We start from the raw sequence: 72089 nt of genomic DNA on the forward strand, positions 1-72089 counted from the left end.
AGCAACTGAATAAAAGTAGAAAATGCATCTAGGAATATAATGTGCAGTTTTTTCAGAGTAAGAGGACCCCCACATGAGGATGCAAGCCGCTGTCTGGGCACATGACGGGGTGCGGAATGGAATAAGCCATTGAGCTTTTATAGCGCAGATTTTGATTTTGAGCCCAAGGCCACTTTCACAAGAGGCATTTTGGTTGCATTTTGAAATGCAATTCAAAGGTTTCACCAGTAATCGCATGTTGCTGTATAATTGCACATCCATAGGCTGACAGCACAATGTTTGGTACAGCTGGACCCAGCAGGCTCTGCCTCGGACAGCCCTGGGGACCTTCATTAGGTCCCCGGCTACCCGGCAGTGAAGACAACACCCTGTGATTGCATTGCAGGGTAACAGGAGGAGAGGGAGGGAAGCCCCTCTCTCTGCAGGTATGTAGATCCCACGTTCACAGTATTGACCACAAGATCTAATGGGTTAACAGCCAGATCGGAATTCATTCAAATCCGGACTGTTAAAGCATAGAAAAAGGAGATGAGCATAAATTGTAATAAAAATGCAAAAATTTATTGAAGTCATTTTTTAAAAAAATAGAACATAACAAAAGGGTAGTGTAGTTTTAGGTGCTGGGCAGCGAGCACACAATGGCTGACAAGGAAGTAGACACATTTAAAGTGCTTAGTGCATAGCCAAAAGGTGCTAATTACATCACAGAAGCAGGTAATGTAGAAAAATATCACAATGCATAAACAAGGAGCGCACAGAGGGAAATAATGACCCGTACCTGACCTGGTGGGTTTGGAGTATGAGGGCGCTGAGGAGAGGATGCTGCCCAGCACCTCCCCGACACGTATTTCGTCCGGCAGGACTTTGTCAAGGGGTGGTGCTGGGAGGAGGCTGGAAGGTTTAAATGCTGTTGGCCGGGCAATCAAAAGAGACGAACTAATTACACACCTGAATGAGAGCAAAATAGTGTGCCAGTGCAAGATGAGTTAAACAAGCATTAACATGAATAAGTGTGCGCTTAGAAACGATGTTGTAAGTCGCCAGCAAGACATGAATGTTGCTAGACAACAACAATAAAAATAAAAATAATAAATAAATAAATAAATAAATGGGTGAAGTGGTGAATGGGGTATGTGAATAAATGAAATGTGTATGAGTGGAATTAGAATGAATGAGGATGCCGTATATAGGCAATTTTATGCGAGTGAGAAAAAGTTATATTAGAACCAAGAAAGTGTATGTATTGTTGTTACAACTGTGAATGAACGGCAAAAATGTCGATTGGAGTGAACACTGCACAAAAAAAAAAAAAATAATTATATTTAAAAAAAAAAAAAAAATGTGTGTCAAAAGTGAGAAAATGAAAAAATGAAAGAATGGGGGTGAAGATCCGATGGTGCGAAGAGTAATCAGGTGAAGAATCGATCTGCAGAAGAAGAGCAAGGTACATCGGGTCTACAGGAGAAAGGACGGTCAGAATATCCAGCAGTTTCCAACTTAAGGATGTTCTATAAAGACAAGAAACAAAGAGACAAAATATTAAGATAACTGAATTAAAAACAACAGCAATAGGCACCACAAGGGGCGGGCACAGAGAACGGCAGAAAGAACCACTAATGACACAATTTACAAAAAGGCTGAAAAACCCACATTTTTGTTAAGGCCCTGGGGGGACACTGTCTGTAGTGTCCAGATCCACCTAGATTCAAGTTGGAGCAACCTGCTTTTTAAAGCTCCCCCCCGTAGGTCCAGGTTAACATGGTCAATGCCCATTACCTGAAATCCAGTCGGGTCGGATTCATGGAACTGTCTGAAGTGTCGAGGTATAGGCTTCAGCTTGAGAATGTCCACCGCAGGGGACACAGATGCAGCAGCGAGAATTCCTGTGACATGTTCACGAATTCTTAATTTCAACTCTCTAGTTGTCATGCCCACATAAATCATCTTGCAGGGACATGTGGCGTAATAAATTACACCTTTTGTGGCGCAATTGATAGGCCAGGTAATCTTGAATTGTTGTGAACCATCAGAGGAGAGGAAGTATTCAGATTTTTCCATATTCGGGCAGGCAATACATTTCCCGCAAGGGGCGCTCCCCCATCTTGGTGGTGGTGCCCCAAAGATTCGTTTTGGCGGATCGGGAACCAGGTAACTATGTACAAGAGTATCTCTTAGGTTGCGAGTTCTCGGGAAACCAATGAGGGGTAAGGCGTTACTATCTTTTCCAGGACTGGATCAGAAGTGAGTAACGGCCAGTATTTGTGGAAGATGCTCTGCATATCCTTCCAGTTGTTATGATAGGTGGTTATGAACCGTGGTGGTTGAACTGTGTGTTTGACCTTCTTGGGGTACAGCAAGGAGGTGCGATCAGTGCTGCAGGCACGTTTATATGCCTTAGAGATAGATCTCTTACTGTAGCCTCTTTCACGGAATCTCTCAGATAGATCAGCCGCTTGTTTTTCAAACTCCTCAGGGGAAGAGCAAATACGTTTCATTCGTAGGAATTGTCCTACTGGGACTGCGTTAATAGTTTGAGTCGGATGTGCAGAAGTAGCATGTAATAAGGTGTTTGTTGATGTCGGTTTTCGAAAGACATCCGTTTGAAGATATCCCAAATAGAGATGAGCGAGTATACTCGTCCGAGCTTGATGCTCGTTCGAGTATTAAGGTACTCGAAACGGCCCGTTGCTCGGACGAGTATTTCCCCTGCTCGAGATCGAGCATTTAATTAAAAAAACACAGTGAAGAACAATGAAGAATAGAATAAAAACAGTGAACACAGTGAACACAGGATCATATAAGTGAAAAACACAGTAAAGAACACAGTGAAGAATAGATTACAGATGTTCGGCACATCTGCTTACTTGTCGGAAGATACACGCGGAACGGTGCGAACAAAATAGTATGTGAAGAACAATATATATGTGTGAAGAACACATTGAAGAACACGGTGAGCAGGACAGAGACACCGGGGAGCAGCACAGAGACACCGGGGAGCAGCACAGAGACACCGGGGAGCGGCACGGAGACATCGGGCAGTGGCACGGAGACATCGGGCAGCGGCACGGAGCGGCACGGAGACATAGGGGCACGGAGACATAGGGGCACGGAGACATAGGGGCACGGAGACATCGGGGCACGGAGACATCGGGGCACGGAGACATCGGGGCACGGAGACATCGGGCAGCGGCACGGAGACATAGGGGCACGGAGACATAGGGGCACAGAGACATAGGGGCACGGTGACATCGGGGCACGGAGACATCGGGGCACGGAGACATCGGGGCACGGAGACATCGGGGCACGGTGACATCGGGGCACGGAGACATCAGGGCACGGAGACATCGGGGCACGGAGACATCGGGGCACGGTGACATCGGGGCACGGAGACATCGGGGCACGGAGACATCGGGGCACGGAGACATAGGGGCACGGAGACATAGGGGCACGGAGACATCGGGGCACGGAGACATCGGGGCACGGAGACATCGTGGCACGGAGACATCGGGGCACGGTGACATCGGGCAGCGGCACGGAGACATCGGGCAGAGCAGCCCGATGGAAGAAGAGCAGCGGATCCCGGGACAGCGTATCTCCCGACAAGTAAGCAGATGTGCCGAACATCTGCAATCTATTCTTCACTGTGTTTTTCACTTAAATGATCCTGTGGCCACTGTTTTTATTCTATTCTTCACTGTTCTTCACATCTGCTAACTTGTCGGGAGATAATATACGCGCGGAACAGTGAAGAATAGATTGCAGATGTTTGCATACATCTGCTAACTTATCAAAAGACATTCTTTTTCAATTAATTAACACATTTTATTCCCGAACCATGGTCCCTTTGAAAAATGCTCGAGTCTCCCATTGACTTCAATGGGGCTCGTTATTCGAGACGAGCATCAGGAAAAGTTCGTCTCGAATAACGAGCACTCCAGCATTTTAGTGCTCGCTCATCTCTAATCCCAAAGAATCTTTGGAGACACGGATATCAAGAAAATCTAGAAAATTAGAGTTAGAGGACCAAGTCAGCTTTATATTGTATTGGTTATCATTCAGCTGTTCAATAAAGGGTTTCAGATGACTGTCATCTCCCTGCCAGACGATGAAGATGTCATCGATGTACCGCGCCCAGAAGAGGACGCGGCACATCGTATCTGCATCGTCTGCCAGGAACAGGTCCCTCTCCCACAGCCCCAGGAACAAGTTGGCATATGAGGGGGCGCAAGCCGCCCCCATAGCCGTGCCCTGGAGCTGTAGGAAAAAGGACCCGTTGAAAGTAAAAAAGTTGTGGGTGAGTGCAAACTCAAGAAGAGAGAGAATGAAGGAAATTTCTGTCTCTTCATATTGGGAAAGATGTAAAAAATAAGATACTGCCCTTAATCCATCGGCATGTTTGATGGAGGTATATAAGGACTCCACGTCACATGTCACAAGAAGCTGGCCAGGATCAAGATGGATCCCCTCCAGCTTCCGTAGAAGATCAGTGGAGTCCTGGAGGTACGATGGAAGTCCTTTAACAAGGGGTTGTAAAATGGTGTCAATAAATTTACAAATACTGCTGGGCAAGAAGAAAAAGTGGGAAATGTTTTTGATTTTATTCTGATAGATGGAGGTAATTTATGCAGGTCATGTTTGTTGTTAATATCGCTTACCTCTTGAGAGACTGCCTGTTCATTGTATAGTTCTTCCAATATATTGATAGCTGCTTGATCCTGATATGAATTAAGGCCCATGCCGTCATCTTTATAAAACCATCTCTTTAGCATGAGATTGCGAGCAAAGAGATGAAGATCCTTGATCACTGTGAAGAGTTAAAAGATTACTCCATTGAAATGGATCACCAACTCGAAATCTGGGAGAAAGAAATATATGACCTTAAACTCAAGAAACTACATCGTGACCAGAACGATGCAAGCACCAATCGCATGTATCGCTGGCAACGTGCATCGATGGATACGAGAATGAACAGATCCTCATCAATGTCATCACTTACATCAGGGGGTGAGTGGAGTGACACTTCACTAAGGATGCAAACTAGAAACAATAAGAAAAAAGGATTCCGGTCCATCTAAACAACCTAAGAGGAGATTTAATATGGCTCCATCCCAGACCAATAGACAACCTAAGGTAATTAATCTTTCCAACATTCCTCTTACTGTCACTGATATCGAGGTTTTGTCTAAAGGCTTAACATTTGTGCCCTCTTCTTCTATCGACCCCTTCACAGTGATCAAGGATCTCCATCTCTTTGCTCGCAATCTCATGCTAAAGAGGTGGTTTTATAAAGATGACGGCATGGGCCTTAATTCATATCAGGATCAAGCAGCTATCAATATATTGGAAGAACTATACAATGAACAGGCAGTCTCTCAAGAGGTAAGCGATATTAACAACAAACATGACCTGCATAAATTACCTCCATCTATCAGAATAAAATCAAAAACATTTCCCACTTTTTCTTCTTGCCCAGCAGTGGACACCTTCGTAAAAACAGTATCTAAAGAGATTATGGCCATACCTAAACATGGGCATCCAGATAACCTGAGCAAGGATGAACGACATAGCATTACAAAATTAAAATCCCTTAAAGGGGTATTAATTAAGCCCGCTGACAAAGGGGGAAATGTAGTGTTGTGGCCTGAAATGGTATACAAGAAGGAGGTGTATAGACAGCTAAATAATCGGGACTGTTACAAAAAATTGACCTTCAACCCCTTACTGTCCTTCAACTCACAGATTAGAGATCTTCTATCAAAAGCAGTGGACGACAATATTATCTCAAAAACAGTGGCAGATGCTCTTTTCATTAAGGATCCCATGATCTCAACTCTGTACTTGTTACCCAAAATTCATAAGAGCTTGACGAATCCCACCGGAAGGCCCATCATCTCCGGCCGAGGTAACTATACCGACAATATTTGTAAATTTATTGACACCATTTTACAACCCCTTGTTAAAGGACTTCCATCGTACCTCCAGGACTCCACTGATCTTCTACGGAAGCTGGAGGGGATCCATCTTGATCCTGGCCAGCTTCTTGTGACATGTGACGTGGAGTCCTTATATACCTCCATCAAACATGCCGATGGATTAAGGGCAGTATCTTATTTTTTACATCTTTCCCAATATGAAGAGACAGAAATTTCCTTCATTCTCTCTCTTCTTGAGTTTGCACTCACCCACAACTTTTTTACTTTCAACGGGTCCTTTTTCCTACAGCTCCAGGGCACGGCTATGGGGGCGGCTTGCGCCCCCTCATATGCCAACTTGTTCCTGGGGCTGTGGGAGAGGGACCTGTTCCTGGCAGACGATGCAGATACGATGTGCCGCGTCCTCTTCTGGGCGCGGTACATCGATGACATCTTCATCTTCTGGCAGGGGGATGACAGTCATCTGAAACCCTTTATTGAACAGCTGAATGTTAACCAATACAATATCAAGCTGACTTGGTCCTCTAACTCTAATTTTATAGATTTTCTTGATATCCGTGTCTCCAAAGATTCTTTGGGATATCTTCAAACGGATGTCTTTCGAAAACCGACATCAACAAACACCTTATTACATGCTACTTCTGCACATCCGACTCAAACTATTAACGCAGTCCCAGTAGGACAATTCCTACGAATGAAACGTATTTGCTCTTCCCCTGAGGAGTTTGAAAAACAAGTGGCTGATCTATCTGAGAGATTCTGTGAAAGAGGCTACAGTAAGAGATCTATCTCTAAGGCATATAAACGTGCCTGCAGCACTGATCGCACCTCCTTGCTGTACCCCAAGAAGGTCAAACACACAGTTCAACCACCACGGTTCATAACCACCTATCATAACAACTGGAAGGATATGCAGAGCATCTTCCACAAATACTGGCCGTTACTGACTTCTGATCCAGTCCTGGAAAAGATAGTAACGCCTTACCCCTCATTGGTTTCCCGGAGAGCTCGCAACCTAAGAGATACTCTTGTACATAGTTACCTGGTTCCCGATCCGCCAAAACGAATCTTTGGGGCACCACCACCAAGATGGGGGAGCGCCCCTTGCGGGAAATGTATTGCCTGCCCGAATATGGAAAAATCTGAATACTTCCTCTCCTCTGATGGTTCACAACAATTCAAGATTACCTGGCCTATCAATTGCGCCACAAAGGGTGTAATTTATTACGCCACATGTCCCTGCAAGATGATTTATGTGGGCATGACAACTAGAGAGTTGAAATTAAGAATTCGTGAACACGTCACAGGAATTCTCGCTGCTGCATCTGTGTCCCCTGCGGTGGACATTCTCAAGCTGAAGCCTATACCTCGACACTTCAGACAGTTCCATGAATCCGACCCGACTGGGTTTCAGGTAATGGGCATTGACCATGTTAACCTGGACCTACGGGGGGAGCTTTAAAAAGCAGGTTGCTCCAACTTGAATCTAGGTGGATCTGGACACTACAGACAGTGTCCCCCCAGGGCCTTAACGAAAATTTTGGGTTTTCAGCCTTTTTGTAAATTGTGTCATTAGTGGTTCTTTCTGCCGTTCTTTGTGCCCGCCCCTTGTGGTGCCTATTGCTGTTGTTTTTAATTCAGTTATTTTAATATTTTGTCTCTATGTTTCTTGTCTTTATAGAACATCCTTAAGTTGGAAACTGCTGGATATTCTGACCGTCCTTTCTCCTGTAGACCCGATGTACCTTGCTCTTCTTCTGCAGATCGATTCTTCACCTGATGTCTCTTCGCACCATCGGATCTTCACCCCCATTCTTTCATTTTTTCACTTTTTTAGTGTCTTTTTGACACCTGATATATTCTTATTGTCCAATTCATCACTTTTTTGCACTCCACAGCTTTTTGTATATTTTCTCACTTTTGACACACATTTTTTTTTTTTTTTTGTGCAGTGTTCACTCCAATCGACAGTTTTGCCGTTCATTCACAGTTGTAACAACAATACATACACTTTCTTGGTTCTAATATAACTTTTTCTCACTTGCATAAAATTGCCTATATACGGCATCCTCATTCATTCTAATTCCACTCATACACATTTCATTTATTCACATACCCCATTCACCACTTCACCCATTTATTTATTATTTTTATTTTTATTTTTATTGTTGTTGTCTAGCAACATTCATGTCTTGCTGGCGACTTACAACATCGTTCCTAAGCGCACACTTATTCATGTTAATGCTTGTTTAACTCATCTTGCACTGGCACACTATTTTACTTTGCCCTACCGTTGCCCTTAATAAATATGGTGCCTTGATGTGTTGGAGGAGTGTGTGCATGCCCGATGACCTCTGGGTGTTTGCACTTCCGGGTGGGTCGGTCACCGCATCATCCAGATCACGTGATGTGCTCTGGGTGTTGCTGCTGTTCCACCCCCTGGTTCGTGTCTCCGCCCATGCCGCCGAGCATGCTCTGCTGAGACCCAGCTCCACACGTCGCTCTCATTCAGGTGTGTAATTAGTTCGTCTCTTTTGATTGCCCGGCCAACAGCATTTAAACCTTCCAGCCTCCTCCCAGCACCACCCCTTGACAAAGTCCTGCCGGACGAAACACGTGTCGGGGAGGTGCTGGGCAGCATCCTCTCCTCAGCGCCCTCATACTCCAAACCCACCAGGTCAGGTACAGGTCATTATTTCCCTCTTTGGGCTCCTTGTTTATGCATTTTGATATTTTTCTACATTACCTGCTTCTGTGATGTAATTAGCATCTTTTGGCTATGCACTAAGCACTTTAAATTTGTCTACTTCCTTGTCAGCCATTGTGTGCTCGCTGCCCAGCACCTAAAACTACACTACCCTTTTGTTATGTTCTATTTTTAAAAAAATGACTTCAATAAATTTTTGCATTTTTATTACAATTTATGCTCATCTCCTTTTTCTATTGGTGTTGTCTGACTTTTGAGCATCTTTTCAATATTTGTGTCCTCCTTGCATTGCATTGCGCATGTTTATGTATATGTAAATGGTCCGTTAGTATTTATAGGTTTTGCGACAAAGAAACCTGTCAGCCAAGCCTAAGACCCCTTAGTGACCAACGTAGAAATCTGTACGGGCGGTCACTATAGAGTTAAGGAAATAACCACATAGTAAAAACTGTAAATACAAAGTCTGTTTTTACTATCAATTTTCCACATTGGAAATTGTTCTAAAACTTTGCACAAAATTTTACTGCAGAGAAAAAGCCATGGCAAAATTGATAAACTTATGAACAATAAGTTATTTGTTTTGCTTCCTTATGTCCCTCCAAAAGAACTTTTTGTACATAGTGACTAAGGCCTAAAATCTAGATTTGTCCTGCTTTCTATTTATAGACTTGTGTCTTTCCCCTGTCTTGTTCTGCAGAAGACGTCTGTACAGTACACAACAGCTGAATGTAAATGCTCTGGTGCAGGAAGACAGTCCCACCTGCCCCATCCAGTAGACAATTATCAGGTTATTTTTCAGTAAGAAGGTTGTCCATGCTGTGACCATGCTCCTTGCTCCTTGGGTGTGAAAGGACATTAGTTTTAACTGTCTAACGGCTCGTGCACCAATAGTACAGTGGCAATGCTAAAGAGAGGTATCAGCCAGAGATCCGGTGCCCTGATTGTCCTGGAAATACCTCATACCGATAGATATGATAAAACTATTTTTGTGCAGGAAACAACATTAGATAAAAATCTAATTTTAAGACAAAGTTGTACCAATCATGGCAAATGGGAGAAAAAACAGAACAGAGTATAAATCAATGTTTATGAAATATATCTTTTGCAGCTTTCTTAATGTCTTTATTCCTCAGACTGTATATAATGGGATTTATCAGAGGAGTAAACACAGTATATAGCAGAGAGATCATTTTACTCATTATAACAGTTTGTCCTTTTGTTGGAAAAACATAAACACAAAACAATGTCCAGTAGAATATGGAGACCACAATGAGGTGGGAGCTGCAGGTGGAGAAGGCTTTCTGTCTCCCGATACTGGATGGGATCCTTAATACTGTTATTACAATGTAAGTATAAGACACCACAATGATTGTGGTTGGGATTATTATAGTTGGAGAACCAATGATATACATCTCTAAGTGGACAAAGGAGGTGTCTGAGGAAGCAAGTTCTAGTAAGGGGACCAGGTCACAGAAGAAATGGTCAATTGTAGCGACCTCAAAATATAACAGTGATGGTGTGAAGGTCAAAACAAAGGAAGTGAGAAAACCCAATATCCAACACATAGCGGCCATTTTCACACACAATTGATTTGTTACAATGGATGAGTAGCGAAGAGGATTACAGATGGCAACATATCTGTCATAGGACATCACAGCCAGGAGAAAACATTCAAATACTTCTAAAGCACAAAAGAAATAAAACTGAGCGAAACAATCTGAAAAGGTAATGGTCCCCCCATTATTCACCAGGATTTGGAGCATCTTGGGGACGATATCTGAGGTTAATAAGATGTCACTGATGGACAGTTGTGAGATGAAGAAGTACATGGGAGTGTGGAGGATCCTGGTGGTGGCCACTATAGTGACAATCAGGAGGTTTCCACATATTGTTCCACTAAAAACAAAAAGAAAAAAGAGGAAAAGAGCATTTCTGAAAAGTCGACTTCCTTGAAATCCTGAGAGGAAAAACTCTGTGATAACGGTCAGATTTTTCTGCAAGTAAAATAGGAAAGTAAAACAAACTCAAGCAGATGTATAACTAAAGATCTAGTATCTGTCTAAGAGAGTGTCATGGCCCTCTATGGTGTTCAAAAATTTTAGCATACCAATAGGCATCTACAATCTGATTGAAAAGGTCAGAAATCAATGGTAGAGCATATTGATTTTCCCAGGAATTTTTAATGAATTTGCAGTTTGATGGATATGTTTCCTCGGCAAACTGTCCCGGATGTACTCTCACATAGCCTCACATTCTGGGGGAGACAGATTGAAATTGTTGTCCTATAATAATCCTGTAGTTGTAAGGACTTTGTGGAGTTAGAAATCCCTTGATTTGATCCTGGCTAATTCAAAAGAATACATATAGGATAATGACCTGCCCTTGAGGCAGGGTCAGGAACCTTGTGCATTAGACCACTGAATAAAATCAAGGAACAGTCCAGGCCAAAGTACTGCAGGCCAATCGTTTTGACATCACATATAATGAAATCATTTGAGAGGGTCCTGATTAAACATCTAAAAGTTGAAGTCAAAGGGCGGCTGGACCCACTCCAGTTTGCTTACAATGACGGAATAGGCGTGGATGATGCAGTGTTGTTTCCTTATACTCACCTTGAGTACAGGGGAACCTCAGGCAGAATTATGTAGTTCAATTTTTCCAGTGCCTTCAATACAATTGAACCAGGTGACCTGAGAGAAAATATGAGAGCCCTGCAAATGGACACCACCCTAACCAACTAGACCAACTATCACTACCTAAGAGATCGACCACATTACATCCAAATAGGAAACTTCCACTCCAACACAGTCATCAGTAACAAGGGAGCACCACAAGGGGCAGTACTGTCTCTCTTTCTCCTTACCCTCTACACTTCATACTTCAGATATAACTCTGTCCCCTGCCACCCACGAAAATGGGTGATGTTTAATTAATTGTTGGCTGCATCAGCAAGGGTTATCAATATCGATAAGACCAAGGAGATGGTCATTGAAGAGGAAAAAAATGGCGCCATTGCCAATAGGCCAGAAATAAATCAGGTCAACAGATACAAGTATTTGGGGGTGCACATCCAGGACAGACTGGAATGAAAGACCAATATTGATTGAGTATGTGGCAAAGTGATGACCAGGCTGCACTTGTTGAGAAACCTGCAGTCATTCCAAATGTTCGCTTAATATTGAATTTTTTTGGATGAAACTATGATGGCAAGAATACCTTTCTATCTGTTGGGGGGGGGGGGGGCGGCCTAAGCAGTAAAGGAAAGAACTGGCTCAACAAAGTCATCAAGGTAGCTCAGAACACTATTGGGGAAGTACTGCACCCATGGGAAGAAGTCTGGCAAAACAGATGCCTAAGGAAATTAGGCACCATTGCGCGGAACAGCGCTCATCCACATCATGACTTATATCAGACGCAGAGCTCATGCCAGCTCAGATGGAGAGCGGAGCTGAGCCGGTTTCGGCATACACGGGGTGTAGGCTGTAAATAATAGCTGACACCACCGTGGAACAACCGCGGTCGGAGTGGGTTCTGATCCGGTTGTGTAACCCGATAAATTCCGCAGTCAGTTCCTCCAGAAATCCCCCCCCCCTTATCTCTGACATGGCAGCCCTAAGCAAAAAAAAGCACAAACCCCACATATATATAGCATCACTGGATCTGTAACGACCAGTAGAATTTAAGAAAACCATTTCTGAACCCTCTTGATGCACACCATAAAAAAACTTAAAAATCCACCAAAAAGTATGATTTTTACCTATTTCATCCCACAAAAAAATGTTATAAAAGCGATTACAAAAATCTACTGCATAATAAAACTGTTGCAAATCCCTGCCATCAACCAGCTATGTAGGCCAAAAAAATAAAAATGTTATGCCACTTGAAGACGGCGATGCAAAAACTAGATATTTTATCCCAAATTAGGTTTTATTGTGCAAATTTTATTAAAATGTAAGAAAAAAAATTAAGTATGGTATCCGCGTAATTGTACTGACCCATAGAATAAAGATAACATGATTATTAGGCTATATGGTGAACAAGAAAAAATAAATAAAATCCAGTACAAAATCCAGATCTCAAAAAAAAGTTTATACATGTATTTTCAAAATGGTATCACTGGAAAAATCATCTCATCCCTGCAAAAACAATGCCATCACATGGCCCCAATAACGCAAAAGCTAACATTTTATAGCCTACAAAAGGGGCCAATGAGGAAATGAAAAAACTGGCAGCTGCAGGTCCCTCCTTCCCTCCTGTGCCCCAAGTAAAACAAGTAACGGCCACATGTGGGGGGTTTCTGTACTTGGGAGAAATTGCATAGCAAATTTTAAGATGGGTTTTTTCTTTTTATATTTTGGAAATGTGTAAATTTTTGGGCTAAATGAACATAAAACCGAAAAAATTTTACTATTCTAAATTTCACCGCCATTTTGATTTAATTACTATGGAATTCTTAAGGGGTTAACAATCTTCCTAAAAGCTGTTTCTCATAGTTTGAGGGGTGCAGATTTGAAAATGAGTTGATATATAGGTGGGTTTCTGATATTATATATTTAAAATTTCATTAAAAACAGTAATTATCTCCAAAATAGTAAATTCTCAAAATACGGAAAACCAAAGTTCGATTTGTAAGCCGCGTGACATCAAAATAAATGCTCTAGACATTTCAAAAATGATGAAAATGTAAAGTAGACATATGGAAAATGTAATTCAGCAACTTATTTAGGTGGTAAATCTATCTGCCTGCAAACGAGATGATGTAGAATTTTGTAAATGGCAAAATTTTTTTAAAAATCCATCATTTTTATGGGTTTTTTTATAAATAAGCGCAAAACTTATCAGCCAAAATTTACCATTAACATTAAGTACAACATGTGACAAAATGACAAAAAATCTATCTCATAATCTCTTTGATAAGTTAAAGTGTTAAAAAGTTATTCCCATATAAAGCAACGCAAGTCAGAGTCCAGAAAATGGGGCTGAGCCTTAAGCTACAAACTGACTGCGTCCTGAAGGGGTTAATTATGGGACCCTTATCCCATTCTCAGAAAAAGTCATGTTTTACTATAAACAGTTGCAAGATGCGTTTGCTAAAACACAGGATCTAATTTTTAGAAGGTGTCTGTATCATATCCACATAATAACACAGCAAATATGTTAAAAAAAAAGAAAAAAAAGAATCTATACAACGTATAAAGAATAACACAATTGATCAGAATAATGACACACAATGGGACATTGGGGTTTTTTTTTAAGCAAAAAATGTGGCAATTTTTAGTGCTAAACAATTGTAAGGGGCTTTCTCCGCCACTCAGAAATAGTGGCTAAAACATAGAAACATTGCTAAAGCAACCGCCTAAAAAAAATCACCAAAAAATCTCACAGTCTCTCCCCTCCCGGTGTATATGCTGCTGTAATTTTATTTAAATTTATTTAAAAAAAATGCAACAAACTGGGAGAGATTATTGATGGGCCAAAGTCACTTATAAACCTGGTGGACAGAGAATCTCCGAAGGCAGACATAGACGTGTCAGCGAATGATAACCACCAATGCACTTACCATCTCTGTACTTACATCAAATGTTTCCATTTTTCTGCCAAGAAATTTCTCTTCTGATGCTTCAGAAATAATTCTCACTCTCCCCTTCATTCACATATAAATAAAATGTAAGAGTCCTGTTTGAGGCGGAGAGGAGTATAATATAAGAACACAACAGAGGCAAAGAAGGATTGTGGGAGATAAGGTTCAGCCGTTACATCATGTGTCTCCCGAGTTCTGGAGGAAACTTCTAACCATCGTCGTCAGGAGATCACAGGAAGTTTCTTCACTGAAAAGTGAAACTTTTTGAAATACATTTAACACTGAGAAATAGAAGAAAGTCTATAGAAAATTCTTGGCAGGAGCTCAAGCGTCTCCTGTGTCCTAAATAACTTCTAATAATCTCTGCTAAGAAAGTTTCTGCTGTAAAAAGTTAAAATGCCTCATTGCCACATGGGGAAAAATCATTGAAAATCCCTTCTGAAGGTAAGTGACTGTTAAGAAGTTATTAAAGTTTCTCCGATACATTAGAAAACTTTATCACATACATTTTATTTAAGTTAAATGGGTTTTCCGGGCTTTATAAAACCTGTATACAAGGTGTGTTGGGGTGGGGGGCCTCACCTCCTCCTGTCACTGTCGGCTTTTGTCATCTTGACCACTGTTGTGCACCTGCTAAAGTTTCAATGTGCAGCAAATGTGCAGCAGGAGTCGGGACGGGAACCTTGGCCTCTGTAAATGAACCAAGGCCGGCACTGACAGCTGCAACAGTAGGTGAACGAAAGCGGCAGACACAGCAGGAATCAATTACTAAAATCAGGGCAAAATGTACTAAATGCAATGTATAGTGCAGCACGCGCCAGATTCAGGATTTTTGGCTCATGTTCTTCAGAATCTGGCACCCCCTGCACTGCTCCAACACAGTTCACCAACTTTTTTTTGGTGCACCTTTTTTGTTAGAGAGGAGCTGTGTCCTTGGATCTAGACAATCTAAAATCTTCAGTCCCATATGCAAAGGTTTAAACATAGTTGTCATTGTTTTTTTTTTGGATACAATCCCACAACAATATTCAATGGTTTCAAACCTAAAATTGTTTCCCTCAGATCCCCATAAAAACAATTGTGTAAACTTACCTGCATAAATCCAAATCTAGCAGTCGGAGAGTGTGTGACCAGCTCGTCCCCATGTCTTCTCAGCATTAGAAATAAATGTAAAGTGACGAGATTGACAAAATCAAAGGTCCTTTCACCTATCTGATCCAGTGGCATAGCTAGGGTTTCAGCACTATATATGCGTTGACCCCTAACCAAATGTTTTTAACTAAAATGACACATACTACTGTCGGAGTACTGCTAGCAGTCGCCAGGTCCTTGGCCCTTTTCACAACATCATTTTGTTACACCCATCACCTGTGTCTCCTGTTAATCCGGAGCTCCCAGCACACACAGCGTTCTTCTGCTTCAGCCCATGATCTCCTGCCTGCAAGCAGCACTCAGAGTGCATGTCCTGGAATGCTTTTATAAAAGGTCAATAGCTTCAGGATCAGAGGTAGTGAGTGGATCCTCTGTACCACCGCGGATGATGATGTAAGCCAACACCTGGGACCGAAGTCTAAGTGGCAAAGCGGGTTGGACTTGCTGCGGTGTGGTACCACCAGGTCATTCCACATTTGAAGTACAGAATAGTTAGTCAGAAGTGTGGTTGGGGACAGGTAGGAGGTCGAGACAGGCAGCATAGGATCAGAGTCGGGGACGTAGCAGAAGGTCAGGACAGGCAGCACAGAAGCAAGGTCAGGAACGGAATGGAGGTTACAATGGGAATTCAGAATAATCTCACAGGGCATCAAACAAGCTTTCTCTAAGGCTATGAGGCACAAAGATCCGGTAGGGAACTTCTACAGAGCTGGTGTGCACGCGCCCTAGGTGATGGGGACACGTGCACTGAAGTGTGGGCATAGCAGAGACCGCTACTGGAGCCGGGAAAGATAAGTTCCTGACCAAGGCACACGGAGGTACACGTGTGCACCTGTGACCCACAATATGGGTCACAGGGGCACCCGTGAAAGCACCACCCCCTTTGGCCTCCCCCTCTTCTTGGGCTGAAAGAACCTTGGAAGAAGAGCACAATCCAGGATGTTGTCCTCAGGCTCCCAAGACCTCTCCTCTGACCGAACCCCTTCCAGTCAATAAGAAAGAACCGCTTCCCTTTGACTGACTTCATACACAGGACCTCTTTCACCTCATAGACATCATTGGAATGTACCTCAGGAGCTGGAGGTGTTACTTGCCGCGAGAAGCGGTTCAGGATGACTGGCTTCAGGAGGGAGACGTGGAAGGAATTTGAGATGCGCATGGTGCGAGGAAGCCGGAGCTCATAGGCCACGGGATTGATGCATTTCAGCACCTCAAATGGACCCAGATAGCGATGACCAAGCTTGCAGCTGGGATCCTTCAGTTGGACGTATCTGGAAGATAACCACACCTTATCACCAGAGAAGACTGGAGGAGGCCTGCGTCTCTTATCGGTCTTGGTGTGGGGGCGGAGGCTCAAAGTGACTGCCGTGCTTGCTCCACGGTTGACTTGAGATCTTCAACAAATTCCTCCACAGCAGGAAAATCAAAAGGCTCAGACAGAGGAAGAGGTGGGCGTGGCAGCAGGGAGGACCAGTCGTCCTGTCAGGAAGAGACAATATGGCGGAGATAGCAGCCCAGAGTCTAATTAATCCTCTCAACTCGTCCATTCAACTATGGATGAAACGCACATGAGAAGTCCAGTTTAACCTGCAATTGACCACACAGAGACCGCCAAAAACAGGAAACAAACTGGACCCCACGGTCGGAGACATTGTGTCAGGGAAGAACATGTATCCGGAAGATGTTCAGGAAGAACAGGCTGGCAAGGCGTAGAGCCGATGGCAGACCAGGCAGAGAAACAAGGTGGGACATCTTAGAGAAGTGATCTGTTACCACCCAGATGACTGTATTACCGCAAGAAGATGGGAGATCCGTAACATAGTCCATGGCAATGTGAGTCCACGGGCAACTAGGTATAGGCAATGGAAGCAGCAGGCCTGCTGGCTTGAGAAGTGACAACTTGTTATGGGCAAAGGATGCACAGGAACCCCAATAATCTCAAACATTGACCAGATCTGGCCACCAGTAATAATGAGATACGAGAGCAATAGATCTCTGCACCCCAGGGTGCCCAGCCACAGGAAAGCAATGTCCCCAAATTAATATCCTCTTTTGAAGAGCCCTGAGACAGCGGGAATGGCATCACAGTCCTCAGCTAAGGATTTCCTCAGTGTTCCAGTCGAGCACTGGAGCGTGTTGCTGCAACCACGGGAGGCCCAAAAGCAGTGAGGACGTAGACCGGGGAGCACATGAAATGACAATCTCTCCTTGACAAAGTTTTCAGAGACAGGGACTCAGTACAATACTGGACCGGGTCATGGAGAATCTGTCCAATGACGGAAGAGATAACCAGCTGCTTCTCTCGGCGAACCACAGGAAAGTGATGCTGGGAGACCAAGGCAGCATCCACGAAATTCCCTGCAGAGCCAGAGTCCAGGAAGGCTGAGCCTTGAAGAAGGTTGCCTGTTCCAAAACCGAGAAGAGCAGGGACATTCAGATGAGGAAAAGCTTTGCTCTCACCTAAGGACGCTTCTCCCAAGAACCCTAGGTGCAAGTGTTTCCTGGGAGCTATGGATGGAGACAGTTCTCCTGTCTCGCTGGTACACTCTTGAGAGGTCTATCCACCTGCATTGGCTACCTTGCAGCAGATACGTAAGACGGCTGAAATGGTCTTTGGAAGACTGGAGCAAGTCGGGGCAGGCGACAGTTCCTGGCCGCCTCATTCCAATCCAGCTCAGAGGCTAAAGTACAGAACTGGACCGTTACGTCTCCAACAAAAGAGTCTCCTTGACGCAGGTTTGACAGTGAAGACTCAGCAGAAGACGCCCGGGCAGGTTCCTTAAAGATGGACCAAAATATCCTTACAGTCTATAAGGATAACGCGGGTACACAAGAGGTAAAGAGCCTCTATAATGGTTCAACTATTCTTTATAAGGGAACAGTATAAAATAATTTAATAAATACAAATTCTGCTGCTAGAACCAGCCACATTACTGGGTTGTAGGTTGCAGATTACTGGGGCCAGAGAGCACATTACTGGGGGCAAAGATGTGCATTACTGGGGAGCATGGTGCACATTATTGGGGGCCAGGTTGCACATTACAGGGGGCAGGGTGCACATTAGTGGGGGTAAGGGTACCCATTACTGGGGGCCAGGGTGCAAAATACCTGGGGGGGGCAGAGAGTGCATTACTGGGGGCCAGGGTGCACATTACTGGGGGGCATGGTGCACATTATTGGGGGGCAGGGTGCACATTACAAGGGGCAGGGTGCACATTAATGGGGCCAGGGTGAACATTACTGGAGGGAAGAGTGTATATATTATTGAGCAAAATAACTTTTTTTTAACTTTCCAATTGGCTCAAAAATGTATAGGGGTCTGAATACTTTTTGTTTCCACTGTACCATCAAAACAAAGCATAGATGAAACAGGGGCATTACTCATAGATCCAGGAACCATGGCTGTGGTAATCGTTTTTAACCATGGTCTACTTCCTTCTAAAATCCACTTTTAAGATTATGCTAATATTCCTGAGGAGCTCTGTTAAGTGTTTCCAATAAAGGTCCTTGACCTTCTCCAATCTAATCAAACATTTACATTTCTCTATCTATACCACTAGCACTTTTACCTTTAGAAGCTTGCAATGCGATTGGTTATTGTACACTCTATGGTACTTCACTATCTTAATCATAGGGGTGAGCTACTGAGCATGTGTGACCACCAGGTGTGATGCATTGTCAGGATCAGTGGTAGTGGATCTTCTGGACCACTGTGGATGATGACGTAAGCCGACACCTGGGACCAGAGGTTGCCGCAAATCAGACTTTCTGCGGCGTTGTACCAGCAGGTCGTTTCACAGGTGCGACTTCTTCTGCAGTGGCGGTCAAGGCGGAGTACAGAATCGTGAGGCAAGATTGCAGTTGGGTACAGACAGGAGGTCGAAATGGGCATACAGGATCAGAGTCGGGGACGTAGAGTGGAAGGTCAGGATGGGCAGCATAGGACGGAGGACAGGAACGGAATCGAGGCCACAACGGGAAATCAGGATAATTGCACAGGGCATTAGGTACAAGCTTTCTCTAAGGCTATGAGGCATCGCGGAGGCCGCTGCTGGAGTCGGGAAAGGTAAGTTTCTCGCTGGAGCACATGGAGGTACATGGGTGCGCCTGCGACTTGCAATAGGGGTCGCAGGGGCACCCTTGACATGCATGTGATGGAAATCATTAAAAAGGCTAAAAAAATAGGAACCCAAACAATAACAGGGCAGAGGTTTCATTTTTGTTATATAATTGCAGTTGAAAAAAGCTATTTAGGTTCTGGATTGAGTTGTCAATAACCGTGATGGTCAGATGAAGATTGATATTATTTGTTCAGTCATCGTTTAATTTCTGTTTTTTGAAGATAATATTGTATCTTCTGGGATTTTACACATATTCTACAATTATTTAATTGGATGTAGAGGAAACAACTGGAGACAATGGGGAGCATTTCCCCCGAGCTGTTATACCTGGTCCCTTACCTTCATTTTCTGTATAAAACCAGACGGACTCTGACATAGGATATTCATGTGTCTAAGTGCCCGACATTTCACACGTTAATTGAGAATTATTTTTTAGTAATGTCCATGATCCTGTGAGTTAAAAATTTCCCCTGTATTTTCTTATTCCTCCGTACAAAATCACTGTTCTGGGATCATGGACACATTTCATGTAAGTATCACTAGATCTACAGTCAGGACCCGCTCATGGACATTAGGAACTGGGACCAAAATAGAAATTTGAACGCAACTTTGTTGCAACTTTGTTGGCGCTAGCTCTGTTTATTTGGTGTTCAACTTCAATGTTTTTTTGTACTGATATTTTATTTTGTGTGCACGGCCTTAATGCATTTTATGTATCACAAGAAAAAAAGATGGGTGTCAAAAATGACAAACCCCATTCATGAAGGGGTTTACAAGTTTAGCATTGCTTTTTGTTGATCTGATTGGGAGCCAAAACTTGCAGTGACATGTCACTAATTCGGTGCCTGATTTCTTCCCTTGGCAGTCGGTCACCCGTAGGGTGGACGTTAATTGCACACTCTTTACACCAGCCCTGACCTTGCTGTGCTGGGTGTATCCTGCTACCCCTAATCTTGGCTTTTTCTGTCTGCCATCTAGTGTTTTGCTTTGTTATTTCTTGATTCATCTGAACCAATTATCATCTCAATTTAGAGTACAGGCAGTCCCTCGGTTACCTACAAGATAGGTTCCATAGGTTTGTTCTTAAGTTAACTGTATAAACTGTATACTTTATAATTGTAGATCCAGACAAAAAAAAAAAATTGCCCCAGGGACAATTGGAGTTTCAAAATTTTTTGCTGTAATGGGACCAAGGATTCTCAATAAATCTTCATTACAGACACCTTACAGCTGATCATTGCATTCTGGGACTATAGTAATATCCTGAGACCTTCACCAGAGGTCACAGTGGGCAGAGGTGTGTCTGTAACTAGGGGTCATCTGTTAGTCCGGTGTCCTTAAGTAGGGGACCGCCTGTATTTCAAAAGAAATGGTGATCCTGTTAAATGAAAGCACAGATCTCTTAACAGAATAAAAGGTGGGGGTGACCAAGGCAACATCCTAAAGTATAAAGAGGGGAATGTATTTAGCCATTTGTTCTGACTTCTGCTGTAATTTGCACCAAAATCTGCTTTCTGACACATCTTCAAGGCTTTTAGATCCATTTTCAACATTTTACCTATTTGTCCGACAAAGACGGTGTGGGTTGTGAAAAGGGCCAAGTCTCCGAAAAAGGGAACCAGGTCAGGCTTAAGACTGTTCACCACTGTGGACACAGTTTATACCAACCCAAAGATAGTATGAAGTAGAATATGACAGTTTTACACTGCACCAGTATTTAAAGGGAACCTGTCACCAAAAATGTGATTTTTTTGCTGGTGACCAGTTTCAATAGCCAAAGATTTGCTGATTTCAAAAATGCCATTGTCAAAATTCTAAATAATTTAATCAATTTTTTATTTGTTTTTTTATACATTTCCTGGCTCCCTGTGAGCAGCATGTGCTGAGTCTCCGGGGAGTGGGCAGCTGGAACCCCCTTATTCCTGTGTCTCCTCTTGCATTCCCCATCCCCCCCTGCCGTCTCAATGCAGATGATTGGAAGTGGGAGAGGGAGCTGGATGAGAGGGTGCTGACAGAGGCACAGAGGCTGAAGCTGACCCTCCCTGGAGACTCTCCGCACACTGCTGGCAGGGAAGCAGGTCATGGAGAAGTAACTATTAAACACTACTGAAATGATTGAGAATGCCGACACAGCATAGCACAGGTTATTGAAACTTGTCACCAGCTGAAAACTATATTCCTGGTGACAGGTTCGCTTCAACATTACAGTGTTGTCTGATTTTTCAATGGCAGCCACATTGACACATTTCACCCAATGAATCCACAACCTGATGTCTATTACATCTACATTTTAGCATTGTGTTACTACCACTTTGTTCACCACTAACTAGTACTGCACTGATTCATCTACTACTATAATTTTCAAGCAAAATCTGTGCTAAACTTCACAGCGATGATATATTATTTATAGTGCTATTCTTCTTTCCGGTAAAGAGACATGGGCCCTCTAAGGCTAATGGGGGGCTCTAAACATGGACAGGGGTGCATCGGCAGTTATGGCCTCCTCAGGTTACATCCTGCTTACATTACTATATATAATAATTTTTAACTACTACTAATATTATTGTTATCATTACCAATAATAATGTGACTGTGCGTAAGTCTTTTTTCTTTTTCAAACCCAGGAGAACAACCTGACTCTGGTCACTGAGTTTTTTCTATTAGGATTTCAAGGCACCCAACATTTTCGGATTTTCTTGGCTTGTCTTCTGTTAGTGATCTACACTGCAGCAATATGTGGAAACCTCCTAATCATCACCCTGGTGTCCACCAGCAAGACCCTCCACACTCCCATGTACTTCTTTCTCACACAACTGTCCATCAGTGACATATTTCTGACAACAGATGTTGTTCCAAACATGATCCACGTTATTCTCAACAATGGGGGGGCCATTGCCTTCAGTAACTGCATTGCACAATTGTATTTCTTTGGGGCCACTGAAGCATCTGAGTGTCTCATCCTCACAGTGATGTCTTATGACAGATATGTGGCCGTCTGCAATCCTCTTCGTTACACTTCTATCATGACGAGTGGACATTGTGTGAAGTTGGCCGCCATGTGCTGGATTTTAGGTTTTTCCACTGTATTGGTCTATGTCATAACAACATCCAAGCTTAAGTTTTGTGGAGGGAACATCATTGACCATTTCTTTTGTGACTATGTTCCTCTACTAGAAAGAGCTTGCTCGGATACTCTCATTGTTGAAGTTGAGGTTACATTATTAAGCGTTCCCTTGGTTATTATTCCAAGCATCATAATCATAGTACTCTATGCTCGTATCATTGTCACCATCCTACGGATCCCTTCCAATATTGACCGTAAGAAAGCCTTCTCCACCTGTAGCTCCCACCTCATTGTTGTCTGCATATTTTATTGGACAATATTCACAGTTTATGTTTTCCCAACTAGGGGTCAAACATTGACCATCAGTAAGATCCTCTCCCTTCTCTATACTGTTGTAACCCCTTTCATAAACCCCATCATATACAGTCTGAGGAATAAAGACATAAAGAAAGCCATTCATGAAACTAGGAACAAACTTTTGATGCATTTACAGCTTTCCATAAACTGAATGATTAGTTTAGACCCCTCCCCTGGATGTTTATGGGTATCAACGTGTTCAAAGCCTCACTCAAAGCCTCAATGAAAGTATTCAGCACAAATGTAGAAGAGTAGATACAAGTGGGTTATCTATCAAGGCTTTGATGCTAGAAAACTAGCAATCCACTAGCACTTGTGATAATTCCAAGGTAGAAGAAAGGCAGACGACACTCACCGGTATCGGAGGCCGCTGCGTGGCACGTATCTTCCCTGCTATGTGTTCCTACACTCAATGAAGTGATTTGTGTCCCCGATACCGTTTTGTCTACCTTGGATTGCTGACCACTGTGACACTCCGGATTGAGACCTTGTATATGCCAGTTCACACGTGCATTTACTGGAGTTTGTTCCTTATCGCTGTGATAATTCTCCCCATTACAATAGCTCCATGACAATGTATGAATCGGGAGGTGGGTGAAGATGGGGGTGGTGAGGTCGCTGATGGAGTGTCCCAGCGGGGCTGTTACAAGTGAAATTTCTCATGCCACAGAATATTTCTACACCAGGTAGGACCCGGCATATCAATGCACACTACACAGCGGACCACTGGATACATCAAGAAGCCAGAACCTCTTTATGTATCAGGTTGTGCCAAAAGGGGTCACAACATTAACACCAGCGCCAGCGTATGATAAATAACCCCCATGGTGTTCATGATTTCTGTTAAGAGCACAGATGCCTCATTTGAAGTCAACGCTGCCATCATGGAAATCTATGGATAAGGCTGGGGGGTCGCACTGCTGATAATTTCCTTCCCCCAATGCTGTGGACTTCTATCTTAAAGCCAAGCATTGTGATGAGTATCAAAGGCCAAGATATTTAGCATTTTATAATTTTGGGGGGAATTTTTTTTTTTTTTGTATTTTCTATTCAGAATTGTTGTCTCTTGATCAATAAAGCTTTTCTTCTAGCCCTGATCTATGGCCTGACTTGATTATGAAGGGTGGACTTAACTGGCTTTAAAGGGATATTCCCAGTTCAGAAAATTAATGTTATTGCTTGTATTATAAAAAGTTATACAATTCTCCTATATACTTTCTGTATCAATTCCTCATGGTTTTCTAGATCTCTGCTTGCTGTCATTCTTTAGAAAGCTTCTATGTTACTTCCAGTGGACAGAAATCTGACCCTGGTCACACAGGTACACGGCTCGTTAGTATCATACAGAGTAATCAGAGCTGTGTGATATCGAGTTGTGCACCTGTGTGATCAGGGTCAGATTTCTGTCCACTGGAAGCTTCCTATAGAATGAAAGCAAGCAGAGATCTAGGAAACTGTGAGGAATTGATACAGAAAGTATATTGGAAAATTGTATACATTTTGATCATAAAAACATTAACATTAATTTGCTTAAATAGGAACATCCCTTTAACTTTGGTCTAGTTCTGACTACTCACTGCCTTACATCCTTTTGCTTGGCACAAACACCAGACCTTAATATATGGAAATTAAAGGAATTGTTCCTAAAAGTTAGAAAGTTTCTACTGGATCTGCCACAATCAGACTTAGCTCGAGCTGCCAGACTGGGCAAGTGGCCACTTAGCATCACACCAGATCCTCTTAGTTGAGACACGGTCAACACTTTTACTTGACAACTTGTGAACACAAATCTTCTTTTTCAGCCATTCTTTGGTTGATTTGCTTTGTTGCATCATCGAACGTCCCGTTTCTTGAGATCTTCAACCGCTGCCCTCGTAGACTTCTTGAAAACGTCTTGGTTCTGTCAGGTTCGCTAGAGAGATTGCTGGGACTTCTGGTTCTTCTGGTGGTACCAGCAGCGTTCTCCGTACCCCGGCGCGTATCCGCGCAAACTCCACCTCTCGTCCTGGGCAGCGGCTGCTAAGATCTCGCGCTGTCTAGGAGGGGCTGGGACTTTGAACCTCTGCTTGGTGCCTGGTTGTTCTGCACCATGAGGGGTTAATTCCCAGGAACTGTCCAGCTCCTATCAGATTCTGGAGGTGGAGTTCTGGCTGCATAAATTGCAGCTTCACTAGTCACCAGTGCCAGTGTTTGAAAATCCCTTTCTCCACCTGGTTGCTGCTAGTTTGTATTGCTCTGTATCTGTATCTATATTGTTGCTAACTCGGCTAGTTTTGGACTTTGACTCTTTGCTTACTGATTCTGCTTTTGACGTACCCTCTAGTTGTGACTCCGGCTTGTTTACGATTCTTTTGTGTTTTATGTTTGTCAGTCTGTTTGTGTTCCCCTTCCCACACTTACCCAGAATATTTCGAGTCTTCAAGTAGTCGCCCCACGGTTTAGCGTGGGGGGGCTATAGGAAGGGACAGAGGTTGGGGCAAGCTCAGGGCACACTATCCCCTGTCTTTTGTGTAACCAATCCTAACAGGTTCATTTTGTAATTTATTGCTCCATATAACATTTTACATCTTTGAAAATTATGTTCTTAAAGACAGAGTTCACACTAATCTATCCTTAAAGGAAACCCACCACTACGGATCTACCTATTAAGACAGATCCAGTGGTAGGTGTATCTAACGTATGTAAGGATCGCCCTTTTAAGGGCTAATCCTTTACTCCCCTCGATCTTTTCTAATCTTTAATCAAGGTAAATATAAATTTTATAAAGAGGCGGTGGTAGATGCATCTAACGTATGTAAGGATAGCCCTTTTTACTCTCCTTGATCTTTTCTAATCTTTAATCAGGGTAATATGCTAATTTTCTAAAGAGGCTACTGGGGCACGGAGTGGCCGGAGCTGAGGCTACATGGTGCGGCTACTCTACACCCCAGTAGCCTCTTTGATCCTCCTACCCAGACATTTTCAGCACGCAGCTACAAGGAGCCGAGCGCATTTGTCGGCGAAGCCGGAGTTCTGCACATGCGCAGGACACAAGCCAGCGGCTGCGCGATCTCAGCTCCAAAGCCGGAGCTAATGCACTGCACGCATTCATCCGCAAAGCCGGAGTTCTGCACATGCGCAGATCATGGGCCAGCCACAGCCAGAGCTAGTACATGTGCTGCAAGGAGCTGCATGCTGAAGATATCTGGTAGGAGGATCAATGAGGCTACTGAGGCGTGGAGTAGCCACACCATGTAGCCTCAGCTCAGGCCACTCCATGCCCCAGTAGCTTCTTTAGAAAATTAACATATTACCCTGATTAAAGATTAGAAAAGATCAAGGAGAGTATAAAGGGCTATCCTTACATACGTTAGATGCATCTACCACCGGATCTACCTTAATAGGTAGATCTCTAGTGGTAGGTATTATAGATGAGCGAGCACTAAAATGCTCGGGTACTCGTTATTCGAGACGAACTTTTCCCGATGCTCGAGTGCTCATCTCGAATAACGAGCCCCATTGAAGTCAATGGGAGACTCGAGCATTTTTCAAGGGGACCAAGGCTCTGCACAGGGAAGCTTGGCCAAACACCTGGGAACCTCAGAAAAGGATGGAAACACCACGGAAATGGACAGGAAACAGCAGGGGCAGCATGCATGGATGCCTCTGAGGCTGCTTAATCGCACCATTATGCCAAAATTATGGGCAACAGCATGGCCATGACAGAGTGACAGAATGAAGCTAGATAGCATCTAAAACATCCAATAATTGACCCTGACACTATAGGGGACTTCATGCAGAGGCAGCGGCAGCAGCGGCAGGCTAGAGAGTGGCATGGCGACATACCCTAAATGGACTCAGGCTTCAAACCAATGGGTGGCAGAGAGGAACCAAAGGAGGTGAGCAAGAAGCGCTCAAATAATATCGGTACATGATAAAAGTTTGCCAGTATATTTTGTGGATTACACAGCAGGGTGGCGACAAAGTTAACATGGAAGCCATGAAAACAACCCAAAATTCTGCCTGACACAGCTCGTTTGATAAGGGGACCATGTATGGAGGCAGTGAACTAGTAGTAGATTAAAGGTACTGCAGTTAAAACTATGTTAGTTGGATCTTGGCATGGAGCTGGCGCTCCGCTGCCAGGCGAGCTTTCGCCAATCCAAGCCCCTGTCTCTAGGCTACTCCCCAAACAGCACTTCTAAGAACCTTTTGTATAAGATCAAGTGTAATAGCGTTCTTATAAGTTTAGGATATGGCGGGTGAGGGGAATGGAAACAGATGCGCAAGAAGCGCTGAAATAATATTGGTAAATGATAAAAGTTTGCCAGTATATTTTGTGGATTACACAGCAGGGTGGCGACAAAGTTAACAAGTTTGTTGTGGAAGCCATGAAAACAACCCAAAATTCTGCCTGATACAGCTCGTTTGATAAGGGGACCATGTATGCCTACAGTTCATGGCAGACGCTGCTCTGGCTGCCAGTCTCCTTTCGAATACAGTTTAAAATAATAACCCTCATCCATAAAGCTCTGTATAATGCTGCACCCCCCTACCTCTCCTCTCTTATCTCAGTCTATCGCCCAACCCGTGCTCTTAGATCCGCCAGTGATCTTAGATCAACCTCTACCCTAGTGCGGACCTCCCACTCGCGTCTCCAAGACTTCTCTAGAGCTGCACCAATTCTATGGAATGCTCTGCCCCGGACTATCAGACTAATACCTAACCTCCAAAGTTTCAAACGTGCTCTTAAAACCCATTTCTTTAGGCAAGCCTATAACACTCATTAACTGCATGAAGTTTTAACTCTTCTACTAACCCGTCCTGTGTCGTCCTCCCATCTGTTATCCATCAACCAACAGGCACCAGACTTCTATGCAGTCCCATTCACCCTGGACCTGGTGACGGCTGAGTGGTTCAAGCGACAGCAATTCCATTTATTATATTTTGTTCTATTCCCTAAGAAGAATGGCTTGACCATTAAAAATTCTTTTACCTCGTGTTACCCCATCATCTTCATAAACCGTAAGCTCTGGCGAGCAGCGTCCTCACTCCTGTTGTTCCATACAAATGTTGTGCTCTGTTACATTACATTTGTATTTGTTTCCTATGATTTGTAAAGCGCTACGGAATATGATGGCGCTATATAAATAAAGATTATTATTATTATTATGGAGGCAGTGAACTAGTAGTAGATTAAAGGTGCTGCACTTAAAACTATGTTAGTTGGATCTTGGGATGGAGCTGGCGCTCCGCTTCCAGGCGAGCTTTCGCCAATCCAAGCCCCTGTCTCTAGGCTACTCCCCAAACAGCACTTCTAAGAACCTTTTGTATAAGATCAAGTGTAGTAGCGTTCTTATAAGTTTGGGATATGGCGAGAGAGGGGAATGTAAACAGATGCGCAAGAAGCGCTGAAATAATATCGGTAAATGATAAAAGTTTGCCAGTATCTTTTCTGGATTACACAGCAGGGTGGCGAGAAAGTTAACAAGTTTGATGTGGAATGCCCTGTAATAGCTCTTGGGCGGTGTGCCTTTTATCGGCTAGGCTCAGCAGTTTGAGCACCGCCTGCTGTCGCTTAGCGACGGCACTGCTGCTGTGCCTAGAGCTACCGACTGATGGCGCCATGGCCACGGATGGTAATTCGGAGGAGGAGGAGGTGGAGGAGGGGTGGGAGGAGGAGGAGGTATAGTAGGCCTTTGAGACCTGGACCGAGGTAGGCCCCGCAATCCTCTGCGTCGGCAGTATATCACCAGCCCCAGGGTCAGACTCGGTCCCAGCGTGCACCAAGTTAAGTGTAGTAGCGTTCTTATAAGTTTGGGATATGGCGGGTGAGGGGAATGTAAACAGATGCGCAAGAAGCGCTGAAATAATATTGGTAAATGATAAAAGTTTGCCAGTATATTTTGTGGATAACACAGCAGGGTGGCGACAAAGTTAACAAGATTGTTGTGGAAGCCATGAAAACAACCCAAAATTCTGCCTGACAAAGCTCGTTTGATAAGGGGACCATGTATGGAGGCAGTGAACTAGTAGTAGATTAAAGGTGCTGCAGTTAAAACTATGTTAGTTGGATCTTGGCATGGAGCTGGCGCTCCGCTGCCAGGCGAGCTTTCGCCAATCCAAGCCCGTGTCTCTAGGCTACTCCCCAAACAGCACTTCTAAGAACCTTTTGTATAAGATCAAGTGTAGTAGCGTTCTTATAAGTTTAGGATATGGCGGGTGAGGGGAATGTAAACAAAAGCGCAAGAAGCGCTGAAATAATATTGGTAAATGATAAAAGTTTGCCAGTATATTTTGTGGATAACACAGCTGGGTGGCGACAAAGTTAACAACTTTGATGTGGAATCCATGAAAACAACCCAAATTTCTGCCTGACACACCTCGTTTGATAAAGGGACGATGTATGGAGGCAGCTATATGGACGACTTTTGGAGGAAGCAATGGAGACAACGTGTGGAGGCTGCTATGGAGACAATTTAATTTGGATAGTGCCTGTATGTGGCAGTCCAAAAAAGTTTTCAAACCAGAGGAGCAGGTAGGTGGCCCTCCAGAAAAATGGAATAGATTGAGTGCCTGTATGTGGCAGTCCAAAAAAGTTTTTAAACCAGAGGAGCAGGTAGGTGGCCCTCCAGAAAAATGGAATAGATTGAGTGCCTGTATGTGGCAGTGCAAAAAAGTTTTCAAACCAGAGGAGCAGGTAGGTGGCCCTCCAGAAAAATTGAATATATTGAGTGCCTGTATGTGGCACTCCCAAAAATTGTTTAAAACAGAGGACCGGGTCGGTGGCCCTCCAGAAAAATTAAATGCATAAAGTACTATAGGTAGAGCCAGTGGGCCCTGTCAAAAAATAGCCAGTTTCCTCTGCTTTACTGTACAAAGAGCAGGAGAAGGAGGAAAATGAGGAGGAGGAGGAGGAGTGGATAAATTATTCAGGTTGAGCTTCCTTCACCTGCTGGAGATTGGAAATTAGGAGAAATCCAGGCTTTATTCATCTTGATAAGCGTCAGCCTGTCAGCGCTGTCAGTCGAAAGGCGTGTACGCTTATCGGTGATGATGCCACCAGCTGCACTGAAAACCCGCTCGGACAAGACGCTAGCAGCAGGGCAGGCAAGAACCTCCAAGGCGTACACCGCCAGTTCGTGCCACATGTCCAGCTTTGAAACCCAGTAGTTGTAGGGAGCTGTGTGATCATTTAGGACGATGGTATGGTCAGCTACGTACTCCCTCACCATCTTTCTGTAAAGATCAGCCCTACTATGCCGAGACTGGGGACAGGTGACAGTGTCTTGCTGGGGTGACATAAAGCTGGCAAAAGCCTTGTAAAGCGTACCCTTGCCAGTGCTGGACAAGCTGCCTGCTCGCCTACTCTCCCTCGCTACTTGTCCCGCAGAACTACGCACTCTGCCGCTAGCGCTGTCAGAAGAGAAATACTGTTTCAGCTTGTGCACCAGGGCCTGCTGGTATTCATGCATTCTCACACTCCTTTCCTCTCCAGGGATGAGAGTGGAAAGATTTTGCTTGTACCGTGGGTCCAGGAGAGTGAACACCCAGTAATCGGTGCTGGAATAAATTCTTTGAACGCGAGGGTCACGGGATAGGCAGCCTAGCATGAAATCTGCCATATGCGCCAGAGTACCAACGCGTAAGAATTCGCTCCCCTCACTGGCCTGACTGTCCATTTCCTCCTCCTCCAACTCCTCCAATTCCTCTTCTTCTGCCCATACACGCTCAACAGTGAAGGACTCAACAATGGTCCCCTCTTGTGTCTCGCCAACATTCTCCTCCTCTTCCTCCTCCACCTCCACCTCCTCCGATATGCGCTGAGAAACAGACCTAAGGGTGCTTTGGCTATCAACAAGGGAATCTTCTTCCCCCGTCTCTTGTGAGGAGCGCAAAGCTTCCGACTTCATGCTGACCAGAGAGTTTTTCAACAGGCCAAGCAGCGGGATGGTGAGGCTGATGATGGCGGCATCGCCACTGACCATCTGTGTTGACTCCTCAAAGTTACTCAGCACCTGACAGATATCAGACATCCACGTCCACTCCTCATTGTAGACTTGAGGAAGCTGACTGACCTGACTACCAGTTCTGGTGGAAGTTGACATCTGGCAGTCTACAATCGCTCGGCGCTGCTGGTAAACTCTGGATAACATGGTCAGTGTTGAATTCCACCTCGTGGGCACGTCGCACAACAGTCGGTGAGCGGGCAGTTGGAGGCGGCGCTGCGCTGCCCTGAGAGTGGCAGCATCTGTGCAGGACTTCCTGAAATGCGCACAGATGCGGCGCACCTTCGTGAGCAAATCAGACAGATTGGGGTATGTCTTGAGGAAACGCTGAACTATCAGATTTAACACATGGGCCAGGCATGGCACATGTGTCAGTCTGCCGAGTTGCAGAGCCGCCACCAGGTTACGGCCGTTGTCACACACAACCATGCCTGGCTTCAGGTTCAGCGGTGCCAGCCACAGATCAGTCTGCGCCGTGATGCCCTGTAATAGTTCTTGGGCGGTGTGCCTTTTATCGCCTAGGCTCAGCAGTTTGAGCACCGCCTGCTGTCGCTTAGCGACGGCACTGCTGCTGTGCCTAGAGCTACCGACTGATGGCGCCATGCCCACGGATGGTCGTTCGGAGGAGGAGGTGGAGGAGGGGTGGGAGGAGGAGGAGGCATAGTAGGCCTCAAACACCTGGACCGAGATAGGCCCCGCAATCCTCGGCGTCGGCAGTATATGACCAGCCGCAGGGTCACACTCGGTCCCAGCCTCCACCAAGTTAACCCAATGTGCCGTCAGAGATATATAGTGGCCCTGCCCGGCAGCACTCGTCCACGTGTCCGTGGTCAGGTGGACCTTGTCAGAAACGGCGTTGGTCAGGGCACGAATTATGTTGTCTGACACGTGCTGGTGCAGGGCTGGGACGGCACATCGGGAAAAGTAGTGGCGGCTGGGGACCTAATACCGAGGGGCGGCCGCCGCCATGAGGCTGCGAAAGGCCTCGGTCTCTACTAGCCTATAGGGCAGCATCTCCAGGCTTAGCAATCTGGAGATGTGCACATTAAGGGCTTGGGCGTGCGGGTGGGTTGCACTATATTTGCGTTTCCGCTCCAGCGTCTGGGGTATGGAGAGCTGAACGCTGGTGGATGCTGTGGAGGACCGTGGAGGCGACGATGGGGTTTTTGTGGCAGGGTCCTGGGCAGGGGGCTGACTATCAGCTGACACAGGGGAAGGAGCAGTGGTGTGCACGGCCGGAGGTGAACGCGCTTGTTGCCACTGAGTGGGGTGTTTAGCATTCATATGCCTGCGCATACTGGTGGTAGTTAAGCTAGTAGTGGTGGAACCCCTGCTGATCCTGGTTTTGCAAATGTGGCACACCACAGTCCGTCGGTCATCCGGTGTTTCCTTAAAGAACCTCCAGACTTCTGAAAATCTAGCCCTCGCCGCAGGAACCCTCGCCACGGGAGCTTCACTAGTTGACACATTTGGCGCTGATGCACCAGCTCTGGCCCTGCCTCTCCGTCTGGCCCCACCACTGCCTCTTCCAACCTGTTCTGGTCGAGGACTCTCCTCCGTCTCAGAAGCACTGTGTTCACCCGGCCTCTCAACCCAGCTTGGGTCTGTCACCTCATCATCCTCCGATCCCTCAGTCTGCTCCCCCCTCGGACTTCCTGCCCTGACAACAACTTCCCCACTGTCTGACAACCGTGTCTCCTCATCGTCGGACACCTCTTTACACACTTCTTCCAGTACGTCAACAAGGTCATCATCACCCACAGACTGCGACTGGTGGAAAACCTGGGCATCGGAAAATTGCTCATCAGCAACCGGACAAGTGGTTTGTGACTGTGGGAAGGGTCCAGAAAACAGTTCCTCAGAGTATGCCGGTTCAAATGGCAAATTTTGCTGGGAGGGGGCAGACTGGGGGGGAGGAGGCTGAGGTGCAGGAGCTGGAGGAGTGCCGATTTCGGTGACATGGGTGGACTGCGTGGAAGACTGACTGGTGGACAAATTGCTCGAAGCATTGTCGGCAATCCACGACATCACCTGTTCGCACTGTTCTGGCCTCAACAGTGCTCTACCACGAGTCCCAGTAACTTCAGACATGAACCTAGGGAGTGTAGCTCTGCGGCGTTCCCCTGCTCCCTCATAAGCAGGTGGTGTCTCACCCCGCCCAGGACCACGGCCTCTGACCCCTGCAGTAGTTGGACGCCCACGTCCCCGCCCTCGTCCTCTACCCCTAGCCCTCGGGTTAAACATTTTGAAAATGAGAGTTATAACTTGAATTTTTTTTTTAACTTTTTTTTGTTTTTTTTGTTTTTTTTTTTGTTTTTTAGTTTTTAAAACCAAACGATGCTATCCTATTGCTATGGCTATTTTATAGCCAAGTATGAAAGCACACTGCTATGCCAGATGAGATGACGCTGAGTTATGAAAAAAATAAACGTAAAATAAAAAAGGAAATGGCAGACTGTGCCTAATTGAAATCCAACCCCGGGGCGTAATAAATTTTCCCACTTCGGTCTTTGCGATGGATATGTGCGTCACTAAAACACAGTGGTCGCAAGTCTGACTCCAAATTGCTCACAATTTGCTAGTAGATGCACTGCAACAACTACAGCCACCAGCAGATCAACCAGAAATCAAATATATATAACGCTACTGTAGGCGTAATTAAGCCGTTTGTATTCTCCTATGGCTATTTTCTAGCCAAGTATTACAGCACACTACTATGCCAGATGAGATGACGCTGAGTTATGAAAAAAATAAACGTAAAATAAAAAAGGAAATGGCAGACTGTGCCTAATTGAAATACAACCCCGGGCCCTAATAAATTTTCCCACTTCGGTCTTTGCGATGAATATGTGCGTCACTAAAACACAGTGGTCGCAAGTCTGACTCCAAATTGCTCACAATTTGCTAGTAGATGCACTGCAACAACTACAGCCACCAGCAGATCAACCAGAAATCAAATATATATAACGCTACTGTAGGCGTAATTAAGCCGTTTGTATTCTCCTATGGCTATTTTCTAGCCAAGTATTACAGCACACTACTATGCCAGATGAGATGACGCTGAGTTATGAAAAAAATAAACGTAAAATAAAAAAGGAAATGGCAGACTGTGCCTAATTGAAATACAACCCCGGGCCCTAATAAATTTTCCCACTTCGGTCTTTGCGATGGATATGTGCGTCACTAAAACACAGTGGTCGCAAGTCTGACTCCAAATTGCTCACAATTTACTAGTAGATGCACTGCAACAACTACAGCCACCAGCAGATCAACCAGAAATCAAATATATATAACGCTACTGTAGGCGTAATTAAGCCGTTTGTATTCTCCTATGGCTATTTTCTAGCCAAGTATTACAGCACACTACTATGCCAGATGAGATGACACTGAGTTATTAAAAAAATAAACGTAAAATAAAAAGTAAATGGCAGACTGTGCCTAATTCTACTCAAACCCCTAATAAATTTTCCCACTTTGGTGTTTGAGGTGGATATGTGTGTCACTAAGAGCTAAACACAACGGTAGCAAGTCCCCCTGCTAATTCCTCACAATATGGTACTAGCTGCAAATAAAAAAAAAAAAAAATTATAACGTTATTGTAGCCCTAAGAAGGGCTGTTGGGTTCTTTTAGAATCACTCCTGCCTAACAGTAAGCTAATAGAACAGCCTAACGCTTTCCCTGACCAGCAGCAGCTCTCTCCCTAGCGGCATCCAGACAGAGAATGATCCGAGCAGCGCGGGCAGCGGCTAGTCTATCCCAGGGTCACCTGATCTGGCCAGCCAACCACTGCTATCTACGTGTAAGGGTACCACGTCATGCTGGGTGGAGTGCAGAGTCTCCTGGCTTGTGATTGGCTCTGTTTCTGGCCGCCAAAAAGCAAAACGGCGGGAGATGCCATTTTCTCGAGCGGGCGAAATACTCGTCCGAGCAACGAGCAGTTACGAGTACGCTAATGCTCGATCGAGCATCAAGCTCGGACGAGTATGTTCGCTCATCTCTAGTAGGTATCCTTTAACCAGTAGAGAACTCAGATACTTTCCGTGTCAGGGCAAGCTGTTTGCATGGTCCTGCAGAGCTGCCATCAGCGTAGAAAATCGTTGAAAAATATGAAACCATTTATTCTCCACCAAAACTTTTGTTGAGATTGAGATTATGTTTATGTGAACGCAATAACAAAACATATGGAAATAAAGTTATACAAAATACAAAACAGAATACCGAAAAAATCAGACTGCAGCAGATATCAGTGTTGTATTATTTTATTATTGTAGACTCATTCTTTCCCGGAAGTTGCCTTTTATTTTTAGGGGAAAATTAAGGATGGAGAAGAGAAATGTCCCAGGAGCCTCTGGGAGACATACTTTTTGAAAGGTGAATTTCAGCCTTTGTCCAAGGTCCTATTTATGCCCAAGATTGAATCTGAGGTTGTCTTTTTTAACCCCTTCCGTAATAGTACAGCGTGCGTCTGGTGCGGGTGTATGGAAAGGGCTCATTTACCATTAACACCCGTGATCGGTGCTAGCCACCATCTTGGTGAAGATCGTTGCTCCCCATGATGTCGACAGGGGGCGATGATAGGTTGCCATGACAGCCTCGGGTCTTCGGAAGACCCAGGCTGTCTTGTTTTAACCCACTCATTACAATGTGTGATTTACACCTTGTAACAAATGAGGGAAATATTGTAGTATGACAGTACATGGTAGGATCAATCAGACAACCTAGGGTTGAATTTAAAAAGTTAAAAAGTATATTAAAAAAAACTAAAAATTCAAACACCCCCCTTTCCCTAGAACTGATATACATTAGGTATCACAGCATCCGAAAATGCCTGATCTATCAAAATATAATAACAGTTTTTTACTGTGTTTAGCCCCGTAACGGAAAATAGTGCCCAAAGTTGACAATGGCACTTTTTTTTTTTTTTGCCATTTTGAATAATATTAAAACGTCAATAAAAATTGATCAAAAGCTTGTACAGTCCTAAAAATGGCAGCATTGAAAAAACATTAAAATTTGCAAATAATGACACCACCCACAGCTACGTACACCGAAGTATAAAAAGTTCTTCATCACTTCATAGTGATGGTATTGACTATCCCATGCCATGTAAAAAAAAATTCCAAATGCAGTGAAAATGGTGAAAAAATAGATTTGTGCCGTATTCTTGTGGGCTTGGAGCCCGTGAGCTCTCTCTATTTGCCAACACCGGATCATTATGGGGTTAAAGTGACATCTTTGGACATTAAGGGGTTTGTCTCAAATTAATGTTATTGTTTGTATAATGGAAAATTATAAAATGTTCCAATATATTTTCTGTATCTCCTCCTCACGGTTTTCTAGATCTCTGCTTGATGTCCTTCTATAGGAAGCTTCATTGTTTACTTCCAGTGATGGGAATCTGACCATGGTCGCACAGGTGCACGGCTAATTATCACACGGCTTTGATTACTCTCTATGATACCAATGAGCCGTGCACCTGTGTGACCATGGTCTGATTTCTGCCCACTGGAAATAAACATTTAAACCTTCTATAGCAGGGCAGCAAGCAGAGATCTAAAAGCAGTGACTGATACAGAATTGATGTAGAAAATGTATAACATTTCATTAAACAAACAATAACATTTATTTGCTGAAATGGAAACACCCCTTTAAGTGTAATTACTAATGTCAATCAGCAGTACTGCCAGGGTCTCACTTACAAGGAGGGGAACATCCAACTAGGTCAGCAAAAAGTGAAATAACAGGAGGACAACAGTCAGATTACCTTCCCTCTTCAAGTACATGAAAGGGGTTTAGGACCCCTATCTCTCAGCATGGGGTATTATGTGTATAACCCCCTACCGATATGTGATGTCGGCATTGAGTGTATGGAGAGGGCTCACGGACTAAGCCCTCTCCATACAAGGTGAAAATTTGCTGTATGTTGCAGCAAATACCCACTGGTAACACCTGTGATTGGGTGCTAGCACCCATCGCGAGTGTTAACCCTTCAATTGCCGCCGGCAAAGCTGCTGGCGGTGGTAAAAAGCAGACAGCTCATAGGCACTACCAGCTTGGCCTAGATCGTCACTCCTCGTGATATCATCAGGGTGCATCAATCTGTTTCTATGACAGCCTAGGGTCTTTGTAAGACACAAGGCTGTATATTTTCTGATCATCGTTACAATATGCCAGTGGCACATTGTGACAAATGATAAGTGATATCCCCATATCCTGCCATACTGTAGTATCTCAGTATATGGTAGCATCAATTAGACACCCTAGGGTAAAAGAATCTCAGGGGGTCTGATAAATAGTAAAAAAATTAAAATAAAAAAGTTGAAAGATAAAAAAAAATAAAATACACATAAAAATTCAAATCATCCCCCTTTTCCCAAGAACTGATTTAAAAATAAATAAACTGTAAATATCATAAACATTTTAGGTATGGCCATGTCGCAAAATGTCTGATCTATGAAAATATAATAATGGTTATTCCGGGAGTTTGACCCAGAAACAGAAAATAGCGGCCAAATGTCCAAAATGCTACTTTTTCGCCATTTTACAACATTACATTTAATAAAAAGTGATCAAAAGGTCTCACAGTCCTCAAAATAAAAGCAATGAAAAAACGTCATCTCATCTTGCAAAAAATGACACCTTATACAGCTCCGTACACCAAAGTATGAAAAAGTTATTAGCCCCACAACATGGCGAAATAAAGAATTTTTTTGCAGAATGCTTTCATTTTTCTAAATGTATTAAAACACAATAAAAACCTATATAAATTTTGTATCACTGTGATCATACCGACCCAAGAAATAATGAGGACATGTTATTTGGGCCGTACAAATCCTAAAAACCAAGCCCACACAAAAATGTTGCACATGCGTTTTCCACAAATTTCACTGCATTTTTTCCGGCTTCCCAGTACATGGCATGGAATATTTCATATCGTCATGTGAAGTACAATTTGCAATTTTAATGTCAATTTATCTTAAACTAACAGTTTTCTTGAGTGACTGCTTTATATCATTGTTTCTCAGCGTGTAGATGATGGGATTGATCATCGGAGTGATGACGGAGTAAATCAGAGACACAATCTTGTTGAAGTTAAAGGAATTGAGGGTCTTTGGTCTGACGTATGTGAAGATGGTGGTGCCATAAAATATGGACACAATGATGAGGTGGGAAGCACATGTAGAAAACGCCTTCTGACGCCCATCAGCAGTTGGGATTTTCAGTATGGTCAAAATGATTTTGATATAGGAGATCATGGTCAACACGAAAGAGGTCAGCAAAATAATTGATCCCAAAATGAAATCGATGACCTCAGTGGTATCGACATTTTGGCACGAGAGTTTGAGCACTGGATGGGAGTCACAAAAGAAATGATTTATAACATTTGAGCGACAGAACGGAAGACGGACTGTAAAAATAGTGGGAATAAGGGGTGAGAACAAACCGGCCAGCCAGCAGCCACCAGCTACCTTCATACAAGTCCTCCTGTTCATGATCCTGTTGTAATGTAAGGGGCTACAGATAGCCAGGTAGCGGTCATATGCCATGGCGGTCAGCAGGTAACACTCCGTGCTGCCTAAGAAGAAGAAGATGTACATCTGGGAAAAGCATCCATTGAAGGAGATGGTCTTCCTACTGGATACCATGTTAGACAACATATTGGGAACGGTAACGGTGATGTAACCAATCTCTAAAATTGAGAGGTTAACAAGGTAAAAATACATTGGTGTATGGAGATGGTAATCTAAGTGTATGACCATAATGATGACGGCATGCTGGGTGAAGGTCAGCAGATACATCACCAGGAAGATAACAAATAAGGACAACTGGATCTCCCGGACCTCAGAAAGCCCAAGAATAATGAATTCCTTCACTGATGTGCGGTTGACTGCGATCATGATATCTGCAGAACAAAAAATGACACCATGTACAAAAGAAGTTTTTCTATGTCACCATGAACTGTCACACGTAAATCTATCACATTTCAGAATATATAGACGTATAGGGGATTATTTACTAAGGGTCCCACAGCCGCACTTCCGTCAGGCTTTCCGATGTTTTCAGGGATCACGCCGCTGGGACAAGCATTTAGAAGGGGATTGTGTTGCACGCAATTGGATTTTGGCGCATCAGCACCGGCTTTCATGCAACATAAATAGGGGAGGGGGGGGTTAGTGTCATCGGGCGATCTGACTGATTTGGGCTGAGCCTGGGATTTAACTTTCAAATTGTGTTAAGACAATGCACTTACATGCACCAGGATGAAGAAGGTGAACTCCGGGGACCTGAGCGGGGAAACGACACATGCAGGATATCGGGCGCACGATATTAGTGACTCCCCGCACAGCGCATTATACATGGACAATGCACTTACATGCACCAGGATGAAGAAGGTGAATTCCGGGGACCTGAGCGGGGAAGCGACACATGCAGGATATAAGGCACAGGATCTTAGTGACTCCCCGCACAGCGCATTATACACGGACAATGCACTTACATGCACCAGGAAGAAGAAGGTGAACTCCGGGGACCTGAGCGGGGAAGTGACACATGCAGGATATCGGGCGCACGATCTTAGTGACTCCCTGCACAGCGCATTATACACGGACAATGCACTTACATGCACCAGGAAGAAGAAGGTGAACTTCAGGGACCTGAGCTGGGAAGTGACACATGCAGGATATAAGGCACAGGATCTTAGTGACTCCCTGCACAGCACATAATACATGGACAATGCACTTAAATGCACCAGGAAGAAGAAGGTGAACTCCGGGGACCTGAGCGGGGAAGTGACACATGCAGGATATCTGGCGCACGATCTTAGTGACTCCCCGCACAGCGCATTATACACGGACAATGCACTTACATGCACCAGGAAGAAGAAGGTGAACTCCAGGGACCTGAGCGGGGAAGCGACACATGCAGGATATAAGGCACAGGATCTTAGTGACTCCCCACACAGCGCATTATACACGACAATGCACTTACATGTATCAGGGAGAAGAAGGTGAACTCCGGGGACCTGAGCGGAGAAGCGACAGATGCAGGATATAAGGCACAGGATCTTAGTGACTCCCCGCACAGCGCATTATACACGGACAATGCACTTACATGCACCGGGAAGAAGAAGGTGAACTCCGGGGACCTGAGTGGGGAAGCGACACATGCAGGATATAAGGCACAGGATCTTCTTGAATCGCGGCAGAAGTGCATTCCGGTCGGACAATGCACTTTCGGGGATTGCGCAGGACAGGTAAGTAAATGTGCCCCATAGTGTATATTTTTTTGCAGGATATTTGTCCAATCCCTTCCCTTCCTTGGTTAGACATGTCTTTTTTCAACCGTATGAACTATGATTCTATGATACCCTGACACTTACATTTGTGTTTGCCCAACTAGTCATTAACATAACCCTGCAAATTACCCACATACAGACATAAATCAATATAACAATATTATGATATATAAAATAACACTAAAGAAGCAAAAAGGATTGCACCAAAAATAGACCAACGTGCATAAAGCAATAAGTACAAAAAATCTAAACAACGTGTATCAATGTTTATATAAGTATAAAGACAGATACAAAAGAGACATACATTTAAAAACATTTAAAAAATGTATTTTACAGAATTTTTCTGTAAAATACATTTTTTAAATGTTTGTCTCTTTTGTATCTGTCTTTATACTTATATAAACATTGATACACGTTGTTTAGATTTTTTGTACTTATTGCTTTATGCACGTTGGTCTATTTTTGGTGCAATCCTTTTTGCTTCTTGAGACATATCCATGATATATTGCACTAGACCTGTTTTACATGCTGTGGCTGTGTGGCTGCCTTTTTCACAATAATATAAAATAACACTATGAACATGTCTGTTTTAGGGCACGGCCAGACAAAAATACTATAAATATAAAATAAATCATTTCTTTTTAATACTTGATCAGTCTTTAGGACAACATCTTTGTTTAAAATTCACTAAATGAAAAAAAAAAAAACTACTAAAATTTTGTTCATAACAAAATGGGGGTCATTTACTAAGGGCCCGATTCGCGTTTTCCCGACGTGTTACCCGAATATTTCCGATTTGCGCCGCTTGTACATGAATTGCCCCGGGTTTTTGGCGCACGCGATCGGATTGTGGCGCATCGGGGCCGGCATGCGCGCGACAGAAATCGGGGGGGCGTGGCCGAACGAAAACCCGACGTATTCGGAAAAACCGCCGCATTTAAAAACCGAAAATGTGTCGCTTGGGGAGCGCTCACCTTCACCTTCTATGGGATGGTGCATTCCGGGGCGTTAAGATTATTTTCGGCGCTGCAGCGCCACCTGGTGGACGGCGGAGGAACTACCATCTTAAATCCCAGCCGGACCCGAATCCTGTGCAGAGAACGCGCCGCTGGATCGCGAATGGGCCGGGTAAGTAAATGTGCCCCAATGTCTTTTTTTAGACTTTTTTTTTACTTTTTTGGTATCAATCTTTTTATTGATTTTGTTATAAAGGTTAACAAAAGGCAAGTTACACGCATTTCAATACTAATACATTCAAGCTTGAGGTATAGCCTTCTTCCATGCTACCAATATAAGCAAAGGAATACACGTCCTTACAAAAATGACATAGAACAATACACAATAACATCTACCATCAGGAAGATGGATTGTAAACCACACACACTGACATACTGGTGTGCGCCCCCTCTGGCCTCTTATTTTAGTTTCTTCTGCCCAGGTTTTTACAAATGAAGGCTGATAAAATTATGCAAATGAGCCTGAAGGAGAAGTCAATGAAGGTCCGGTGAGGAGCTGTCCACTGTCTGATGGATGAGCTAATACCCGGCCTTCTACAGATTATACTAGTCACTATTCATGTAGATATGGAAGCCAAAACAAGAAAAATGTTTCATTTCCCAGATAAAATAAAAATTCCCAAATATAAATATATATTTCTAATTTCTTATAAATAACATTTGGGTCCGAAATACAATTCGCGAGTTTAAAAATTGCTACAAAGGTGTACACATTGTACGATTGCTGGGTGTATACATTGTAGGTTTGGTGGAAATTGAAGATGAAAATTATAAGGCATCAAAGTAACAAAAATGTAAGACCTTCAACAGTTATTGTGTCATTCGTCTTAAATGTACTGAATCCTGAATTTAATCATTTGTTTGTTATATAAAGATGCAATAAAGTTATATTGTATCAGAAACAAAATATACTTACAGTTCGGTTTGGTTTTAGGTTGGATTCTCCTGTTTCGGGTGATGGCCATGGTCTACATGTAGGTGGAGCTCTGAGGATCTCTTCCTAAAGATAACTACAGATAATGGGGAGATGACAATACTTGGTGGCCAGTGTGTGACAACAGAACAGGGCAGGAAGGGTTTACATAGTCTCCCAGTCCACCTCTGGGAGACCTGGATCCTCACGTCTTGAGGGAAGCCACCGGATAATAGCTCAGGCCTAGTTTCATTAAAATTATGTTTTGGCAATTACTTTCTATAAATATAATAAAAATACAATGTCCCATTTCCAATGCAGGACAAAAAGACATGAATTATCCCTATGTCACCGAGGCTAAAGTATTCTGCGCAGTGTGTATCAGTATACAATTACTTGGGCAATGTGGGACTTTAGCAGCAAATAGTATGTGAAAAAGTAAAAGCTTGTAGTATACATGTAGTATTACAGAAAAACCGGTTAGAAAAAGACATCAGTCCATCAAGTCCAACCTATACATTATATTGTGTTGATCCAGAAGAAGGCAAAAACCCTACTGATGCTGACCATTGGCCCAAAGCAGAGAACTCCTTGGCTCAACAGAAACTACTAATAAAAAGTTCTATTCCTGTAGGATGTGATATTATTTCTCTCTAGAAAGGCATCCACGCCATGTACTAAGGCCTCTCTTGAACATGTACAAATTCTTAGCCATTACAACCTCCTGCAGCAGAGAGTTCAATAGTCTCACCGCTTGCACATTATAGAACCTTTGTCTATGTTGATGGTAGAACCTCCTCTCCTCTAGGTGTAGAGGATGCCCCCTGTCTATGGTGATGGTAGAACCTCCTCTCCTCTAGGTGTAGAGGCTGCCCCCTGTCTATGGTGATGGTGGAACATCCTCTCCTGTAGGTGTAGACGATGCCCCTGTCTATGGTAATGGTAGAATCTCCTCTCCTGTAGGTGTAGACGATGCCCCTGTCTATGGTGATGGTAGAACCGCCTCTCCTCTAAGTGTAGAGGATGCCCCCTGTCTATGGTGATGCTAGAACCTCCTCTCCTCAGGGTGTAGAGGATGCCCCATGTCTTTGGTGATGGTAGAACGAACATCCTCTACTCTAGGTGTAGAGGCTGCCCCCTGTCTATGGTGATGGTGGAACATCCTCTCCTGTAGGTGTAGACGATGCCCCTGTCTATGGTGATGGTAGAACCTCCTCTCCTGTAGGTGTAGACGATGCCCCTGTCTATGGTGATGGTAGAACCGCCTCTCCTCTAGGTGTAGAGGATGCCCCCTGTCTATGGTGATGCTAGAACCTCCTCTCCTCAGGGTGTAGAGGATGCCCCCTGTCTATGGTGATGGTAGAACGAACATCCTCTCCTCTAGGTGTAGAGGATGACTCCTGTCTATGGTGATGGTAGAACCTCCTCTCCTGTAGGTGTAGACGATACCCCCTGTCTATGGTGATGGTAGAACATCCTCTCCTCTAGTTGTAGAGAATGCCCCTGTCTATGGTGATGGTAGAACCTCCTCTCCTCTAGGTGTAGAGGATGCCCCTTGTGAGACACTGAAGGGGTTAACTGTGGATGGGCGGTATGTTTCCCCTAGGTTTTCCTATTATGCAAGGCCTTAGTGCTGAGGTTGTGGTGTCCAGCACTTTGGACACAGGTGGTGGGAACAGCCTAATTAGCCTGCATAAAGCTGCCTAGCAGAGCTGAGAGTGTGGTCTCTATGAAAGGAGGCTGGAGAGCACACAGCCCTGACCTCTGTGCCTGGAGCAGCGACTTCTTTTATGTTCTAGTGGTGAGTTAGAGAACCTCTGTTTAGTTAGCACCCTGACGGGTAGGATTTTGTTTGTTTGATGCCTGATTGTGAAGGCTGTTTTATTTTGTACCTGCTCCTGGAATAAACGCAGGCGAGACCTGTTTTGGACTAAAACTTTGGTGTCACTGTCTTGGACTGCATCACGAATCACCGCTACCACGGTCTCTACTGGGCCAAATCTCCCACATATGGTGCTTCGGATTGCGGGCAGTTCAAAAAGACACACACCTGAAAGGCTCGCTACATCCTGCAACATTGCATGGCCTGGGTGAAAGCAGCAGGCAAATTGCAGGATACAGTCAAGATGGAGGACTTTATTAAATACCTGCAAGAGGAGTCCAGAGCTAATCGGCAGCAGCAGCAGGAAGAGTCCCAGGCTAATCGACAGCTGCAGCAAGCTATGCTCCAGCAGCAGGAGGAGAGGTCCCCTCAGCAGCAAGCCATGTTCCAGCAGCAGGAGGAGAGGTCCCGCCAGCAGCAAGCCATGTTCCAGCAGCAGGAGGAGAGGTCCCGAGCCATGTTCCAGCTGATGATGGAAAAGTTTTCCAGCAACAACTACTGAGGAGTCCCATACTGGTTTGCAAGGGTACCCGGTTGTCCAGCATTCCGCACGGGCAGCAGTACAAAAGGCTTTACAAAAAATGACGGCGACCGACGACGTGGAGGCGTATCTCACTATGTTCGAGCGAGTAGCTGAGCGAGAGGAGTTACCAGCTGAGCAGTGGGCAGATGTCCTGGCACCGTTCCTGACAGGTGAATCGCAGAAGGCTTACTACGACCTGAGTGAAACGGAGACCCGTGAGTACCCCCAGCTAAAGGCGGAGATTCTGGCTCATCTTGGGGTCACCGTTCAAGTTCTTTCCAGCCGGGTCCACCAGTGGGCTTACTCAGAAAAACTACCCCCACGCTCCCAAATGCATGACCTGATCCATCTTGTCCAGAAGTGGCTACAACCAGAGGACTGCACCCCAGCACAGATGGTAGAGAGAGTGGTTCTCGACAAGTTCACCCGTTCTCTGCCCTCTCGGCTCCAGCGGTGGGTTGGACAGGCCGGTCCCACAAAAGCTGAGGAACTCGTGTCCCTAGTAGAGAGATATCGGGTTACGGAGGATCTTCTACTTACCTCTCCCACACGAAGCAGTGCCAGTGGCAGGGTCACCAAACCATCTGGTAAGACTGCTACTGCGGAAAAGGGGAGACAGGTCAGGTTGGAAGGGGGTTCGTTGGGGGGCGTGGATACAAAGAAACCCAGTGAGGCTCGTGACAGAGGTCATAGCCGTATCCAGGGCTGGCAATGCCATGAAATGGGCCATATTGCTGCCAACTGTCCACTGTCAGTGGAGCCAATGGACTGCAACCAGACCCGGCGAGTGTCACTGTTTGCCTGGCCGGTTCTGGCAGCCGAGTCGGTCATGGATGCGGAACCCCAAGTGTGTATGGTCACAATCGGGGGTCACATGGTGGAAGCTTTGCTAGACTCAGGGAGTCTGGTCACCCTGGTGCGGGGAACTTTTGTTGATCCTGGACTATACAGTGGGCGGAAAGTGGGAGTGTTGTGTATACATGGGGACACTCACGAATATCCCACTGCTGTCATCAACCTACATACCCCTTGTGGTACTATTACCCATGAAGTGGGGGTGGTGGGGACCCTGTTTCATGAGGCTATTATCGGCAGAGACTTACCGGTGTTTTGGGACCTCTGGAGACGAAGACCCACCTCAGGTGCTGTTGCAGATAATGGACATCAGGTGTGTCCGGCCTTGGCCCCTGAATCCTTTGAGGCCAATGTACCCACACCAGCAGTAGGGGTGACCCCATGAGATGAATTCTCTCCCCTAGAGGTCCTAGCTGGTGGAGTCGAGGGCCACGAGGAGGTGGCCGACATGCCGGACCTTGAGATTTCCCGTGAAAATTTTGGGGCTGCACAGCTACAGGACCCTACCTTATTTAAAGCATGGGAGAATGTTAAGGTGATAAATGGGGTACTCCAAATACCAGGGGCTGACAAAATATACCCCCAAATGGTGATTGTTGGGGAACTGTTGTACAGGGTTGACCAGATACGGGGTGAGGAGGTTGAGCAACTTGTAATACCCCAATCTCACCATAGGCTGATGCTAGATTTGGCACATAAACATGTGCTGTGAGGGCACTTAGGTGTTGAGAAGACCCGGGAGAGGATCCTGCAGATATTTTTCTGGCCCGGGGTGTGGGAGGAGGTAAACCGGTATTGTAGCTCCTGCCCTGAGTGTCAACTTACTGCCCCGGTGTCCCACTTCAGGAGTCCTCTGGTCCCGTTACCAATCATAGAGATGCCGTTTGAACGGATTGCAATGGATTTGGTTGGCCCCATAGTCAAATCCACAAGGGGGCACCAGTACATCCTGGTTATCCTGGACTACGCTACGCGGTATCCAGAGGCGATTCCAAGGAACACCTCCTCCAAAAACATTGCTAGGGAGCTGTTCCAGGTATTCTCCCATACAGGCCTCCCCAAGGAAATCTTGACTGACCAGGGAACCCCATTCATGTCTAGAGTAATGAAGGAGATGTGTAAATTACTCCAGGTTAAACAGCTCCGCACCTCTGTGTATCATCCTCAGACAGATGGCCTGGTCGAGAGGTTTAACAAGACCTTGAAGGGGATGCTAAAGAGGGTGGTCAGCAAAGATGGGAAGGACTGGGATTGTTTGTTGCCCTATTTGATGTTTGCCATACGTGAAGTTCCCCAGTCCTCCACGGGTTTCTCACCCTTTGAGCTGTTATATGGCCGTTCCCCACGTGGGCTTTTGGATGTAGCTAAGGAGACCTGGGAACAGGAGAGGACCCCCCACCGTAGTGTGATTGAACACGTCTCCCTTATGCAGGACCGTATAGCGGCGGTAATGCCCCTTGTAAAAGAGCACATGACAAGGGCACAAGAGGCCCAGTCTAGGGTCTACAATAGATCAGCCAGACTCAGGACCTTTAACCCAGACGACAGAGTGCTAGTTCTGGTGCCCACGGTTGAGAGTAAGTTCTTGGCAAAATGGCAAGGTCCATATGAGGTCATGGAGAAAGTGGGGGAGGTAAACTACAAGGTCACCTCCCCCACAGCCGGGGATCTCAGCCGGGGAGGAGGAAACCCGAACAGATATACCACGTGAACCTCCTAAAGCCATGGAGGGAAAGAGAGTCCCTGATGGCCGTGGGAGTAGAAAAAGCGTCTGTCCCCAAGAAGGTGACACCGGAGGTAGGTGTACCCGATGCCAAGGTGCCTGAAGTACGGATATCGGAGTCCCTCTCCAGGGCCCAGATTCAGGAAGCGAAGGAGTTTGTGCTCCGAAACGTTGATGTGTTCTCTAAGTTACCGGGACGTACTTCAGTCATCAAGCATGACATCATAACCGAATCCCACATCCGGGTACACCAAAAAACCTACCGGATCCCTGAAGCACGCCGGCTTGCCATATCCGAAGAAGTCAGGCAGATGTTAGACCTGGGGGTTATCGAGGAGTCTAAAAGTGACTGGTCGAGTCCTATTGTGTTGATTCCCAAACCTGATGGTTCCCTACGGTTCTGCAATGACTTTAGGAAGTTGAACGAGGTGTCCAAATTTGATTCTTATCCTATGCCCAGAGTTGACGAGATGATAGAACGACTTGGACAGGCTAGGTTCTTCTCCACCCTTGACCTGACGAAAGGGTATTGGCAGGTACCCTTTACTGACAGGGCCAAAGAGAAGACCGCTTTTGTTACTCCTGATGGGCTTTTTCAGTATGTGGTACTCCCCTTTGGGCTACATGGGGCTCCCGCCACATTCCAGAGGTTAATGGATCTCGTGCTAAAACCTCACCGGAGATATGCCTCGGCCTACCTGGATGACATCATAGTCTATAGTAACGATTGGGAGAGTCATCTAGCCAAGGTACAAGCAGTGGTAGACTCTCTGAGGGCAGCAGGGTTGACAGCGAACCCCCAAAAATGTGCACTTGGTCTGGAAGAGGCCCGTTACCTGGGGTACCGTATTGGGCGAGGTGTCATCAAACCCCAAGTAAATAAAGTGGAGGCGATACAGCAGTGGCCACGACCTATGAGCAAGAAGCAAGTGAGGGCTTTCCTAGGCATAGTGGGCTATTATCGCCCATTTATTCCCGATTTTGCTACCATAGCGGCACCCCTGACTGACCTGACCAAGGGTAGCAGGTCGGTAATGGTAAAGTGGAGTGAAGAGGCTGAGGGGGCGTTTCAGCGACTTAAGACGGTTTTGTGCGAGGGACCGGTACTGATCACCCCTAACTTCACCAAGACCTTTATTGTACAGACTGACGCTTCTGACATGGGTTTAGGGGATGTCCTGTCCCAAGTAGTGGAGGGTGAGGAACATCCTGTGACATTCCTGAGCCGCAAGCTCACACCCCATGAGAAGAACTATAGCATAGTTGAGAGGGAGTGCTTGGCGATTAAATGGGCTATGGAATCCCTGAGATATTACTTGATAGGGCGACAGTTTACACTAGTGACCGATCACTCTCCCCTCACCTGGATGAGTCAGGCCAAAGAGAGGAACGCCAGGGTCACAAGGTGGTTCCTAATGTTGCAGAATTTCAAGTTCACGGTAGAACATCGAGCAGGAAAGCTGCATGGGAATGCCGATGCCCTGTCTCGTACCCACTATCTGATGGCCAAAAGTGTTCGCCCCCACAGGGTCAAACAGAGGGGGAGGGTATGTGAGACACTGAAGGGGTTAACTGTGGATGGGCGGTATGTTTCCCCTAGGTTTTCCTATTATGCAAGGCCTTAGTGCTGAGGTTGTGGTGTCCAGCACTTTGGACACAGGTGGTGGGAACAGCCTAATCAGCCTGCATAAAGCTGCCTAGCAGAGCTGAGAGTGTGGTCTCTCTGAAAGGAGGCTGGAGAGCACACAGCCCTGACCTCTGTGCCTGGAGCAGCGACTTCTTTTATGTTCTAGTGGTAAGTTAGAGAACCTCTGTTTAGTTAGCACCGTGACGGGTAGGATTTTGTTTGTTTGATGCCTGAATGTGAAGGCTGTTTTATTTTGTACCTGCTCCTGGAATAAACGCAGGCGAGTCCTGTTTTGAACTAAAACTTTGGTGTCACTGTCTTAAACTGCATCACGAATCACCGCTACCACGGTCTCTACTGGGCCAAATCTCTCACACCCTGTCTATGGTAATGGTAGAACCTTCTCTCCTGTAGGTGTAGAGGATGCCCCCTGTCTAGGGTTATGGTAGAACATCCTCTCCTCTAGGTGTAGAGGATGCCCCTGTCTAAGGTGATGGTAGAACCGCCTCTCCTCTATATGTAGAGAGGATGCCCCCTGTCTATGGTGACGGTAGAACCTACTCTCCTCTAGGTGTAGAGGATGTCCCCTGTCTATGGTGATGGTAGAACCTCCTCTCCTCTAGGTGTAGAGGATGTCCCCTGTCTATGATGATGGTAGAACCTCCTCTCCTCAGGGTGTAGAGGATGCCCCCTGTCTATGCTGATGGTAGAACCTCCTCTCCTCTAGGTGTAGAGATTGCCCCCTGTCTATGGTGATGATAGAACCTCCTCTCCTCTAGGTGTAGAGAATAACTGCTGTATATGGTGATAGTAGAACCTCCTCTCCTGTAGATGTAGAGGATGCCCCATGTCTATGGTGATGGTAGATCCTCCTCTCCTCAGGGTGTAGAGGATGCCCCCTGTCTATGGTGTTGGTAGAACATCCTCTCCTCTAGGTGTAGAGGATGCCCCTGTCTATGGTCATGGTAGAACCGTCTCTCCTCTAGGTGTAGAGGATGCCCCCCGTCTATGGTGACGGCAGAACCTCCTCTCCTCTAGGTGTAGTGGATACCCCCTGTCTATGGTGATGGTAGAACCTCCTCTCCTCTAGGTGTAGAGGGTTCCCCCTGTCTATGGTGATGGTAGAACCTCCTCTCCTCTAGGTGTAGAGGATGCCCCTGTCTATGGTGATAGTAGAACCTCCTCTCCTTTAGGTGTAGAGAATAACTCCTGTATAGAGATGAGCAAGTATACTCGTCCGAATATACTGCTTAGTCGAGTATTAGCATACTCGGACCGGCTCGTTACTCGTACGAGTATTTCCCCTGCTCGTGATCCAGCATTAAATTAAGTGAGGAACAGTGTTTTTATTGTTTAATAAAATATTACAGATGTTTCCTGATGTTTTGCTTGTAATTACACATTGAAATAACACTATTCTTCACTTTGCAGGTGTTCGCGCGTGTCTCCCGATAGGTTCGGAGATTTTCGGAACATCTGGAATGTGAAGAATATTGTTCTTTCAATGTGTTCTGCACTTAAATGCTCCTGTATTCACTGTTTTTAATATTTTAATTCTATTCTTCACATTGCAGATGTGCGTGCGTGTCTCCCGATAGGTTCGGAGATGTGCGCGCACATCTGCAAAGTGAAGAATAGAATTAAAACATTGAAAACAGTGAATACAGGACCATTTAAGTGCAGAACACATTGAAAGAACAATATTCTTCACATTCCAGATGTTCCGAAAATCTCCGAACCTAGCGGGAGACACGCCCGCACACCTGCAAAATGAAGAATAGTGTTATTTCAATGTGTTCTAACAAGCAAAAAATCAGGAAACATCTGGAATATTTAATTAAGCACTGTTCTTTTACTGTTCTGTTTTAGCAAAAAAATGCTTGGGTCTCCCATTGACTTCAATGGGGCTCCTTATTCGAGACAAGCACTCGAGCATCTGGAAAAGTTTGTCTCGAATAACGAGCACCCAAGCATTTTAGTGCTCGCTCATCTCTACTCCTGTATATGGTGATAGTAGAACCTCCTCTCCTCTAGATGTAGAGGATGCCGCCTGTCTATGGTGATGATAGAACCTCCTCTCTTCTAGGTGTAGAGAATTTCCCCTGTCTATGGTGATGGTAGAACCTCCTCTCCTCTAGGTGTAGCGGATGCCCCCTGTCTATGGTGATGGTAGAACTGCCTCTCCTCTAGGTATAGAGGATGCCCCCTGTCTATGGTGATGGTAGAACTGCCTCTCCTCTAGGTATAGAGGATGCCCCCTGTCTATGGTGATGGTAGAACTGCCTCTCCTCTAGGTATAGAGGATGCCCCCTGTCTATGGTGATGGTAGAACCTCCTCTCCTCTAGGTATAGGGGATGCCCCCTGTCTATGGTTATAGTAGAGCCGACTCTCCTCCAGGTGTAGAGAATGTCCCCTTGTTCTGATCACAGGCCTGGGTATAAAAAGATCTTTGGAGAGATCCCTGTGCTAACCATTAAAGTATTTGTACATTGTAATGGTCCGAGATCCTGTAGAGGCTAAATGATTGGGTAGCTGAATTACAACTTTGCATCTTATCTCCTCCAATATCAGCCATCAAGAGGGTGAGATAGACACATACACATGATAGGGTCAGAAAGATCCCACAAAATTAATGGATTGAGACGTTGTTTTCTATGAGGAGCTTTAGAGGTCAGTGGAGGGATATAGACAGTTTTTTCAGAGGCCTGAACATAAGACTGGGAGAAGCAAAGGTTTCTGGAGAGGAATGGCAACAGAGGTTTGTCATTCACGCTGTCTGCCCAACTCCCAATCCCTGACTGACTGATGGTGTCCACCAGGTTCTAGTATTTCAGGATCTCTGTACCACCGCAAGTGATGGCATAGGCCGACACCTGGGAGAGGAATCTAATTGGCATTTGGCTTTCACCAGAGCCCGCCACAAAGCGGGATGGACTTGCTGTGGCAAGGTACCATCAGGTTTCTCCACAGGCGCGTCTTTGCCCCGCGGTGGTGGCCAAGACGAGGTACAAAGTTGTGAGGCAGAGTCGTGGCCTGGGACCGGCAGGAGGTTGAGACAAGCAGCACGGGATCAACGTCAGGGACAAAGCAGGAGGTCAGGACAGGCAGCACAGAGTCAAAGTCAGGAACAGAACTGGGGTCACAACGCGAAATCAGCAGACAGGCACTTTCAAGCTTTTCCTTAGGCATATAGCACAAAGATCCAGCAGGGAATGCTGGGAGAGGCCAGCTTTTTTTCAATTCCTAGAAATGGCCAGCACCAATCAGTGGTGCACTGGCCTTTCAAATCTTCAAGCACTAGCGTGCACGCCCTAGGGCTGCGAGTAACCGAGCAGGAACTTGGAGAGGTAAGACAGCATTGCGGGGAGCTGTGGGCTGGAGAGAGGCATGGATGCGCCTGCAACCCGAGAAGTGGGTTCTGGGAGCACCCGTGACAGTGTCAATACTTCTTTTGTGGGTTCATGGACCCACAGTTTAAATTTCCTTTAAAAACTGTTGACAGAGTCTTGTAAAGGAAGGCAAATTTGACTGGAAAGAGAACCTGTCAGCAGAAATATACCTAATGTTGTCAACCAGCTGAACACCTTCCAGATAATGGGGGTCATTTACTAAGGGCCCGATTCGTGTTTTCCCCACGTGTTACCCGAATATTTCCGATTTGCGCCAATTTTCCCTGAATTGCCCCGGGATTTTGGCGCACTCGATCGGATTGTGGCGCAACGGCGCTGGCATGCACGCAACGGAAATCGGGGGTTGTGTCCGAACGAAAACCCGACGGATTCGGAAAAAACGCCACATTTAAAAAAAAAGTGTCGCGGGACTCGCGCTTACCTTCCCTAGGAATGGGCCGGTTTACTTCAGTGCAGCAGCGCCACCTGGTGGACGTCGGAGGAACTTCCTTAGTGAATCCCGGCCGGACCCGAATACACCGCAGAGAACGCGCAGCTGGATCGCGAATGGACCGGGTAAGTAAATCTGCCCCAATGTTTCTTTCATGGCCCCAGGTTGTAGCATCATCAAGAAAATCAACTTTAAAATAAGTGTAAATTCATAATATAAAGTCAAGGAGGCACAGAGCTTAATACTGAATGCTTTCCCTGTCTCAGAAAGCCCCCTTCACTAAAACTTATAGTCCTGTACCCAAAGACATTGCTAACCAGATATCCTAAAGCCTGGTGCATGGTAGTAGGTGTTCAGAGGCAAATCTAAGTTGATTTTCTGGGTGAAGGAACCATGCTGGGCTATGAAAGAAACATGAGGTGTAAGGCCCCTTCCACACTGGCGTTTTTCACGCGCGAGTTCTGCGCGTGCATTTGACGCGCAGAACTTGCATTGCACTCTGTCCCATTGTATTCCATAGGTCTTTCTTCATTAGCGTTGGTTTTCACGTGCGTGCTTGCGTTCGTTTTCACGCGCGTCAAAATCGCAGCATGCTCTACGTTTTTCCCGCCCCATTCAAGTCTATGGAGATGCATCAAGAACGCATTGCACTCGCAATCATTGCAAGTGCAATGCGAGTGCAATGCGTTTTAAACGTAAGGGTTGCTAGGTGACATGAATAACAGTATTTCCCCTGCTCGAGAACGATCATTTAATTAAAAAAACACAATGAAGAACAGTGAAGAATAGAATAAAAACAGTGAACACAGTGAATACACACAATATATATGTGTGAAGAACACATTGCAGATGTATTTAAACATCTGCAATGTGTTCTTCACACACATATATATTGTTCTTCACATGCTATTTTGGGCGCACCGTTCCGCGCGTATCTCCCGACAAGTAAGCAGATGTGCCGAACATCTGTAATCTATTCTGCACTGTGTTCTGCACTGTGTTTTTCTCTTAAATGATCCTGTGTTCACTGTGTTCACTGTTTTTATTCTATTCTTCACTGTTCTTCACATCTGCTAACTTGTCGGGAGATAATATACATGGGGAAAAGTGAAGAATAGATCGCAGATGTTTGCAACTTATCAGAAGACATTATTTTTCAATTAAATAACACATTTTAATCCCAAACCATGGTCCCTTTGAAAAATGCTCGAGTCTCCCATTGACTCGCGCGTGAAAAACGAGCCGAAAACGCAAAAGAACGCTAACAACACGCGTGTGAAAAACGCAAAAACGCTAATTACTCCAAGGAAAAATGGAACAAAAACGCAGCCAAAAACGTCAGTTTTTCACGCATTGCACCCTGACGTGAAATGCAACGCTAGTGTGGAAGGGGCCTAAGGCTGCTAGACATCATACTGGCGGTAGTTTATTAGGCCAGTTTCTGATGACATGTTCCCTTTAAGACGTTACCTTATTAGTGCCCTGTAAATGGATCTGTACTACTTTTGTCCGATTATCATGTTCTTTACCCACTTTACTATTCTCCTCTATCTTGCAGTTGCCTGGATTGATTTGGGGATCACCATACCATTGATTTTGTATCAACTCTTCACAATCAAAGTAAAATAAAATTGGCTAGGCATGAAGGGGTGTAAGGGGAGGGCTTATGAGCCGAGGCCCTCCCCATACACACTGGGCCTGAATTAATAGTAAAAAAAAAGTTTGAAGAAGTTTAAAAAAATAAATTAAAAATTAACAGATGTGTAACAGATAAACACGTCTAAATGCACAAATTGCCAAATTTTTAGAAAAAAATTATAATGATATTATTGAAATTTAGTGTAAAAGAGATATAAAAAGGGATTTGTCATCAGAAAGTCAAAAAACCAAAGCCGATCAGAAAACGGTGTAGTTGTGTTTTTTGACGATTCTACCACATTTGGAATTTTTTTATAACCTCCCAGTAAAAGGCACAGAATATTAATTGGTGTCATTAGAAAGAACAATTTATCCCAGAGATGACACGCCCTCATATACTTTGTAAACACAAAAATCAATAAGATATGGTTTGTGGAAAATGGGGAGTGAAACACAGAAACTCAAAAACCTGAATAAACCTGGTCCTGAAGGGATTACACACTGTGACTGTGTATGCTCCGTGTTTAATATCTCCAGCTAGACGGGATTGATTTGGGGGTCAACATTCTTATAAGTTTTGTTTTAAATACCTCACTGGGCCTGGGTGTAGCCTCTACTTCTTTTCTCTCACTAGTCTGGATTGTTTTTGGGGTAACCATCCCCTTAAATTTGATTACATTACTGCACATTAACCCCTTAACGCTCTGCGGGAATGTATGAAGAGGGCTCACGGGCTGAGTCCTCTTCATACAAGGGTGGGGGTTGTTGCATATTGCAGCAAACCCCCACCGCTAATAACCGGGGTCGGTGCTTGCACTGATCGCGGCTATTAACCCTTTCATTGCCGCCAGCAAAGTCGCAGCATTTAAAAGACGGTGGTGCGTGGGCGCCGCCATCTTTATTACGATCGTCGCTCCCCCGAACGACATCGGGGGGCGACAATCGGTTGCCATGGTAGCCTTGGGTCTTCTTTTGACCCGAGGCTACATGGCTTCTGCCGATTCGTTACAATGAGCCAGTGGCTCATTGTAATGAATGAGCTGCAAAAATGCCATATACTGCAATACAGTAGTATTGCAGTATATGGTAGGAGCGATCTGACCATCTAGGGTTAACGTATCCTAGATGGTCTAAGAAATAGTGAAAAAAAAAATAAAAAAAATAACAAAAATTAATAAAATATTAAAAATTCAAATCACCCCCCTTTCCCTAGAACTGATATAAAACATAATAAACAGTAAAAATCACAGACACAATAGGTTTCGCTGCGTACCAAAATGCCTGATCTATCAAAATATAAAAACGGTTACTACCGGCGGAGACCTCCGAGGCGGGAAATGGCGCCCAAATGTCCGAAATGAGACTTTTACACCTTTTTATATCACATAAAAAATGGAATAAAAAATGATCAAAATGTCGCACAGACCTTAAAATGGTAGCAATGAAAATGTCGCCTCATTTCGCAAAAAATTACCCCTCACACATCTCCGTGCGCCAAAGTATGAAAAAGTTATTAGCGTCAGAAGATGTCAAAATTTTTTTTTCTTTTTTGTACACATTCGTTTAATTTTTGAAAATGTATTAAAACACAGTAAAACCTATATAAATTTGGTATCACCGCGATCGCACCGAACTGAAGAATAAAGTAGGCGTGTTATTTGGAGCGCACAGTCAAAGTCGTATAAACTGAGCCCACAAGAACCACATTTGGAATTTTTTTTCAGCTTCGCAGTACACGGCATGTTAAAATAAATAACATTACGGAAAAGAAAAATGTGTTACGCACAAAATAAGCCCCCACACAGGTCTGTACACGTAAAAATGAAAAAAGTTATGGATTTTTGAAGGTGGAGAGCGAGAAATGAGCCGAAAAAACCCTGCGTCCTTAAGGGGTTAACATTAACCGTCCTCTTAAATGACACCTTTATCCCTGTCTATAATTTATGCTCAATAGCTTGCACTAGCCTGGACTATTTTGGGGGTCACCATCTCCTTCAATTTGCTCAAAATACACCCCTGTACCAAAAGGTCATCAGGGCTGTGGTCAGGCAGTCATCAAAGAGCATTAGAACTAAAATTCCTTAATCACCAGGATAGAAATTTTTTGTCGAAGACCCTACTGTGCTGATTAAACAAAACATACATAATCGGGGATGTGTACAACATAGAATAACAATGCGAACACTGGCAAATGCTGGAATCTGTAACTACACAAAAAAAATAAAAAATTCATGCGATACAAATGATTTGTGCCAACAATTTATCATATGTATACAGTGGGGAGGTTCCAGTGGATATATCATCACCCATACTGTGACTTGAGCCGTTTTATTCTATGCCACGTGTTCCTGTGGCAAAACTGTGAGATGGACATTGTGAGAACTAAAGATTTTGGTCTGTGAACATGGATATGATATTGACCTATGAAAATACAGCAAACCTCTTGTACAAAATTATATAATTTCCTATCATTGTGACTCTGGAGAATCCATGGCATCACATACTCTTTCTCCTGTGCAATCGCAGGACACAATTTCTAGTCAATTTTGTGCCACTTATCAGTGTCAAATATTGGCTAAATCTCAGAGGCAGCCATTAGTCTGGGGGGGGGCCTGAGCCACTTCTACCGGCAAGTACCACCTCCAGCATCTGAGGCAGATTCCACTGATATCTATGAGGTAAAAGAGGTCCTGGGTATGAAATTGGTCAGAGGGAAGCGGTTCTTTCTTGTCGACTGGAAGAGGTTCGGGCCGAAAGAAAGGTCTTGGGAGCCAGAAGACAACATTCTGGATCGTGGTGTTCTTCAGAGGTTCCTTCAGGCCAAGAAAAGGGGAAGGCTGAAGGAATGGGTACTGTCACAGTTGCCCCTGCAACCCATGTCTCGGGCTATAGGAGCACCCATGTGCCACCGTGTGCCCCTCTGCCTCACTTAGCTCTCCAGATTCCAGTGGCGTCTCCCGCGTCTCTGTATAATTTAAAGGGCCAGGGCACTGCTAATTGGCGCTGGCCGGCTGCCAATTCTATTAAATATCCAGCCCATTCCTATGTCCCCTGCCAGATCTGTGTGCCTCATAGCCTTAGAGAAAGCTTTATCTGATGCCCTGTGCTTTTATTGTGATTTCCTGTTGTGACCCTGATTATGTTATTGACTTTGATCCCGCCCTGTCTGTCCCGATCTTAGGGTATGTCCCTGACTCACCTGCCTGTCCTCAACTACGATTCTGATAAACGACTTTGTACTTCACCTTGGACACCACTGCGGACAAAGTTGCTCCTGTAGAGGGACCTGGTGATACCACGCTGCAGCAAGTCCAGCCCGCTTTGCGGCCAGTTCTGGTGAAAAACAGGTACTACTTAGACTCTGCTCCCAGGTGTCGGCTTACGTCATTGTCTGAGGTGGTCCAGTGGGTTCACTACACCTGGTGCTTGACATGGAAATGTGGTAGTCCATGCTATCACAGGTTCGGAGGGGTATCCTTGAATTACTTATTAAACTCGCCATTCTGGATCCACATGGTTCTGCCGTGGTTGTTTTGTTGGAGATTGAAAGTTCTCTTTTCTTTTGCTCCAGGATTCTAGTATCTTTACTCCTTCTTTGATCAAGTTAATGGCTACAAAGGAGTTCTGCAGTTTTATAAGGATCTTTGTGGGGAAGCCCCACCTATTGAAGATTTCCTTTTCCCTGAGAATTGATGTGATAGGTTGAAATTTGCGTCTTGATTGAAGTGTCGCTGCTGACAGATCCACAAACATTTTTACTGATTCATAAGGTGCGGGAAGAGTCTGCATCTTCCTTGACTGGGGTAGGAGTTGTTCTTTCATATGGCAGAATGGGAATCTAGCCAGAACATCCCTGGGAACTGTTTCCGGTAGATCAGATGGCTTGGGTACTCTGTGTGCCCTGTCGATGCTGAACTTATAATCAGCTAGGTCCAGCAGAAGTGATTTTGTCAATTGCTGAACATACACTTTAAGATGAGCGTTCTTTGCTTGTATAGATGCCACAGTATCCTCTAGAGTGTTGTGAGAGTCCACAAGATCATTATGCACATTCACAAATGAGACAAGTTTTTTCTGTGTGACCCTCTGACTACCAGTTACTTGCACTGATACTTGTAAGGGTTGCACTAATGTGGTGATATCCCTCGGTAAGGAAGTTCTCAGGGCTTCCAGCATGATTTTAGGTATGTTCTCAGAGACTAGTTTGTTAGTGGTCTGGAAGGCAGCAAAGCTGTCTTGTGAGGAGGAGTTCTCTGTCTCTCTATTATTTATATTGCTAGATGCTTCTTCTGAATAGTCCTCCTGATGTTTTTCCCCTCTCTTTGGCTGGGCTACTAGTTGGGGCACGGGAGTCGCCAATCAGGTCCCCAAACATGTCCTGGGGTAGGGAGCCTGAATTATAAGAGCTGCTATTTGGTTGAGTGCCAGTGGTGGCATGCTGCATTCATTTTAAGCCTGTGTTGGAGATAGGGCAGATAGTGAGTCAGATGACCCCAAGCCCGTGCTCCACCTGTTAGGCACCTCAAAAGTGATGGGCGTCAGTTTTATTAATGGAGAAAAGTGTGCTTACTGCTGGCTTGTGCTGTGCGGCTTTCTCTCCTGCGGCGCCATCTTTGTCATGTGGCATGTTGACCGGGAAGTAATGACAGATGCCTTTACTTGTGTGGGTCTTTCACTCCCAGCTTCCTCCCTGCTGTCCTCGTTGTTCTAGGGGTTGAGTTTGGCGGTTTGTTGGGCATTTTGCCTCTGAGCAGCTGTTTTTTGTTGCTGTGTTTCAGTGGATTGGGCCGAAGCTCTCACCCCACGTGGCCATCTTCCACTGCGGGCAAGCCACACCACCCTTTAATATAAATTTAAGGATAGTATCACTATGGTTATAGAACTTCTTATGAATTTATCTTTAAAGATTTTTACTTTTGTATGAGCCCCCAATCTACGTTTTTCTTGTAGTGTGTTTTTTAGAATGATTTTGTTCCAAGTTCTTGTGAAATCTTAGACAAACTCAGAAGTGACATCGGGCTGACACTCTCACTTGCATACAGTGGTGTGAGAAAGTATTTGCCCCTTCTTGAATTTTAAAAAAATCTTTTTGGATGTTAACCAATCTTAAATGTTTTAGACCAAAAAGAATTAAATATTAGACAAATATAACACAAATAATATATAATTCAGTTTGTAAATTATCCAGTTTGATGATCTTATAGGAAATGTCATAGTTATTGTAATTATGTACAATTTTGTGTCATTACCCTCTCTGAGCCACTGTTGCATCATTTATGGCAAATCCCTGGTCCCTTCTGTTTACCTCCTTAGCTTTAGTCTGATTATCATGTCAGGGAATTATGAGAATGTTGTGTGTTTAACTGACACTATAAAGGATCACCTGTAGCACAAGACCTAACATTAGTTATGTGTCACCTTTCAGCTTTTCAGGCTTCTCATTCATTAGTACATTAAATATAATATATCGAATATTTAAGGGAAAAGAAAAGATTTCTTGGAAGTTAACGATGTGCGAGAAGAATGAAACACAAGTCACTCAGATTCATCTTCTTGGATTCCGAGGTCTATACAGATACAAAATTCTACTGTTCATTGTGTTTCTCCTGACTTACACATTAATACTGGGTGGAAATATTCTTCTTATCCTTCTGGTGTCCACTATGGACCATCTCAAGACTCCAATGTTCTTCTTTCTGAAACACCTATCCATAGCTGATGTCCTACTGACCACCAACGTTGTCCCCATGATGTTGCACATAATACTTGCAGATGAGGGCATTTTACCCTTTTGGGGCTGTATGGTGCAGTTGTATGTCTTTGGTATATTTGGGTTTATCCAATGTTTAATCATCGCTGTGATGTCATTTGATCGATATTTGGCCATTTGTCATCCTTTACGCTATAGTTCACTGATGGGCCCAGATCTTTGCCTCCAGCTGGTTATTTGTTCATGGTCTTCAGTCATTGTTTTAATATCAAGTGAGTTCTTTGTTCTTATCCAGTCTAAATTTTGTGGCTTGAATTACATTGACCACTTCTTCTGTGACTTTGGTCCAATAGTGGGATTGGCCACGTCAGACATTTCTGTTTTAATGTTGCAAAACTTTTTAATATCCGTCTTGGGGATTTTTCTTCCATTTGCTTTTATAATCTTGACCTACATTTTAATTTTTTTTGCCATCCTTAACATATCCTCAGCTTACAGTAAAAGAAAAGCCTTCTCCACTTGTAGCTCCCACCTGACCACAGTCTGTGTATATTATGGGACCCTGATCGCAGTTTACATAACTCCAAGTGACGAGAGCTCATCCGAAGTCAACAAGTACCGATCCCTGCTGTACATAGTCGTCACACCATTGATGAATCCCTTCATCTACAGCCTCAGGAACAACGAGATCAAGAAAGTTATGCAGAAAAAGTTGAGTGAAATCTCTCAAAATAGATGATATGTTTTGTTTTATATGGTGCAGATGTTTCCAACTTAAACCCAACTCTAATTTAGTCAAAAGCTGTATTTTTGCATGAGGGTAAATTAATGCAATATCACAACATGAATGCAAAATTTTGAAATTTGTAACCAGCAACCCCATGACTGGGTAGACACATATTAATGTACACTGGGGCAGATTAATAAAAAATGTCCTGTGGTTAGACCGTGCAGAGTTAGACTGGACCATCTTATTCTGCACCAGATTCACATCAGTGTCCGGTGCAGTATAAGAACGTCTAGTCGTTTCCGCACCTCCTATTAGTTGGCTTACTTTACTTCACAAAGTGAGGACAAAATTCTGTCGGGTGAGAAGGATTTTGGACGCATGGACCTTTTTGGTGCAAAGCGACTCCCCCTTTTCTCAAGCCATGTCCATTTTGTCGAGCTAGTCATAGGAGAGCCAGAAAACGGTCTTAACGACCTGGCTTTTTTTTTGTTTTTTCATTTCTATTTTTCACTCCCCACCTTCAAAAATCTATAACTTTTGTAGTTTTACACGTACAGAGCTGTGTTTGGGCTTATTTTCTGCTTAACAAATTGCACTTCATAGTGATGGTATTTATTATTCCCTGCTGTGTACTGGGAAGCGGAAAAAAATTCCAAATGCAGTGAAAATGATGAAAAAACGCATTTGCACCCTTTTCTTGTGGGCTTGGATTTTACAGCTTTCACTGAGCGCCCCAAATGACAGGTCTACTTTATTTTTTGTGTCGGTACAATTATGGGGATACCAAATTTTTATAGGGTTTATAATGTTTTCATACATTTACAAAAATTAAAACCTCCTGTACAAATACATTTTTTTTGATTTTGCCATCTTCTGGCGCCAATTACTTTTTCATACTTTACGGAGCTGTGGGTGGTGTCATTTTTTGCGACTTTTCACATCGTTTTCACTGGTATCATTTTTAGGACTGTACGATAACTTTTTTAATATAGTTTAAAATGGCAAAAAAGTGTCATTTTTGAATTTGGGCGCTATTTTCAGTTACGGTTTTTAACGCAGTGAAAAATCGTTATTATATTTTGATAGATCGGGCATTTTCTGATGAAGCGATATCTAATGTGTTTATAATTTTCACTGTTTATTAATATTTGATTTGAATTTTTAGGTTTTTTATTATAATTTTTTTTTAATTTTCTTTAATTTTTACTATTTTTCAGACCCCTTGGGTACTTTAACCCTAGGTTGTCTGATCGATCCTATCATATACTGCCATACTACAGTATGACAGTATATGGGGATTTTCCTCCTCATTCATTACAATGTGCTGATAGCACATTGTAATGAAAAGGTTAAAACGAGACAGCCTCCGGTCTTCGGAAAACTTCGGATTGCCGCTCCCCAATGACGTCGCGGGGAGCGACAATAAGCGGCAAGATGGCGGTGCACCTGCTTTTTGAAGCCACCGGCAGGAGAACACTCGATATCGGTGCTAGCACCGATCGCGGGTGTTATCGGTAAGTATTTTCTGCAATATGCAGCAAAGACTTACCGGCTATGGAGAGGACTCAGCCCGCAAGCCCTCTCCATGCACCGGGCCCCGATGCACGCCGTACTAGTACAGAGCGTGTCAGTAAGGGGTTAAACCCTTTATAAATGTGGTGCAGACACTTTTTCAGTGCAAGCTACGACATAATTCTGTCTTAGACAGATTGATAAATCTCCCCTAAAGAATATTACTTTCTGCGCAGGGTTGGTAAGACACAACATGCTAAACCCAATATAAAACATTTACAGTCTTGGTGGTAGAGTAGGTGATCCTGGCTGTCTACCTGGATATTACTGGATAGGTTCTCTAGGTTTGTTCTTAAATTGAATTTGTATGTAATTTGGAACAGTTACCTGTATATACTTGAGTATAAGCTGACCCAAGTATAAGCCGAGGCCCCTAATTTTACCACAAAAACCTGGTAAAACCTATATTTTTTTACTCGAATATAAGCCGAGTTTTGGGTTTTCAGCACATTTTTTTTGTGCTGAAAAACTAGGCTTATACTCGAGTATATATGGTATGTTTTATAATTTTAATTTCAAACAAAAAATAGTGTTTCTCCCACTGATAAAACTTTTCAAAAATGTCCTCATGGGAACATGGATTATCAATAAATCTTCATTATAGACACCTTAAGTGGTTATTACCTTCAAATGCTTTAACATATCCAGAGACTGTTTTCTCGTCACACATTGTACTTCAAATTAGTGGAAAAATTTGGATGATATAGTTTGTGTTTGATTATGAAAAAATGAAAATTTGCCAAAAGTTCAATTTTTTTTTTGCTTTTCAAGCAGTTAGTCATAGTATCCCAAACACTTTATAACTACCATTTCTAACATGTCTGCTTTGTGCTGGTTTTTAAGCATCCTCTCATTTTTCTAGGATGTTATGGGGCTTAGAATTGCAATTAAAAATCGCCATAACCAATATCTACAGGCACCTGCTCAGTTTTTAAGTGACTTTGAGACGGTAAAATCCCATAAATTGTCCCAATATAGATACAACACCCTTCAATGTATAAGAAACCAACTTTAAAAAGTTTGTTTACCCCTTAGGTGTTTTACAGGGGATAATACATTTTGGGCCAAAAATGTAAAATTCACAGTTGATTAAATGACGAAAAGCTCCACAAAGTTTGACACCCTATTTCTCCGGCTTTTTTATGGTTGACTTTTTATGCTGAATATGTAACTCATTTGTTTTTGCATCGTCATGTTCTAAGGGGCAGAGCATTTTTTTTTTTTTTTTTTGTATATTGTTTTAAGGCTTGTTTTTTGTGGGACAAGCCATACTTTTTATTGGTATTATGTTGGGATAAATGTTACTTTTTTAATCAAATTTTATTGTTTTTCTTGGAAATTTTAAATTTACAACAATCACCATAAAAGGTTAAAGTTTGAGACTTAGTACTTAGACCCATCTGTATATTGGGTGAAGAGGGAGTGGATAATACAAACCCTTAGGTGATAGGATATAAGGTACAGGAATTTACACCTCATTACAGATTAGACATACGGTACTAAAATTAATATAATGTAAAAGTAAATATGTAATGTGCCGGCGCAAGTAGGGAGATCTGTGTCAAATATCGCTCAATATATATTATAAAAATCCATATCACAATATAACAATAGATAACGAATGCTAAAATAAAGATCACAATACAGAATCATGCACAATTGGCTCTAACTCACTTCCGCTCTGCACCAGGAATGAGCAGATCTATTTAGCTTTGAACTTTGAACTTCTCAAATAATAATTTATCTGATGTATGTAGATGATATGGAACACTGTGTCCAGATACATGCTAGAAAGGAGACTTACACGCTGATATTAATTCAATGAGATATCAGTCTGTTCAAGTCATGTTGTTTACAGTTGCGTTTCATAGATTTAAAGTTATCAAAAATCACATGGGTTCCGCTTGTTCCACAAAGGAGTTGAAGACATATAATATACAGGCGGTCCCCTACTTAAGAACACCTGACTTACATATGACCCCCTAGTTACAAACGGACCTCTGGACTTGGGTAATTTGCTGTACTTTAGTCCTAGGCTACAATATACATCTATAACAGTTATCATAGGTGTCTGTAATGAAGCTTTATTGTTTATCCTGGTTCTTGTGACAACCCAACATTTTTAAAATCCTATTGTCACAGAGACCAAAAAAAGTTTGACTGGGGTTACAATAATAAAGTATACAGTTCCGACTTACATACAAACTCAACTTAAGAACAAACCTACAGATCTTGTACGTAACCTGGGGACTGCCTGTATGTCTATAGACCTTAGTATACATTGCTCCCATGTCCCAGAGATTTTTCACGACGTCTGGACTGTATCATGTTTCCTCTTGCGCCTCTGTATTGTTCGGTTTGCACAGGCGTGGTAGAAGTGTCTGCCGATAGAAAGGTTGGGAAGTACATAAAGTCCTCGTAACAGGTTCCGAAGATGATGGTGCTCTTCAATAGTGGACCGGCCGATCCATAGTATATGATATAGCAAGATGATTCAACTGTCAGGATTATATGCTGTATTCTAGACACCTTTTCAAAGTAATCTTACTTCTAAATCAGTAGCAAAAACGAATGTGGCTGCCATCTTCCTCAAGTCCATGGGTTATATAGCTCTAGTCCAACCCCTTATAAGGAAGATCTGTAATGGACTGGTATACACTCACCGGCCACTTTATTAGGTACACCCGTCCAACTGCTCGTTAACACTTAATTTCTAATCAGCCAATCACATGGCGGCAACTCAGTGCATTTAGGCATGTAGACATGGTCAAGACAATCTCCTGCAGTTCTCCCGAGCATCAGTATGGGGAAGAAAGGTGATTTGAGTGCCTTTGAATGTGGCATGGTTGTTGGTGCCAGAAGGGCTGGTCTGAATATTTCAGAAACTGCTGATCTACTGGAATTTTCACGCACAACCATCTCTAGGGTTTCCAGAGAATGGTCCGAAAAAGAAAAAACATCCAGTGAGCGGCAGTTCTGTGGGTGGAAATGCCTTGTTGATACCAGAGGTCAGAGGAGAATGGGCAGACTGGTTCGAGCTGATAGAAAGGCAACAGTGACTCAAATCGCCACCCGTTACAACCAAGGTAGGCAGAAGAGCATCGCTGAACGCACCGTACGTCGAACTTTGAGGCAGATGGGCTACAGCAGCATTTTCTTGGCACTCTTTGGGCCCCTTGGTACCAATTGAGCACCGTTGCAACGCCACAGCCTACCTGAGTATTGTTGCTGCCCATGTACATCCCTTTATGACCACAATGTACCCTGTAACATCTGATGGCTACTTTCAGCAGGATAATGCGCCATGTCATAAAGCTGGAATCATCTCAGACTGGTTTCTTGAACATGACAATGAGGTCACTGGACACAAATGGCCTCCACAGTCACCAGATCTCAATCCAATAGAGCATCTTTGGGATGTGGTGGAATGGGAGATTCGCATCATGGATGTGCAGCCGACAAATCTGCGGCAACTGTGTGATGCCATCATGTCAATATGGACCAAAATCTCTGAAGAATGCTTCCAGCACCTTGCTGAATCTATGCCACGAAGAATTGAGGCAGTTCTGCAGGCAAAAGGGGGTCCAACCTGTTACTAGCATGGTGTACCTAATAAAGTGGCCGGTGAGTGTATACAGAATCTGTAGTGGACTACCGTATATACTCGAGTATAAGCCGACCCAAGTATAAGCTGAGACCCATAATTTTACCACCATAAACTGGGAAAATCTATTGACTCGAGTATAAGCCTAGGGTGGGAAATGCATTGGTCACAGACCCCCCCCCAGTATATAGCCAGTCCCCAGTAGTATACAGCTTGACCCCAGTAGTATACAGTCAGTCCCCGGTAGTATACAGCCTTACCCGAATTTTAAAAAATAATAAACGGCATACCGCCGTTTGCTGGAGGTGAGGAGGAGGTGACCCCTCCTCCCTCCATTGGAAATAGTGGCACACGGACGCACATTCGCCGAAAGATGGAGCTTGCTCTATCTTTTTGCGGTGTGCGGCCCGGATCGGTGCCACACATGTGTGGCACCGGATTCCCGCCGTGCCGCTATTGCCGTCTATGAGGACGCACATGCGGCCGCAAATTTGCGGCCGCATGTATGGCCCCGCAGATGGCAGTGTGAATGAGCCCTATGTGTCAAGATAACATACTCATATATAGCCACTAAATGTTTAGTAACTTTTATTATAGCCTAATGGTTGGTTTCAACTAGAGATGAGCAAGCACTAAAATGCTCGGGTGCTCATTATTCGAGACAAACTTTTCCCAATGCTCCGTTATTCAAGGGGACCAAGGCTCTGCACAGGGAAGCTTGGCCAAACACCTGGGAACCTCAGAAAAGGATGGAAACACCACGGAAATGGACAGGAAACAGCAGGGGCAGCATGCATGGATGCCTCTGAGGCTGCTTTATCGTACCATTATGCCAAAATTATGGGCAACAGCATGGCCATGACAGAGTGATCGAATGAGGCTAGATAGCATCTACAACATCCAATAATTGACCCTGACACTATAGGGGACGGCATGCAGAGGCAGCGGCAGCAGCGGCAGGCTAGAGAGTGTCATGGCGACATACCCTAAATGGACTCAGGCTTCAAACCAATGGGTGGCAGAGAGGAACCAAAGGAGGTGAGCAAGAAGCGCTGAAATGATTTCCTATGTGAACAAAAGGTTGGCGGTATATTTATTCGATAACACAGCATGTTGGCGACATAGTGACCAAGTTCCATACTGTATCTGGTGAAACACCCGACAGTATGGGGCATCCATATTGCGCTGCTATGATTGAAACTTCAGGTCTCCAGCATGGCGGCGACACATGGGCCGAGTTCCACTATGTATCTGGTGAAACACCTGAAAATTCTGCCTGACACAGCTCGTTTGATAAGGGGATGATGTGCTGCATATCCTCTCGTGCTCCAGTGTCTGGGGTATAGAGAGTTGAAAATTGCGCATGAAGACATTGGTGGACGCTGTGGAGGATCGTAGAGGCAAAATGGACAGGAAACAGCAGGGGCAGCATGCATGGATGCCTTTGAGGCTGCCTAATCTTGGGATGGAGCTGGCGCTCCACTGCCAGACGAGCTTTCGCCTGTCTAAGCCCCTGTCTCTCGGCTCCTCCCCACCCAAAATGGGCCTGGGGGCCAGAAAATTTTCAAAGCAGGCCGGGTCGTTTGAATATTTCACCTAGGAATAATGGAATAGCATAGTGGTTCTATTTTTAATTGTTTTTTCGGAAATAGTTCCATGATTAAGAGCGACAGTATGGGGCATCCATATTGCGCTGCTATGATTGCAACTTCAGGTCTCCAGCATGGCGGCGACAGATGGGCCGAGTTCCACTATATCTGGTGAAACACCTGAAAATTCTGCCTGACACAGCTCGTTTCATAAGGGGACGATGCATGGAGGCAGTGAAGTAGTAGTAGATTAAGGGTGCTGCAGTTAAAACTATGTTAGTTGGATCTTGGGATGGAGCTGGCGCTCCGCTGCCAGGCGAGCTTTCGCCTATCCAAGCCCCTGTCTCTGGGCTACTCCCCAAACAGCACTTCTAAGAACCTTTTGTATAAGATCAAGTGTAGTAGTGTTCTTATAAGTTTGGGTTATGGCGGGTGAGGGGAATGTAAACAGATGCACAAGAAGTGCTGAAATAATATCGGTAAGTGATAAAAGTTTGCCAGTATATTTTGTGGACAACACAGCAGGGTAGCGACAAAGTTAACAAGTTTGATGTGGAAGCCATGAAAGCAACCCAAAATTCTGCCTGACAGCTCGTTTGATAAGGGGACGATGTATGGAGGCAGTGAACTAGTAGTAGATTAAAGGTGCTGCAGTTAAAACTATGTTAGTTGGATCTTGGGATGGAGCTTGGGCTCCGCTGCCAGGCGAGCTGTCGCCTATCCAAGCCCCTGTCTCTCGGCTACTCCCCATACAGCACTTCTAAGAACCTTTTGTATAAGATCAAGTGTAGTAGTGTTCTTATAAGTTTGGGTTATGGCGGGTGAGGGGAATGTAAACAGATGCGCAAGAAGCGCTGAAATAATATCGGTAAATGATAAAAGTTTGCCACTATATTTTGTGGATTACACAGCAGGGTGGCGACAAAGTTAACAAGTTTGATGTGGAAGCCATGAAAACAACCCAAAATTCTGCCTGACACAGCTGGTTTGATAAGGAGACCATGTATGGAGGCAGCTATATGGACGACTTTTGGAGGCAGCTATGGCGATGACGTGTGGAGGTAGCAATGGAGACAACGTGTGGAGGCAGCTAAAAAGACGACGCGTGGAGGCTGCTATGGATACAATTTAATTTGGATAGTGCCTGTATGTGGCAGTCCAAAAAAGTTTTCAAACCAGAGGAGCAGGTAGGTGGTCCTCCAGAAAAATTAAATAGATTGAGTGCCTGTATGTGGCAGTCCAAAAAAGTTTTCAAACCAGAGGAGCAGGTAGGTGGTCCTCCAGAAAAATTAAATAGATTGAGTGCCTGTATGTGGCACTCCCAAAAATTGTATAAAACAGAGGACCGAGTAGGTGGCCCTCCAGAAAAATTAAATACATAGAGTACTGTAGCTAGAGTCAGTTGGCCCTGGCAAAAAATAGCCAGTTTCCTCTGCTTTAGTGTACAAAGAGGAGGAGAAGGAGGACAATGAGGAGGAGCAGTGCATACATTATTCAGGTTGAGCTTCTTTCACCTGGTGGAGAATGGAAATCCTGAGAAATCCAGGCTTTATTCATCTTGATAAGCGTCAGCCTGTCAGCGCTGTCAGTCGACAGGCGTGTACGCTTATCGGTGCTGATGCCACCAGCTGCACTGAAAACCCGCACGGACAACACGCTAGCGGCAGGGCAGGCGACAACCTCCAAGGCGTACAGCGCCAGTTCGTGCCACATGTCCAGCTTTGAAACCCAGTAGTTGTAGGGAGCTGTGTGATCATTTAGGACGATGGTATGGTCAGCTACGTACTCCCTCACCATCTTTCTGTAAAGATCAGCCCTACTCTGCCGAGACGGGGGACAGGTGACAGTATCTTGCTGGGGTGACATAAAACTGGCAAAGGCTTTGTAAAGCGTACACCTGCCAGTGCTGGACAAGCTGCCTGCTCGCCTGCTCTCCCTCGCTACTTGTCCCGCAGAAGTACGCCCCCTGCCGCTAGCGCTGTCAGAAGGGAAATACTGTTTCAGCTTGTGCACCAGGGCCTGCTGGTATTCATGCATTCTCACACTCCTTTCCTCTCCAGGGATGAGAGTGGAAAGATTTTGCTTGTACCGTGGGTCCAGGAGAGTGAATACCCAGTAATCGGTGCTGGAATAAATTCTTTGAACGCTAGGGTCACGGGATTGGCAGCCTAGCATGAAATCTGCCATATGCGCCACAGTACCAATGCGCAAGAATTCACTCCCCTCACTGGCCTGACTGTCCATTTCCTCCTCCTCCAACTCCTCCAACTCCTCTTCTTCTGCCTATACACGCTGAACAGTGAAGGACTGAACAATGTTCCCCTCTACTGTCTCGCCAACATTCTCCTCCTCTTCCTCCTCCTCCTCCTCCAACTCCTCCGATATGCGCTGAGAAACAGACCTAAGGGTGCTTTGGCTATCAACAAGGGAATCTTCTTCCCCCATCTCTTGTGACGAGCGCAAAGCTTCCGACTTCATGCTGACCAGAGAGTTTTTCAACAGGAAAAGCAGCGGGATGGTGAGGCTGATGATGGCGGCATCGCCACTGACCATCTGTGTTGACTCCTCAAAGTTACTCAGCACCTGTCAGATATCAGACATCCACGTCCACTCCTCATTGTAGACTTGAGGAAGCTGACTGACCTGACTACCAGTTCTAGTGGAAGTTGACATCTGGCAGTCTACAATCGCTCTGTGCTGCTGGTAAACTCTGGATAACATGGTTAGTGTTGAATTCCACCTCGTGGGCACGTCGCACAACAGTCGGTGAGCGGGCAGTTGGAGGCACCTTCATGCTTCGTTGGTGAGAGTGGCAGCATCTGTGCTGGACTTCCTGAAATGCGCACAGATGCGGCGCACCTTCGTGAGCAAATCAGACAGATTGGGGTATGTCTTGAGGAAACGCTGAACTATGAGATTTAACACATGGGTCAGGCATGGCACATGTGTCAGTCTGCCGAGTTGCAGAGCCGCCATCAGGTTACGGCCGTTGTCACACATAACCATGCCTGGCTTCAGGTTCAGCGGTGCCAGCCACAGATCAGTCTGTGCCGTGATGCCCTGTAATAGCTCTTGGGCGGTGTGCCTTTTATCGCCTAGGCTCAGCAGTTTGAGCACCGCCTGCTGTCGCTTAGCGATGGCACTGCTGCTGTGCCTAGAGCTACCGACTGATGGCGCCGTGCCCACGGATGGTAATTCGGAGGAGGTGGAGGAGGGGTGGGAGGAGGAGGAGGCACAGTAGACCTGAGAGACCTGGACCGAGGTAGGCCCCGCAATCCTCGGCGTCGGCAGTATATGACCAGCCCCAGGGTCAGACTCAGTCCCAGCCTCCACCAAGTTAACCCAATGTGCCGTCAGCGATATATAGTGGCCCTGCCCGGCAGCACTCGTCCACGTGTCCGTGGTCAGGTGGACCTTGTCAGAAACGGCGTTCGTCAGGGCACTGATGATGTTGGCTGACACGTGCTTGTGCAGGACTGGGACGGCACATCAGGAAAAGTAGTGACGGCTGGGGACCGAATACCGAGGGGCGGCAGCCACCATGAGGTTTCAAAAGGCCTCGGTCTATAGAGTAGCATCTCCAGGCTAAGCAGTTTGGAGAAGTGGACGTTGAGGGCTTGGGCGTGTGGGTGGGTTGCACTATACTTCCTTTGGTGCTCCAGCGTCTTGGGTATGGAGAGCTGAACGCTAGTGGATGCTGTGGAGGATCGTGGAGGTGAAGATGGGGTTTTCGCACGGGAGGTGTTTGGGCCGGGGTCCTGGGCAGGGGGCTGACTAGCAGATGACACAGGGGAAGGAGCAGTGGTGTGCCCGGCCGGAGGTGAACGGGCTTGGTGCCATTGAGTTGGGTGTTTAGCATTCATATGCCTGCGCATACTGGTGGTAGTTAAGCTAGAAGTGGTGGAACCCCTGCTGATCCTGGTTTGGCAAAGGTTTCACACCACAGTCCGTCGGTCATCCGGTGTTTCTTTAAAGAACCTCCAGACTTCTGAAAATCTAGCCCTCGCCACCGGAGCTTGACTACGGGCAACATTTGGCGCTGATGCACCAGCTCTGGCCCTGCCTCTCCGTCTGGCCCCACCACTGCCTCTTCCAACCTGTTTTGCTATAGGACTCGCCTCCGTCTCAGAAGCACTGTGTTCATCCGGCCTATCAACCCAGCTTGGGTCTGTCACCTCATCATCCTCCGATCCCTCAGTCTGCTCCCCCCTCCGACTTCCTGCCCTGACAACAACTTCACCACTGTCTGACAACCATGTCTCCTCATTGTCCGACACCTCTTTACACACTTCTTCCACTACGTCAATAATGTCATCATCACCCACAGACTGCGACCGGTGGAAAACCTGGGCATCGGAAAAGAGCTCAGCAGCAACCGGACAAGTGGTTTGTGACTGTGGGAAGGGTCCAGAAAACAGTTCCTCAGAGTATGCCGGTTCAAATGCAAAATTTTGCTGGGAGGGGGCAGACTGGGGGTAAGGAGGCTGAGGTGGAGGAGCTGGAAGAGTGCTGATTTCATTGACATGGGTGGACTGCGTGGAAGACTGACTGGTGGACAAATGGCTAGAAGCATTGTCCGCAATCCACTACTTCACCTCTTCGCACTGTTCTGGTCTCAACAGTGCTCTACCACGAGTCCCAGTAACATGAGACATGATGAACCTAGG

At 44.8% G+C, this 72089-nt stretch overlaps 3 protein-coding genes across 3 annotated transcripts; 2 read left to right on the top strand and 1 right to left on the bottom strand.

Moving 5' to 3' along the window:
- The first annotated feature begins 20008 nt into the window (after positions 1 to 20008).
- On the top strand, positions 20009 to 23066 carry LOC140128726 (olfactory receptor 11L1-like). Its single transcript, XM_072150424.1, has 2 exons — positions 20009 to 20023; positions 22119 to 23066. The coding sequence occupies exons 1-2, from the start codon at positions 20009 to 20011 to the stop codon at positions 23064 to 23066; spliced, it is 963 nt and encodes a 320-aa protein (XP_072006525.1).
- Positions 23067 to 37875: 14809 nt separating this feature from the next.
- Positions 37876 to 38802, bottom strand: LOC140128728 (olfactory receptor 10A7-like). The gene has a single exon (XM_072150425.1). The coding sequence runs from the start codon at positions 38800 to 38802 to the stop codon at positions 37876 to 37878; it is 927 nt and encodes a 308-aa protein (XP_072006526.1).
- A 20925-nt stretch (positions 38803 to 59727) lies between these two features.
- Positions 59728 to 60666, top strand: LOC140128729 (olfactory receptor 5G9-like). The gene has a single exon (XM_072150426.1). It carries the CDS (start codon positions 59728 to 59730, stop codon positions 60664 to 60666), a length of 939 nt encoding a protein of 312 aa, XP_072006527.1.
- Positions 60667 to 72089: the final 11423 nt, after the last annotated feature.

Source organism: Engystomops pustulosus, chromosome 4 (assembly GCF_040894005.1).
Source record: "Engystomops pustulosus chromosome 4, aEngPut4.maternal, whole genome shotgun sequence".
NCBI classification, from domain to species: domain Eukaryota; kingdom Metazoa; phylum Chordata; class Amphibia; order Anura; family Leptodactylidae; genus Engystomops; species Engystomops pustulosus.

What these genes read in the sequence shown, in the direction of transcription:
- LOC140128728 (XM_072150425.1), bottom strand. Translation starts at nt 38,802, where the DNA reads ATGATCGCAGTCAACCGCACATCAGTGAAGGAATTCATTATTCTTGGG.
- LOC140128729 (XM_072150426.1), top strand. Translation starts at nt 59,728, where the DNA reads ATGTGCGAGAAGAATGAAACACAAGTCACTCAGATTCATCTTCTTGGA.